The sequence below is a fragment of the Coregonus lavaretus genome (assembly GCF_964263955.1).
Source record: "Coregonus lavaretus genome assembly, chromosome: 33".
Lineage (NCBI taxonomy): Eukaryota > Metazoa > Chordata > Actinopteri > Salmoniformes > Salmonidae > Coregonus > Coregonus lavaretus.
In genome coordinates this window covers 28,823,888-28,895,976 of record NC_140020.1, presented here as the reverse complement: position 1 = coordinate 28,895,976, position 72,089 = coordinate 28,823,888, and the positions used below count along the sequence as shown (strand labels likewise).

At 42.4% G+C, this 72,089-nt stretch overlaps 3 protein-coding genes across 8 annotated transcripts in view; 1 reads left to right on the top strand and 2 right to left on the bottom strand.

Annotated features, from left to right (window-relative positions):
* Positions 1-2,570, bottom strand: part of fzd3a (frizzled class receptor 3a) — a gene marked incomplete at both ends in the record, with an annotated part of 22,706 nt that extends 20,136 nt beyond the window's left edge. For 2 of the 4 annotated variants that reach the window (XM_084150938.1, XM_084150939.1), the window contains one exon: positions 2,283-2,429. In XM_084150938.1, coding sequence (XP_084007064.1) covers positions 2,283-2,426 — 144 coding nt within the window. Of the gene's footprint in view, positions 1-2,282 lie in introns of all 4 variants that reach the window. The other 2 variants (XM_084150937.1, XM_084150940.1) reach the window with 2 other exon arrangements.
* Positions 2,571-4,831: 2,261 nt separating this feature from the next.
* On the top strand, positions 4,832-7,773 carry fbxo16 (F-box protein 16; the record flags this gene model as incomplete). The annotated part of the gene is made up of 8 exons (XM_084151031.1): positions 4,832-4,927; positions 5,006-5,041; positions 5,274-5,480; positions 5,759-5,923; positions 6,006-6,238; positions 6,589-6,682; positions 7,130-7,376; positions 7,709-7,773. 8 exons carry the CDS (start codon positions 4,832-4,834, stop codon positions 7,771-7,773), a joined length of 1,143 nt encoding a protein of 380 aa, XP_084007157.1.
* Positions 7,774-12,944: 5,171 nt separating this feature from the next.
* LOC311108358 (CYFIP-related Rac1 interactor A) lies at positions 12,945-38,679 on the bottom strand. Of its 3 annotated transcripts, none has more exons than XM_084150992.1 (12): positions 38,529-38,679; positions 25,629-25,683; positions 20,744-20,823; positions 18,883-19,004; positions 18,543-18,648; positions 17,818-17,954; positions 17,550-17,627; positions 17,175-17,291; positions 16,877-16,956; positions 16,599-16,725; positions 16,345-16,415; positions 12,945-16,020 (listed from the first exon to the last, which is right to left on the bottom strand). In XM_084150992.1, exons 3-12 carry the CDS (start codon positions 20,811-20,813, stop codon positions 15,957-15,959), a joined length of 972 nt encoding a protein of 323 aa, XP_084007118.1. In that variant the 5' UTR covers positions 20,814-20,823; positions 25,629-25,683; positions 38,529-38,679; the 3' UTR covers positions 12,945-15,956. The 3 variants fall into 3 exon arrangements, with proteins under 3 accessions (XP_084007118.1, XP_084007119.1, XP_084007120.1); XM_084150993.1 differs by lacking the exon at positions 38,529-38,679 and adding an exon at positions 30,426-30,495 and having other exon boundaries at positions 14,399-16,020; XM_084150994.1 differs by lacking the exons at positions 20,744-20,823; positions 25,629-25,683; positions 38,529-38,679 and adding an exon at positions 20,413-20,672 and having other exon boundaries at positions 14,399-16,020.
* Between the last annotated feature and the right edge of the window lie 33,410 nt (positions 38,680-72,089).

The following is a 72,089-nucleotide window of genomic DNA, read 5'->3' as shown; positions in this document are numbered from 1 at the left end:
TGGTCAGCTACCACAAAGCCAAAAAGCAGAAGCCAAACTGAAAAACACTATAATGTAGGATGATTAAATGAGGGTGGGGGTTTGGGGGGATGTAGATACTGAGTGTTTTTTTACCCTAGAGACAAGGGCTAGCCAGTTATGCTACATTTCCCAGCCCCAACCTCATTTAGAAGGAAAAGACATGAAGGTTTTTAAAGACACAGCACTTCTGAGGGTTTTCTCTCCAGACAGGGATGAAAGGAAGCCATTGGTTCTCGTCCAAGTCACAATTTATCCACGCTACAAGCCATTCATTATCATTATCATGGCTATTGGGTGGACCTAATTCCCTTTCAAATCAACTGTCAATCCTCATTTGGCTTTTTCTCTTCTTAAAGGCTCTGGTATTCTCCCGTGGACCGGTCGGCCATGCCAAGGCTAGTATAAGGAGACAACATGGACATAGAGATAGAGAGGCGTTTTGGAACCACAGTCTTCATTATCTATTGGGATTCATGTGTTTTCCAAACATCAAACTAGCTTTTGAATGGGCTAACAGAGACATGCTGGTGAAAGCATGTCTAATCAAACTGAACTGTTGTCTCTAACCAAAAGCCTCAGTCTAGTGCACATTCAAACTAAACAAGTGTAAAAAACCTGGGCAAAAAAATTACAGTGAAGATACATTCTCCTGGTTTATAATATAGTTGTAAGTCAAGCTAACTGCCTCACATCTAGAGCAGTTTTTGTACATTTTGTATATTTGTATATTTATGCTTTTGGGTTATGAATCGCAACTGACTAAACCCCTCCAACTGAGGTCGGGATCTCAGGAATATTTTGGGAATGCTACAGGGAATGGCATGGGATATTTAAAAGGGATAAGCTGGGTTCACTTAGTGCAGATGTGATGTAGTGCCTCTCTCTATCTCCCGAGGCCAGGGCACATTCAGAGCAGAGGTTGGTTACATAACCCCCACATATGCCTTGCACTCTCGCTCGCTCTCTCTCTCCCTCTCTCTCCCCCTCGTTCTCTTACTCTCCCTCTCTCTTTCTCCCTCTCTCTCTCTCCCCCGCTCTCTCTCCCTCTCTGCCTCCTCCATCTCAGTCCACTACTAGTAGAATAGGAACAGGTGGGTGGATAGGGCTCGGCATTCAGCATCATCCCCTCCATCGCCCCTCTGAGCTGGACAGGGCAGGGCAGAGTGAGGTGGGTAGTGGTGGGGTTGGGTGGCATGGATCAGATGGATGGATGGATGGGGGGATGGAAAGTCATCCACTAAGTACTGGATAGATTAATCTACATAGATAGATATACATACCACTAGATTAACCTAACGAGGCGATGTAGCTGCTCTCTGATTGAGTTCAAATGCCAACAATCAACCTTGTAAAGAGGATCACGCAAAGGCAAGGACACATCCATGCATCATAGCCGCCAGCTCTGTGTGTGTATGTGTGAGTGTGTGATTGTGTGCATGTATGCGTGTGTGTGTTACAGCTCCATAGATTACGGAAGTAGAACAGTAAACATTGGTAAATAATGCACTGTACAGGCAGCTTAATCCGGCGGCAGCTTGAATCAAACATTATATCATGACCAGGACTGTACATTCACTTCACTTCAGCAGAGTGGATCTAGATTCTAGCCAAACGTTAAGCCCACCAAGCAAAGCCTGTTATATAAAATGGGTTTTTATAGTCTTTAGAGCAGAAATGACTCGAACTCGACTCTAGTTGCTGTTGGCTTGTCTGTCACAACGGAAACAGCAGGTTGCTTCAGAAGACTAGACCACCACACAGTTCACTTCACAGAGTCATTTAATAATTGATGGTTTTAAAAATGGCCCCAAAAGAAATGTTAAAAGTTAATTTATCACATAATGTTTTTGTAATATATTCTCAGTCCCCTGGGCTAGAGGAGCCGACTAAAAGTAGGCTACCACTTTGATATTATCAACATTACCAGTTATCCATGGTAACACTGTCTGCTACTGCTATGATGTCCATGGGGCAGACAGACCATAGAATCTGGCACAGATAAGGACAGCGCGGTAAAACAGTACAGCTACAGTATGTGTCTCTTCATCCAGACACATGATACTACTCAAGCACTTGACTAAACCCTGCATCTTTCTATCCCAACTAATTGGCAATGGCTGAAATGAAATAGAGAGAGAGAGAGAGAGAGAGAGAGAGAGAGAGAGAGAGAGAGAGAGAGAGAGAGAGAGAGAGAGAGAGAGAGAGAGAGAGAGAGAGCGAGAGAGAGAGAGAGACATGAAACACAGTGAGTCAGTGTTTACCTCCATGGCGAGCGCGGCGGTCTGCTGATCGTAGTGGTTGAGGAGGTTGGGCATGAAGGTGGAGTTATAGAGCAGCCCCTGACACATGCGCAGGGTGATAGGTTCACAAGTGAACATGCTGTGGCTCCCAGCAGCAGACTCCATGGGGATGGCCTCTACCACCACCGCTGGAGCCATCAGCAGGGACATACACAGCACCCACAGCAGCCCCATGGTCCCCGCATGCAGGGGCAGGGGTGAAGAGGGACCCAGGCTGGGCACAGGGGCAGGCCGAATCATCTGCCTCATTCACAAAGGTCGGTGCAAGAGAGAGAGATCACGAGTGGTACAGGTAAGTGACAGTCAGGGGAGAGACTGGTCCTATTCCTGGTCTCAGAGAGTGACAGTCTGTGTGCGTGGGTATAATCCAAGATGGCCGCCATGGCTGAAGCTGGCTGTATCCATCACCCTCATAGGAGCTCCATCACCTGAGCATGAGGCCTGATGTTGGGTGTTGGACCACTTCTCACCACATTGCTGTGTTTATACACAGAATATAAACAATGATTTGGATCAGAGTGGATCCCTGCAGTAGGCGTAGATGTCAAGGGATCTGGGGGGAGAATAAAGAGGGGGGAAAGTAAGCACATTGTAGCCTGAATAACAAATGCTTACAAAATGTAAATAATTGTAAATCCGACTACACAATATGTTAAGAGGCACTTTATGAGAAATTATCCATTATAATCTTTTCATGGTGATTATAATCTGGTATGTGGGTGGATATGGAATAAGTGAATTTGGGTGGATATGGAATAAGTGAATTAGTGCACCAATTATATTTCTGTAGTAGCCTGACAGTACCATAATAGTACAGTTATTGCAATTTGCATTATATCTTGTTTCTATAAATATGTGCACACCCTGTTGGAAGACGATTATTCACTAGAACCTATTTTCCACAGCATCCTTTACCACTAACAGATCATGGACTTTCAAATATGACACGTAATACAACCGAAACATTTGACACAATATTTGATATTTCACAATTGAATATACTGGTAGTGGCTTGCACTGTAGGCAAATGACTGTGCGTAATAGCATTTACTGACGTCTTCGGCAGGCTTTTCGCGCATTACATGCTTAGAACCATCTTACAAAACTACTGGTAAATAGACACAACAGTGATGACATGAAACTATAGTAGTTTTTATCTGTCAAAGTCAGCTGGCCACTCCTCCGACAGCGCGTAATGGACAAACACATTTTATCCGATAAATAAAAATGTTATGAAGCAGAACAAAAGATGACGGTTGGGCTACTTCATCTCAACTGATAGTGACCGTATGTAGACTAGTCTACCTAAACTGAATCTATACAGGCGTATCCCGATGGTATAATGTTACTACGATCCCGCCAGCCGTTTTGGCAATACGTGTCCACAATTCTGTAACATAAAATATCTAGGGGAGTGCCAGAAAATATAACAAAATAAGAAGATTTTACCTTTCTGTCGGGAAGATAATTCACGTGTAGGGGTCTTCGCCGCTCCTCGAGGCCGTAACAATGAGTGAATAGCCCACTCCTCTCCTGCTCCCTCTCTCCCTCCTCCTTTCCCAGCAGGTTTACAAATGATGTCCTCGAAGAGCGAGAGCGCGCATTAAACACAGACGCGCAGCAAACTGAACTCAATAGCCTACCTTTTCAGTTTGAAATGACACAATTATTTGTTTGAATGATTCACGCATTTTGTGTGGGCTGAAGGCCTGTCTACAAAGAATAAAATAAAAATGGAAAGAAGTGAGAGAAATGTGGAGAATATAGGCTATGACTTCATTGCAAGAAGTCATCAAACTCCCTGAATGGCAACATTTGTTGCAAACTAGACAACATCCGTATCATTGGGTGCAACATGCTCTGCGTGATTTGCAACACTGTGAACAGTGACATTGTATCCATTGAAACCACATGCATGCCGCACCTTGTGTGTGTGGATTGTTTTTCGGTGGCAACAGCGCCACCCCTGTGTGTCAAGCGGTGTTTGCGTCGCTCATGTCGTTGCTCTTGACTACGCAAAGCGGCGAAGGTGACAGGGTTGGGTAGAGAAGGAGAGGGGGAGGTGCACCCCACGGTACACACATTACTATGGAAACTGGTAAACTGTACGAACGCTTCAAGAACACAGTGACATGTTCTGGTAATCCTATGGACAAGATATGAATACATAACACCGAGGATTCGTGATTGGGATAATAACTATGCTTGCCTCATGCATCGGCTGGAGGAAATTGATGGTAGGACTAGTCCACTAGTCTAGTGGACCATGCACATATATAATATAGAGATACCAGAGCTAGTAATAGTGAAAGTATCTTATGTAGGTTTTATGTGACTGTGCATTGACTGACTAGACCTACTCTGATTTAATGAGTGAATAATGCAAAAAAAAAAGACACATGCAATAGCCCTAACCTATGATGATTCACTTCAATGTCTCTACCAGGTGATACAGTCTTCTTCTGCCTCCACACATATCTGACTTGTTGCCGACTTGTAGCTGCTGAAAGATGTCCTTTGCACCGAGGACCTCACTAACCTCTGCCAAGATGCAGACCAAGATGAGTGCCTGGACACCTCTTAACCACCAGATGTCTAATAACAATGTAAAGGTCACTCTAATCTTTATAATAATCCAGTTTTAATGTAATCTTGAACTTAGATGAAATATCTCTCTTCTTTAGGTGTTTGAAGAGCGAAGAAACCTGCTGGGAAAATGGGTAGGCGAGCCTCTAAAAATGGAAGGTTATAAATGGATAAAATATTAACCTTGGAGAATAGGTTAGACATACAGCAATGCAACCAGAACCACATAGAAACAGTCATTTTACAGCTTTTAACGTCTACTTTATTTACCCACATCTGAAGAATGTGCTTGTACAGTATACATCAGTTAGGATTAACTGATGCCATCCCTGTGTATGTGTTTGTGTGTGTCTGTCTGTCTGTTAGTTTGACAAGTGGAGCGACGGCCAGAGGAAGGCGGTTCTACAGGACTTCTTCTTGCGGTGTTCAGTGGGCCAGCTGCGGTTCCTCCGTCAGAACCTGACCAAGAGGGTTCCGGAGGAGAACCTAGACTTCACTTCTGTCCTACCCAGAGTTCTCTCTCTCTATGTCTTCTCTTTCCTCGACCCTAGGAGCCTTTGCAGGTGTGCACAGGTAGGTAGGTAAGGGCTGCTGGAGTGTTTCTGGTCTTGTTCATATATGTAGCAGAAATTGAACAGTAAACAACTTATGTGACTGAAGATTTTGCAGCTATTTTATTTAAAATATGAGACACTACCTCTCTCTCTCTCATTCTATAATAATAGGTTCCTAGCTACATCCACCCAGTCATTTCAGCATCATACATGTGCTATTAGACACTGCATTACCACACTTAAATGTATGACATGTTCTGGCCCATCTTAGCGGTACCTGTGTACATGTGTTGGCAGGTGAGTTGGCACTGGAAGGGCATAGTTGAGTTGGACCAGCAATGGATGCCCAAGTGTCTTAGACTGGGCTGGTGCATCAACTTTGCCCCCACACCGTTTGAACAGGGGGTCTGGAAGAGACATTACATAGAGACAGTACTGGAGCTCCACATCGGCAAGCCTAAGGTGAGTGACTGGAGGCCTGGACAGTGTATAAAACTACCTGCATGGAACAGACACAGTTTTTTGTGTGTTTCTGTGTGTTCAGACTCCATCACAGCAGAATTTCATTGTCCCTGAGGTGATGTCCATAAACAGTGTGACGTTTGACCAATCAGCGAGCTTCCAGCGAGAGAGGAGCGTTGGCGGCACCACGAGGGGGTCAGGAGGGTCCCAGCTGAAGGGGCTACCCCCGTGGAGGGGTGCAGACAGACACCCCACTGACACTGTGCGTTTCAATTATCTGGAGAATCTGGACCCCATAGAGCACGCCCGCCAAGTGTAAGACCACTTCCTCTAGTATGTAGTTAGTTGTGTGTGTGTGTGTGTGTGTGTGTGTGTGTGTGTGTGTGTGTGTGTGTGTGTGTGTGTGTGTGTGTGTGTGTGTGTGTGTGTGTGTGTGTGTGTGTGTGTGTGTGTGTGTGTAGTGAAAAGTACATCAGTCTTGAAATACAAAGCATTTACCAAACCATTGCATTCATTCCCAAATGAAAGCACAATCAATTCTTAATTGCCCCTGAGGCTATAAATAAAGTATAACATTGAATTGAACAATCAGACATCGGTTAAATCAGGCTATGAATTCCATGTAACTTGACCTGGTGTTCCAGTGACAATGGTCTGTTTTCCAGAAAAGTGAAGAGTACAGGGGTTTTCAACACAGACAATGCAAAGAAGAAAGAGCTGTCTGCAGCCAATTATAAACTGCGAAAAGCAAAGTCATTGGTAAGTACCTCTCATCAGAATATGACCAGTCTGAATACCCTATCTTGGATAACAGCCAAGGGAATGCTTAGAATTCACACACACAAGCACACCAAGAGACATAATGCATATTGAACAGACTTTACAAGGAAATTCATGTTAATGCATTACCCTTGGGACTGTGTGTGTGTGTCAGTGAGGACAAAAATGCTGATGCTGCTACAGGGGAGGAGAGAGAACACTGTCATTGAACATTCTAAGTGTTTCCGTTTACAGAAATACCAGAAATACCACACATTTTATCAGTAGAAATACCAAACTAAAAGATAAAACACACCTAAATATATTGTTAACTTTACTTATCGTCTCATCTGGCAACTTAGACACAGATTGTGACAATACAGACAGTATAACATGTAGGCATGCATCAAAATATCCATTGTTTGCATCTGTTCTTCTCCTTCTTAGATGTTCCTGTCCTTGGACCTGACTCCAGGTTCGGGTTCTGGAGCAGGGCAGCAGAAGCAGAATCGGTTCCGCCCCCAGTGGGCCACACAGAGCCTGGAGTACCCTGTCACCAAGGCAACAGCCAAGAGCCTGTCGCGGTCGAGCCAATGGAACGCTGGGATACGACCTGGTCCGGTGAGGTCAGCGGTGCCTAGGCTCAGTCAGGAAGGACTGAGGGCATCAATGAGGACACACAGGAGTACACCTAGTAAGAAACACGACTAAAGACCTGCATGTTTAGAATGCATCTTTCCTTCCTTCCTCTCTCCCTTCCTTCCTCCTATCCATCACAGAGGACACACAGGACCACGCCTAGTAAGACAATAGATGACCAATCCTTTCAATGTACATTCTTGGTTGAACTATAACAGAATGAGCTCTCCATCAAAAAGGAATCATTTCTTTGTCTCTGTGCTGAAGTCTCTGTGTCCAAGGAAACACGTGACATTACATTCGTACTCAATTAATGCTTTCTTTCATAGCGTGAATGTTCTGTATCATGTATGATGTATAATTGACTTACATGTTTTGGGGTTTCAGCAACACCACTGTTTGAGGGACAGCCTTGGAGGATACAAGCTTCCAGTGGTGGATCAGACGAGTGAATCATATCGCCACCTTGTGGAGCACTTTAGTACTGCAGCACATCCAGGATACAGCAGCGATTCTCAACTGGGGTGTCGTGATCAACATTCCCTCAAATGTTTTGGGGCACTGAGCAATCTTGAACATTGTGGGAATTTTGTGCAACTTCTGGCGCGCGTTTATAGTGAACACTGTGGCTGTACCCTTACAGTTTTAGACAATAGGCTTTTGTGGCTATTTGAGCATAATGGAGCAAATCGGATAACATTTTCACATGGAAATAGCTTTTGATTTTTATGATATAGCCTACAGTAGCCTATATGTGGTGTTCAATGCAGGCTTACATTGCATAAGACTTTAAACAAAGTTTGTACATTATGAAGGGCTTGACATTAATTAATGATTTTGTACACCATGGGCCAATTAGGTGACTGTAAATGGCATTGTATTGTGTTGTATGATGCAAGAAACCACTTTACAAAATAAAATACATTATTATCACCATACAGAGAATTAGACAATGTAGGCTACCCTTCTGCCTATTGGCTTATGTGCATATTCAAGCCTGTCTCAAAATACAACACTGCCTCTTTAATTAAGACATAAGCTTTTTACCTGACTGGCTTTTCAAAGACAGGTTGAAATGTAGCCTACACGTTTTGTGCTCTTGTAGGAAGCAGTAACTCCCCATTGCTGACCTACACTTATCTATAACTGGGCTAATAACTTGCTAACCGCATGCACGTTGACACGGTCGCCAGGTGTACGGTGTTTCCTCCGACACATTGGTGCGGCTGGCTTCCGGGTTAAGCGTGCATTGTGTCAAGAAGCAGTGCGGGTTTGGTGGAGTTGTGTTTCGGAGGACGCACGGCTCTCGACCATCGGCTCTCCCGAGTCCGTACGGGAGTTGCAGGGATGGGACAAAACTGTAACTACCAATTGGATATGACGAAATTAGGGGAGAAAAATGGGTTAAAAAAAACAAACAACAAATGACTTGCTAACTAGCAAAGAAAATCAACAAATGTGCACATTCGCGGCTCTGATCTGAAAAGCGCATTTACTCTACGCCGTTGCGCTCTGGCTTTCCCTACAACAAAATCACAGACTCAGTCTTGTAAAGTTAGATTTGTTTTGGTTTGTTGCATTGAAAAGGGGCTGGTATAATGTTGATTCGATCACAGAAAAAACGTTGATCTATATAGTGCAAACAAATGGGGCGAACTCAGTGAAGTTCAATCTCTTGCATCTCTGCGCAGCATGGCATTTATTTTGCACGGCAGTCCTGGAGGAAGTACGCGTACAGTTTAGAGGGAACATTAGTCGTGACCCAAATTTGGATCACGAAATGTTTCAAATGGGTGTCTGATTAAAATACAATTGGAATTGTTTTGGGGGGATGAAAAATACTCCAGTCTGCACGTAAGCTACTAACGCCAGGTAAAGTGTGTAGAAATGATCAAGTGATCCTACATTTTTGAAAAATGTCTTCTCTGAAAACAATTTCTCTTCAATTAGTATTTTCAACATAGAGCTATTATCAGCGCTATTTAGCGGCTTTGGTTGATTTTGTGGTCTCAAACCAGTGAGCATACAAACATTCTTCATCAATAATATGGGTAAAATTGATTATTAACAATGGAAAAGTTGGGAACGTTGTTCCCTTGTCATATAAATTGCTACATTTACTATCAATCGTGGTCAGAAGTTTTGAGAATGACAGTGTTTTTAGATATTTTTGTCAGATGTTACTATGGTATACTGAAGTATAATTTCAAGCATTCCATAAGTGCCAAAGGCTTTTATTGACAATTACATTACGTTTATGCAAAGAGTCAATATTTGCAGTGTTGACCCTTCTTTTTCAAGACCTCTGCAATCCGCCCTGGCATTCTGTCAATTAACTTCTGGGCCACATCCTGACTGATGGCAGCCCATTTTTGCATAATCAATGCTTGGAGTTTGTCAGAATTTGTGGGTTTTTGTTTGTCCACCCGCCTCTTGAGGATTGACCTCAATGGGATTAAGGTCTGGGGAGTTTCCTGGCCATGGACCTAGAATTTCGATGTTTTGTTCGCAGAGCCACTTAGTTATCACTTTTGCCTTATGGTAAGGTGCTCCATCATGCTGGAAAAGGCATTGTTCATCACCAAACTGTTCTTGGATGGTTGGGAGAAGTTGCTCTCGGAGGATGTGTTGGTACCATTCTTTATTCATGGCTAAGTTCTTAGGCAAAATTGTGAGTGAACCCACTCCCTTGGCTGAGAAGCAACCCCAGGATGCTTTACTGTTGGCATGACACAGGACTGATGGTAGCGCTCACCTTGTCTTCTCTGGACAAGCTTTTTTCCGGAAGCCCCAAACAATCGGAAAGGGGATTCATCAGAGAAAATGACTTTACCCCAGTCCTCAGCAGTCCAATCCCTGTACCTTTTGCAGAATATCAGTCTGTCCCTGATGTTTTTCCTGGAGAGAAGGGGCTTCCTCGCTGCCCTTCTTGACACCAGGCCATCCTCCAAAAGTATTCACCTCACTGTGCGTGCAGATGCACTCACACCTGCCTGCTGCCATTCCTGAGCAAGCTCTGCACTGGTGGTGCCCCGATCCTGCAGCTGAATCAACTTTAGGAGACGGTCCTGGCGCTTCCTGGACTTTCTTGGGCGCCCTGAAGCCTTCTTCACAACAATTGAACCTCTCTCCTTGAAGTTCTTGATGATCCGATAAATGGTTGATTTAGGTGCAATCTTACTAGCAGCAATATCCTTGCCTGTGAAGCCATTTTTGTGCAAAGCAATGATGACGGCACGTGTTTCCTTGCAGGTAACCATGGTTAACAGAGGAAGAACAATGATTTCAAGCACCACCCTCCTTTTAAAGCTTCCAGTCTGTTATTCTAACTCAATCAACATGACAGAGTGATCTCCAGCCTTGTCCTCGTCAACACTCTCACCTGTGTTAACTAGAGAATCACTGACATGATGTCAGCTGGTCCTTTTGTGGCAGGGCTGAAATGCAGTGGAAATGTTTTTTGGGGATTAAGTTAATTTTCATGGCAAAGAGGGACTTTGCAATTAATTGCAATTCATCTGATCACTCTTCATAACATTCTGGAGTATATGCAAATTGCCATCATAAAAACTGAGGCAGCAGAGTTTGTGAAAATTAATATTTGTGTAATTCTCAAAACTTTTGACCACGACTGTAGTATTACAAATATTTTTCCAGATATATATATTTTTTGCACTGCTGATATTTTGTTGCGACCGAGACAACGTGTTCCAATTTGGGTCCGGAGGCAAAACCAGTTGAGAACCACTGGTATACAGTACAGAGGAAGAACAGCACTACATACAGTGCATTCGGAAAGTATTCAGACCCCTTGACTTTTTCCACATTTTGTTACGTTGCAGCCTTATTCTAAAATGGATTAAATTAATTAATTTTCTCATCAAATCTACACACAATACTTAATAACAAAGCGAAAACAGGTTTAGAAATGTTTGCAAAAGTATAAAAAATAAAATTCAGAAATACCTTATTTACATAAGTATTCAGACCCTTTGCTATGAGACTCGAAATTGAGCTCAGGTACATCCTGTTTCCTTTGATCATCCTTAAGATGTTTCTACAAGGTTCACCTTCCAATAGGACAACGACCCCAAGTCCACCTGCGGTAAATTCAATTGATTGGACATGATTTGGAAAGGCACACATCTGTCTATATAAGGTCCCACAGTTGACAGTGCATATCAGAGCAAAAACCAAGCCATGAGGTCAAAGGAATTGTCCGTAGAGCTCCAATATAGGATTGTGTCGAGGCACAGATCTGGGGAAGGTGACTACATTTTATTTGCAGTTTTGACAGTCCCCAAGAACACAGTGGCCTCCATCATTCTTAAATGGAAGAAGTTTGGAACCACCAATACTCTTCCTAGAGCTGGCCACCCGGCCAAACTGAGCAATCGGGGGAGAAGGGCCTTGGTCAGGGAGGTGACCAAGAACCCGATGGTCACTCTGACAGAGCTTCAGAGTTCCTCTGTGGAGATGGGAGAACCTACCAGAAGGACAATCATCTCTGCAGCACTCCACCAATCAGGCCTTTATGGTAGAGTGGCCAGACGGAAGCCACTCCCCAGTAAAAGGCAGATGACAGGCCGCTTGAAGTTTTCCAAAAGACACCTAAAGGACTCTCAGACCATGAGAAACAAGATTCTCTGGTCTGATGAACCCAAGATTGAACTCTTTGGCCTGAATGCCAAGCGTCACATATGGAGGAAACCTGGCACCATCCCTACGGTGAAGCATGGTGGTGGCAGCATCATGCTGTGGGGATGTTTTTCAGCGGCAGGGACTGGGAGACTAGTCAGGATAGAGGGAAAGATGAACAGAGAAAAGTAAAGAGATCCTTGATGAAAACCTGCTCCAGAGCGCTCAGGACCTCAGACTGGGGCAAAGGTTCACCTTCCAATAGGACAACGACCCTAAGCACACAGCCAAGACAAAGCAGGAGTGGCTTAGGGACACATCTCTGAATATCCTTGAGAGGCCCAGCCAGAGCCCGGACTTGAACCCGATTGAACGTCTCTGGAGAGACCTGAAAATAGCTGTGCTGTGACACTCCCCATCCAACCTGACAGAGCTTGAGAGGATCTGCAGAGAAGAATGGGAGAAACTCCCCAATTACAGGTGTGCCAAGCTTGTAGCATCATACCCAAGAAGACTCGAGGCTGTAATCGCTGCCAAAGGTGCTTCAACAAAGTACTGAGTAAAGGGTCTCAATACTTATGTAAATGTAATATTTCAATTTTTTAATAAATTTGCAAACATTTCTAAAAACCTGTTTTTGCTTTGTCATTATGGGGAATTGTGTGTAGATTGATGTAAGGTTTTATTTTTAAAATCCATTTTAAAGTAAGGCTGTAACGTAACAATGTGGAAAAAGTCAAGGTGTCTGAATACTTTCCGAATGCACTGTACTGGAGAATTGAGACTTAGAAGAGAAGCCGTTCAACCAAACACAGTACTGGGAGGATGGAACTGATAGTGTACTCGAGACGGGATTTACATCAAATCATGTTGACGTTAATTTCCACCAAGTTTAATTATGACAGGAATACACAATGTATGGACATATGACTATGATTTGATGTTTGGTCTGGAAAATGTCAATAAAATATTCATGACAACAAACCCAGGTGCAGAAATGTACCAGTTTAATTTTCAGTTCACACATCCATTCAATATGCAATATAAAGCAAAAGCCATTCATAAACATCGAACCAACGTTCCAAACCATTAAAAACTATTGTCAGTTAAAACAAATCAAATTTATATTCAAATATCTCAATAATATTCAACACAGCTTGCATACAACACAATAATAATAGCATACTGGGCTGAAGACATTGTGTAGTTCAATACTGAAAGAAGTTTGACAGAAATCTTTTTTGGAATTAAACCTTTGAAACATCCTCAGTGTATTGATGTATCAATATCATAAGGTGTACATTTAGCTTGACATTTCTGACAGTCCATGTACAGTATTCATTAATTGCATATATACATTGCATCCATCACACACAAAAAGTATGGCTCACACTTGTCACAGTGTATTATGGATCACCAGAAAATATAGAAAATAATAAACAATTAACATGAATGTTAAAATCCATGGTGGATATTTGACCTATTTTTTTCTAAAATGTTTGTTAGTAGTATTGTATTATCATGATGAGTAATGTTACTGAGATGCATTGAGTATGTAAGGATTTTATTGAAGCTTGGATGACATTCTAAATAGATATTCACTGTGTGTGGATTTGAAACTCTATAATAGCCCTTCGTCTCATTTCACAACACTGTAGAGCCTAATCATTTACTGTATAATTAAATACATTTAATTAATAATTCTCTGAGGTTGGTGACTATTGTTCACTTAGTGACAAGAAAAGGCACAAGACAAGCTACTTTAATCTAGCATAAAAGCCCATTAATGGTCATAGGGTTGTCGGTTTCTCTAATAAGGAAAAATGTGAACAGGATACATTTGTAAAGGCTTAGCTATTGTTTAGTAGCCTGAGTGCCAGTCTGTGCTATCATGCCAACTCCCTGTCACTCATTGTCAAGTGACAAATGTTTGGCTTGACAATGGCAGCATGTGAGTTAATTGGGCAAAATATCAGAATTGGGCAGCCTGTGTAAACACAGCCATAGTCTAAAATGGTTCATCCCTGCATTTCCCCATCATTAAATAAAAAAGCTTCAATTCCACATGCGTCTGGACAGACAGGATCGAGACAGCAGCACAAGAAGTTAATGCAGATTTTCTACAAGTCATTAATCAATAACAAGCGATTGTCTGACCTTTACCAAACAACGTTTTTTCTCCAATTCATAGAACACCACATATTTCCAGAACAGCAGCCACTCACAATCCTGACATTTTGTAGATAACTTTCCAATATTGTTTTCCTGTTAATAATTAGATGACTGTAATATACCACTGAACCAAGTGAAAGATCTATACACCAGTGTATACATGCTGAATGAGCTTAGAGAATCCTCCTATAATGCCCCTTTGGTCAATGTTCATTAGCATGAAACAATGGTGCACACACAAAAAAACTGTTCAAAAGGGCAACACAAGTTACACAGTCTGAAATTGACATATTTAATCAAATCATCAAACCAAGACAGCCCAGGTTATAATAATAATAATAATATGCCATTTAGCAGACGCTTTTATCCAAAGCGACTTGAGCTACAGGGAACTCGCTCAGGTTACTGCTTGGATATGGAGTCTAGATTTAATCTTTGAGTGCCTCCAAACAAAATCAGTGACACAAATATCTTTGTACATTTGGATGTAAGTAACGTATAGGAGTGAGCGACAAGGATAGGCTTTATTCTACAGAATGGCACTTTATGTGTACTGAAATGATAACTGGTATAAATGGGATTCATTAGAGTGTCATTTTTCACCCTACCAGAAGTGACTGTCTTGAAGTGTGACCGCAGTCCAATTCTCGACCCTTCTTCTCAAAGTGTGTACTCGTTCACACCCCTTCATAGAATGGACAGGTGTGGGAACTCACTCTAGTCAACACTTACACCAAACCAATGTTGAGGGTGAGGGAACGAGTGTACACTTCAGGTATAAGGATAGAGAATGGGACCACAGCAAGACTGAGGCTTCACTGGTCCATACAGGATAAAGGAGAACTACTAGGAGAGAAGTTAAGGCTCATCATCAGCACCACTATCCTACTACCCGAGTAGAGACCTCAAAATGGTGGAGGAAGGAATTGTTTTTGCCACTGCGTGTCACTTAAAAATAACCTGACATCATTTGTATTTACAGCTGCTTCTTTGAGCAATGGATTTGTGTTAGATACAAAGAGCCACACATACAAAAGGAACACACCTCATACATGAAAAATCAAGAAAACTAAATTACATACTGTATCCTCATCCTCCTGCCATAAAGGTTAAAACGTTTGGTTGATTTGTTTATTTCTTTTGGCGCCGTCACTTCCTTGCCAACAAAGCACAACAATGTCCACCAACTTACCAAGAACACTTTATATGAAAGCCATCATCACTATTCCCCTCAATGCTTCCCTTGCTAAATTCCAAACCAACCTCTAGTCCCTACCCTACTACAGGCACTTCTGTAGATCTGATAGGTTTGAACAATCAATCCACAGGAATTTTCGCCATATTGCTTACACCTATCCAATCATTCCATTCCACAGGGATTAGGTAGCCTGATCTCAGATCAGTTTGTGCTGTCTTGCCAACAATGAACAACCATAGGCGTTAGGAAGACAGCGCAAAATGATCTGGGACCAGGTTGGGGGTCAATTTGGAATTCAGCTTCTGTTGACACTGAACCACCAATGATGAAGCTCCTTTCATTCGCCTGCTCACTCACAGGAGCCAACCAGAGTGCTTGTTTCTCCAAGTGCTGCTTGCCAAGCTCAGTTTGTAAGGCTGAAAGGTATACCCACAATTTGTGCTTCAACAGAATTACAGTATAGCCAATTCATTTTTCTAAGTAAAAAGGTACAAGTTCTATATGTTTCAGTAACTTGGAGGGAATGACTATGTAAATACACAAGTATTAACATCCAGTCTTAAATTATGTAAACATATACATCTTTTTTTGAGGTCAGTACATTGATCCTCTTTATATCAAAAAATGTTACTGAAGCATCGTTCGGATGTTTTTTGGAGTGGACTCGTCATTCAGGTGTTTCGTGGTGAACCTGAAAGAGAGAGCAGACTAATTTGAAGCAGGCCATAGGACTGAAACACCTACATGACATGGCCTTTTCTATTAAAATATGCCATATTACTAAAGGCTTTTAAAAGATATACAAGAGGCACATGGATTATTTGCTGTATCGCCAAGAAACACGCTTTATACAAAAAGCACCCTGCCTACCATTCTCGAACATTGTAAATAGCACTCCTACCACGGCACCATTAAGAAATAATTTGGCATTTAAATTCAGAAACTTTAGTAAGATTTGACATTGCCTGTATCCTCCTCAGAGAAGTACTAAACCGAGGTGAGGCTAGAGACTTACTTGAGGGCGTTCAGGAGACCTTCAACGTTATCTGCTGGTTGTTCTTTCAGGACCTTTATGCATCCCTTCATCTGACGAAAAATAAAAAAAAGTATCTTGAAATACACATTTAAAGCATTCGAAATAGACACTCACCCACATTTTCCATTGACGTGATTTAGACGAAAGAGGGAATTACATTGCTAACATTAGGGTAAGATTGGGCCTTCAGGGTATTATGGTATCAGTATATATATTAGAGAGGAGGTTCTCACGTCAATCTTGGAGGACTTGTTGAAGGCGCCGTTGGGATGGACGTGGTCGTACAGGATGATGACTCCAACCATCACTCTCATACAGAACAGCAGCGTGTCCTCACTGTTGAACCTGCTCGTGTAGTCCCTGGAGAGAAAGACACCGAGACACACACACACACACACACGTGTCAATTCAAAGTACACGTTGAGTGGCATCAATAAACAGACGGTCGCTCTGGATATATTTTCCCTGGAATGTCGCTCTGCTAAAATGTCTACATGTCAAGTCAACTCACGGTGTCTCCAGCATGACTTTACAGACGCTGGCCATGGTGCTGAGAACGTCAGTGGTGTTCTCCAGGGGTAATGTCTTATTCTGGGGGGGGGGGGGGGGGGGGGGGGATAGAACATGGTGACTATTATCAACATAACACCAACTTGCCTTAAAATCAGACTGAACACGATGACTACACTTAACAGTGAACACCACTAAACGCTAACGGACGGTGCTGCTATCAACTTAAGTGAACACAAATCTTAACATCAAATCTTACCACAGAGCAGCTGACAACGAGGAGAGGAGCAGTTTCTTACCTCTGTTACGAAGCTTGTCGTAGCTGTGCTTAAGGTTTTCAGCATGGGTGTCGCCTCGGCGTAGAACAGTGACATTCTGTTGGCCATCTCATTGTTGACCTCGCTCTCTATATCCAACTAGAGACAAGACAGGACAAGAGTAAAGCAGACAGTCAGTGTCAATATCTGATCCATCTTTAGCTTCAAGGCAGACGAGACTGGATGGCAACGACAAAGGAGTTCAGACTGCGAACCAAAAACCGACAAGCTATTCAGTCACAAACATTCTGGTAACGTCCCCAAAATTGCCAAGTTTTTCAGAAATCCTGGTTGCAGGATTGGGAAAGTTACAGGATTTTTGAAACCCTAGATATGACAGCGCTTTCTCTGACTCACATTCATGTTGTTTATCCTGTTTCGACTGATTGTCCTTCTGTAATAACTGAAGTCATTCTGGATGGCAGGAATTCTCATCTGAAAGAGAGGACAATCATTTAGTCCCAACACAGACAATATGGGAACTCTTATTTACCGGAGGGAATAAAACAGGTGCAAACATTGCACTTCTACAGAAAAATGAACAGCTTGAAATGATGTGTGTGTGTGTAATGAAAGTGTTGTTTGACGATGTAGTGTTCCAATAGCAGTCATATGTCAGTCTGACCTTGAGTTCATCAAAGCGCAGGGTGAAGTGGAGGATCTCAGCAAACTGTTTGGCCAGAGCCTGCTCCTTCTCCAGGTGCTGGGTTGGGGTGTAGGGAGGACACGTCAGGGACTCCAGCAGGCTCTGAAGAGCCTTCTCTACAGGAGGAGAAACACACAGATATTACATTACAAACACGAGTAAGGTTTTAAACACGCCAGGCTCTCTAGCAGACTATGCATGGCCCTCTCTACACACACCAGGAGAAGGAATGAGGCTAGGTTGATTAAAACAGTTTTCAGGTCTCAAATGTGAAAAAGACTACACTTAAAAGACATGCTCCCGAACTTTGGCGAATACTAAGTATTTTTTCTACCTCCCGCTTTGGGCTGGATGTGTCAATATGTAGTTTATACATGCATAATTTTTTGGCAGAATTACTGTTTTACCTCAATTAGCCACATCTAGCAAGAGGCACATCTTGCACCCACAGCAAAGCGAGAGAGCAATGACGTGGTGCTCATATCTGCACTTGTGTGACGTAGTACGCAATTTTCGGGGACCACTTTTAGCTCGTAAGCGCTACTTTCAGAACAACTGCCTAAAAAAGTATACAAAAGTACCAAATAATCCCTTTACAATAATAGTATAGCACCATCACAAAATTTGATTTATTGGCTTTTGACAGTAATTCTAAATGTCATCCCCTCTGTGCTTCTTCGTGGAGGGATGAATGTTGGATTTACCTAATCTCAGCGAGAAGCCGTAGAACTTTTTGAGCCGTATGACTAAGGGGCAGACTGAGTTCCATGCTCTCTCCTGTAGGAGCATGTCATTGGGGTTCTGAATGGCCTGGGGACACACAGACACCATGGTTAAATATACATAATCTATATGGAATATTTTAAAAAACAGGTCAGAGAATTGGAAATCATTTTGAGATCATTAATTGAACGATAAATGTATAGGTTTGTTTCAGTTTGTGTGTGTGTGTGTGCGCACATTTGTGAGTGTACTGAATATGAATAGCTTATGTCTACGACTGTTTGTGAGTAAGTGTCAGCATTATCCAGTAGATATACATACATCTCGTATCTCCTGTCCTGCTCCCTTGTAGGCCTGTAGGCCAGAGAGAATGCTCTCAGAGTCCTGGAGCACCGTGTTCACCTGGTTCCATACCTCCCTCTCACAGTCTGTAGGCTGTGCATCTGACACACAACAACAACAGTTAGCCTGGCTAGCTAGCAGGCAGCACATAGACAACAAAACACTGTACATGAAACTCCTACACATTGACACTTTGGTTTTCAAAGATTAAATGTGATGAGGCAAACTGTACGTTTACAAGAATTGGGAAGTTTCAATGTGTATGCCTTTATCGGTTTGTCAAAAATAATCACGTACATATAGGCCATTTTCTCACACCGTAATACAACTTCTAAGCAATTAATAGAATGCTATCAATTTACTTTAGTGAGGGAATTATAAAACATTCAGCAAGCACGACAAACATGAATATCTCTGGAATCAAAGCTAGACTAAATCTAAACCATGACTAGACAAAGCAAGGCTACTCTGTGGTAAACAGGTCAGCAGCATGGTATCTTACGGTATTAAAGCAGCATGACCTGCTCCTCCCTATGAAGCTACAGCAGGCTGAGGCTTACAGCTCTGCCCTTTAGAAGGCTAGCTTTTCAAAAGCATACTCATGGCATTTTTCATATTATAAGCTGCAGCTAACACACAGTCAGTAGCCTACATTATCTTCAGACAAAGGCTAAATATAGAACATCAGCTAAAATACTATGACTGTGGAGAGTATTTGCATTGTAAGAAATTCCCCTCCATCAACTTCCTCTGTGGTAGATTTAAAAAAAGAGTGATGTTGACACTATGACAACAAGAGGGAATTAATAAGGTTATCACTAAGGAATCTGCTTGGTGTGAGTGCATCCCCCATTTCTGTGTGACTTTAAGCCAAAAACAGGATATTTTAATATGTTAACAGTTCAGCTGTTGTTTCTAACCTATATTATGTTTAGGAAGAGTGCAAGGCAATGAAGCAATGGAGATACATGAATGCATGCAACATGAGACACTCTGGTTTACAACCACTATGCTAGTTCGAACTACATCTGGGCCTAGTCTAAGATCTCTACTAGCAGGACAAGCAAAGAGCAATAGAAGGTCAGGATATCATCAGGACGTAAAATACGACAACATCTAAAAATAAATAAATATATATATATATATATATATATATATATATATATATATAATGCATAATTTGCTGGCATGAGACATTATGAGGAAGATGACAAATGGTGCGTGCAAAAAAGTAGGCTTTTAAACAGATATCACTTGGTTAGATGATATCGACAATAGGCAAGCAATGGGCTATTCTAGGAGCAGAGAGACTATGAAGCATGCAGGTAGGTTCGTAAAAAGGTCAGAGTCAATTCCAGTTCATTTCAGCCAATGAAAGAAAATATCCTTATTGGAAGCTAATTGTAATGGAATTGTCCCAAAACCCTGGTTAGTAAAGTACTGTAGCTCTACAGAGGTAAAGATCTACAGAAGGGAGAAGAACCCAGGCCAAGCAAAAGCTGTGCTCACTTTCAAAGTCAAGGAAAAAGTTTGGCCCCTGCTCAAGCTCAGTGCAAGTGAGCACTTTTAATAGATTCCCCATTTGGTTTCTGAAAGAGAGAAAAACGAGAAGAAAAGGAGAGAAAAAAAGAGGCGTGTGGTGTGTTAGAGAGATAGCCATGGAGAGAGATCGAGACAGGTACAGAGACAGCTCCATAGCTTTAGGTCCAGGAGTGACCCATAGATACAAGCCAACTGCTTACTGACTGACTATGGGAAGAGGTTTGTGATTACACTGACTGGGGCTGAAGGAGGGAAGAGTTTCATGGTTACACCTCCTGTCAAACTCCTTCAGACTTACTTTCAAAGTCCAGGAAAAAATGTGGATAGTTCTCTATTTCCCTTGTTAGGACTTTTAGAAGATTACCCATTCCAGCAAACCTGATCAAAAATGAAAGAATGATAGAAACAAAAAAAGGTAAAAGTAAATCCTTTTAGATGCATTTGAATATACGTACAATTCAATGTGTCAAATTATTCAAGAGAACATTCACTGTGGTAAAAACATTCAATGATTATAAAAAGACAATGCATTTATTTATAATCTCCTTTGAACACATTTCACACTAATATACAGCACATCAACAGAGGTTGTTTCAACTCGTTTCTGCCCTTTATAGACTTTGATAACCACAGCGACAATATTTGTGTAAAGCGAAAGTCACTCAATCTCATAGACCTGACTGGTAAGTGGTTCTCTTCCACAGACACTCAGAACAATGAAAACAATCTTCTAGAGGCCGCTGTCAAACATTCCAGTCCATTAGCATTCTCTCACCAGTGTGTATGGTACAGTTATAAGGTGAGGTGTCCTCTACTCCAGCGATTCAGAACTGGTGGGTCGCAACCCACATTTTTGAATAGGTCGCGGGTGTCTGAGCAACATTTTTTGAAATAAAGACAAACATACTCCAGTCTGAAGTTAAACCAGGTAGAAATTGTGTAGAAATGATATTGAACTTACATTGTTGAATAATTTAATCCATGGGCGCAACTTTCACTGGGGACAGGGAGGGACAATCTGAAATTGCATTTTTGTCCCCTCCCCCCAGTTTAATTATTGGAATGTCTGGGGCGGAAGGTAGTTTAGTGGTTAAGAGCGTTGTGCCAGTAACCGAAAGGTCGCTGGTTCTAATCCCCGAGCCGACTAGGTGAAAAATCTGCCGATGTGCCCTTGAGCAAAGTCACCCTAATTGCTCCTGTTAGTCGCTCTGGATAAGAGCGTCTGCTAAATAATGTAAATGTAAAACGAATGTGATACAAAACCGGGCAACAGTGTGCTTTAGGACCATGTGGACACCTCCGAGTGTCGGTTGGAGTGTTTATCAGACAGGATTCCATTTTTTTTACTTTAAATACAAGTTATGTCCCCCCCACTTCTAAAACCAAAGTTGCGCCCCTGATTTAATCTCTGAAATGTTTTTCTTCAATCACAGTATTTTCAATATAGAGCTATTAGCAGTGGTATTTTGGTTGATTTAGTGGTTTCAAACCAGAGTTAACTAACATTCTTCATCAAGAATATGGGCAAAAGGTTATTATTGACAAAGAAAGAGGTGGGAATGCTGTTCCCTTGTCATATAATTGCTACACTTACTATCAATATAGCATTAAAAATTGTTTTCCAGATTTTGGCAATTATTTTCCGCAATGCAAATATTGGGTCTCGACTGAGACAACCTGGTTCAACCAAGGCAAAACCAGTTGAAAACCACTAATCTACTCCACATCAAGATATAGTGATGTGATTTAGTTGTGGGTTAGGTGTTCATGGAATGCATGTACTAGGCCTGTGTAATGGAATAACACACTGGCTCCTCTATGTCTCACAGTGTGTGTGTGTGTTTGTGTGTGTGGTGTGAGTGCATGCGTATTTAGAGGCCTGAGGAAATTAAAACAGAGGTTCTTCATATCAAGTCTTTAGAAGATGAAGTTCTTTAAGAGCTCAGTCTTGTTAAATCAATAGAAAGGGGTATTTATGTCTTAAAAACACCAGTTGAGCCACTCTTTAAACCATTTCATTGGAGGCAACAACAGGCGGTAGTAATTTCCAGAGGATAGGCTACTTTAAGCACTGCTTTACGGGTGGTCCCTATAACACATAATTACACACCAGGCTAGCTACATCAGAGGCTAGTGAACATGATAACCATTAAGCAAGGGTGATCTATTGCAGTGGTTCCCAACCAGGGGTACTAGGACCCTTGGGGGTACTCATGACTAAGTCGCTTTGGATAAAAGCGTCTGCTAATTGGCATATTATATTATTATAACTTGGGCTATCCACGGGGTACTTGAGAAGACTCATGAGACCACAGGCCTACTGGTAAAATGCACATGAGGGGGTACTTCAGGGGTACTCCGGGCAGAGCAAAATTCTAATTGGTGGTACATTAACCAAAAAGGTTGGGAACCACTGATCTAACGCAGCCACTGCTGGACCCAACAGAACGGGTAGGGAGTGAATGAGTGCAAACTTTCAGGAGAAGACAGATTATCAGAATGATCAGGCCTATTGGCTGTTTGGGTCTACTTATGCATGTGTTTTGTGGTTTGATTGGTCCATAAGCTAAGTATGTTAGTAAAACTGATATGCATGTCTCTACTGTACTATTTAGTAGGCTATATCCAGGTGTTCAATTCTAGAGAATTCACACACAGTACAGTGATATATTAATGCTGCTTTTTCCAGATACCAGACAGTAACTATTAGATTGGTGACACAAAGTCCCACTGTTACAGTGTGCTCTGCACATGATCATCACACTGTACGTCTCCCTCTCCCACATTGCATCTCTCTTACTGGAAAGCTCTTCAAAGTGACAGGCTAACGCTTAACAACAATGCATACGTAAGTCAACCAGTCAATCAATCCCTTTTGGAATCTTCAGCCCCTCACATACTCCTGAGAATGTAATCCACTTCATTCCATTTCATTTGAGGGGTGCATCACTTTTGCCCACTAGGGGCTGCTGTTGGCTCATGTTGCTTATTCCCAGTACAGTGCAGTACTTCATTGAATGTCCTAGAGCAGTTGACTACTGGGTTTGCTTCTCTCCTTTCATAACTTCAGCATAGAGCAGTTTTAGATACGGTACACTGCCTTTGTTCCAGCGCAGCACTAACACCACTAATTCAGCTAACAGTGGTCTCGATTCTAGAGACCACTATTCAGTTGAATCAGGTGTTGGTACAAAAGCCTCGAGTGGGAGACCCACTGCAGTTGTCAAAGTTCCAGACTGTGTCCCAAATGGCACTATATTCCCTACATTGTGCAGCACTACTTTCGACCAGAGCCTCATGGGCCCTAGTCAAAAGTAGTGCCCTATATAGGGAATTGGGTGTCATTTGGGAAGAAGACCAGTGTAGCTGTGTGGAGTACAGAGGAGAATGTGGAACACAATGATGTATCTTTTTGTCTTGGGCGGGCTGGATGATTCTGTTTATCAGGTTCAAATGGACTCTGTGGATTCACTACTGTTACCTGTCTCAGTCTCATGTGTCACACAGAGAAATTGAAAAATCAACAAGTCCAGGGCCAGTCTAAACAAGCACAAGCTAATATTCAGAGAGGGAGATTGGGATAGTTAGGCTGGGTATTACCATAGTAACAACAATGTGCTGACTGGCTGTATTATTGGTGTACTATTAAATCACCTTACTGTCACCTGGAACCTACCATATAGAACAGGGTTCTTCAATTCCGGTCCTGGAGGGCCGAAACACTTCTGTTTTTTATTTCTACCTGGTAGTTAATTGCACTCACCTGGTGTCCCAGGTCTGAATTAGCCCCTGATTAGAAGGAGAGGATGAAAAACAGAGGTGTTTCGGCCCTCCAGGACCGGAATTGAAGAACCCTGATATAGAAGGTCTAAGGAACACTGACTACAAACAAACATGTTCCTATATAAAGAATTCCTAGGAATAACGAAGAGATCTTAGCGGTGTGTGTGTGAGACAATTACGTCTTCAGCAGGCCTCCTGCTATAAGACAAGGCCTTTCCAGTGGAACCATCAGATGCCTCTCACTGACAGAATGGTAAATATGGAGGGGAATTCAGACCTGCTCGGTTCCACTGTCAACTATTTATCTGCATGTTTGAACCTGAAAACCAATGATTGAGTGATTTAATGTGCCTCCCTTTCCTGTGTTGGATTGGCTAAACCTAGAAACATGATACCTCACAGCTTTAAAAAGGGGCAATCTGCAGTTGGCTGTAGCAACTGCTGATTGCCCCTTTAAAAAGGGCCTTGTGTATCATTTTAAAGGGAAGTCTTTTAGGAGGACAGAAAGCAATACTGCTTTAACGGGCTGTCTAAAAGTCAAGTCTAAATGGTTGTGTTTCTTATTTTCTCTGCTGTGTGAGTTGTTGTTCTCAGTAGGGTTGGTTTAATACGCTCCACAACACTGTCCTGACTTCACTTTCAGAAATAGAACATTGTGAATGTTATTGTCACTGGTTGTCACGCTTTGTGCTTCGTAATTAAAACTCACTCAGTACAATTAAAGTCGAAACGAGCGGAACGCTAAACGGCTTTCCTAGCTGCTTTTAAATTGAAACAACCTCTGTTGGGGAAAAGACAGTGTCTAGAGAAAAAAAACTTTTGGTTGAAACCAGGATATCATTTTGGTGCACATATTTCAGAACTGTAGTAAATTGATAACTAAACCCTCACGGGTGGTTGCCCAGACCAAGATTTAGTCCTACTCCTGGGTTGTGTTCGGTACGGAACGGTAGAAAAAACTTGATGAAACTGAGGATGTGCAACAGGAACTTGTCCAATAAGAAGATACATTTTAGTTTTCCTGTTGAAAGACTTTTGGCATTGGTGTGCTCTGCTGAATATGACCCAGCTCTTAAAACAAGAGAAAGTTGTGTATCTTCCATAACAAAGAGGCTAATTTTAGACTAAGTACCATGTAATCATGATAACCACAGTAACATTGTTACAGGGTTGTACTGAGTCACTGAATGAATCAAGTGTGGTGGCGAGGTCAGGGCCTGTATAATGCGTTTCAGAGTAGGAGTGCTGATCCAGGATCAGTTTTGCCTTTTAGATTATAATGAATAAGATAAGGAAAGGGGGGGACATGATCCTAGATCCTACTCTGACATTCCTTACGAATACAGGCCCAGGGGTCATGCGTATCAAAACAATGTGATATAGAGATCTGTTCCCTGTACCTTATCTGGCAGAGGACTTGGCTTCCCTTCTAGAGCATCCACTTCTTCTTGGTTTCTGAAAAACAAATCGAGACCGCTTCTGTCAATATCTCATTGTCTTGCATAATATAGTGCATTGAACATCTAAAAGCAAGCACTGTCAATGAGTGTCAGATCAACAGCAAAGTGTAGTCGTCTTGTTATGCATCTTTGACATGGTACGTGACTGCGCCCGAACAAACAAACAATATTAGGTTTCCGTTGATCAACTTCCTCTTTCTCCCGGGTTAAACATGATTAGATTATTCAGGAGTGAAAGCGCCGTTCTAAAACGACGACAGGCAGACGGGCGAAGGCACGATGATTCAAATGCATCTCTCAGCTGTCCCATGTTAACATCCTCCTAGTCCACTGAAGACCCAGACCTAGTCGGCAGGGAAGGAGCACACACACACACACACACACACACACACACACATCCCAAATACAGTGACTGCCACAGAGCACACGTCAGATGCCACAGCTTGGCTCCGTGTAACGAGTGAAGATATGTAGAGCAACAACATGTCACGTTCTGTTTTTGTCCCACACACTGTAAAGCTTACTATGCCGTCAGAATTCCATCACTGTCGGTTCACCATCAGATCTCCCACATCTAATATCGAGGAACTGGAATGGAAATGAGGCTGTAGGGCAGTGCAGATACAAAGTTTGTTAACAGAATGACAGCACAAACTGCCCTGTTCTTCAAGTAAATGTGGTTTAGTAAAATGTTCTGTAGAAATTGTTAAAAGTAGTCCTCGCAATCATTGCTTTTTGTTCTCAGCATCATTCTGTTACCGTGTAATGGCCCTATATTAAAAGACACGTGCAAGAGTAGCTAAATGTGGAAGTACAAAATGCCCATATAGGCCAAACTAAGTATTTGTCAACAATCCTGAAAAGAAGCAAAAACACAAGCAACCATTTTCTCCCACCACTGTGTGCCAACATGTAGGCAGGGAAATTAAATCAACAGGACAACCCTGAATACCTTACACAACCCAGCCAAGGAAAGAGGGAGAGAGAGAGAGCTAGGCAACACGTGCTGAGCTGGTTTCACTGACAAGAGAAAACACCAATCCCTGTTACTTGCTTTGTCAACACACAAACATAGATGGCAACATAACGTGTTAGCAGCAGTCGCACAAACAGGACTAAAGTACACTCACACAATCAGGGCTACGACGCAGACATGCAAGCGCACACACACAACTCACTCTACTGGGTTTCCCTTAGACTCAGGCTTCGGTTCTAGCGACAGCGCATGTCCTAAGAAGGCCCAAGCTTATAGCTCTGCTTCAGGGCCTCTTGTCCTAATGACAGCCCCTTAGCCTCCTGCTCTGATGGGTCACAGAATACACATTCTGGAGTGGATGGAGAGAGATGGAGAGAAAAACAGATCTGCTCCTTTTACCTCCCTTCTCATCGGTCACAGCAAATAGTCCTCACCCGCTTCCTCCTCCCCCACACCTCCATCCAACCTGCCTGGCTGTGGAGCGAGGGAAGAGAGGATGGATGGAGAGGGCTGGTCTGGTCCCATGGGGACTGTTGAAGTGGTGGCGCAGCAGTCCTTAAATGGTCATAGTGGAGAGCAGGAAGATCCCCATGGTTAAACACGAGTGGTCTTGTCCTCGCCATGCTAGACACTCCATTACTCCCCACACGCGACACACACCATGGGCGCCACACACACCATGGCAGCCAACACACCATGTGTAGAGCACAGACCACGCCATCCATCTCAACACACATTTCACCGACTAAACAGCCTCTCTTCCCCCCTCTCTTTTTCTCTCACTCTCCTTCTGGAATGATGGAGAGATTCAGTCTGCGTTTCCCCTGGAAGAGACACAGCAGGTACTGGAATCAGGACGAGAGGTTACCTGCGTCCCAAATGGCATCCTATTCACTATTTAGTGCACTCCTTTTGACAAGGTCCCATAGTGCTATGATCAAAAAGTATTAGTGCCATTTGGGATACAGCGAGAATACAAGAAAATAAACATGTTTTTCAGCAGAGAGGGATTTTCCAGCCCGGTTACCCTACTACGGTAATAACAAGCACCAGTGTCGTACCTAGGTCAGAAGAGATGAGATAGGATGGTGTGCATCTCTAGTAGAGGGTGTGAAAGGCTTTGGACATTCAATGTTGAGGCTGAATCATGGCCAGTCTCTTGAACAGTGACGCCGTGTTGCTCCTTAGCATGATGAAGTTAGCCTGGGTGACAGTCTGTTTCTGCTCTCTTGCCAACTCCTTATGGAATTGTCATGCTAATGACAATGGAGTAGACAAAAGCACAAACAGATCTGGGACCAGGCTATGATGAAGTCGTCGTCTACAGGAAAAGCCTGCTTACTGCTTAGACACACACGTGCTGCTAATGAGCTTACGATGTATGCTAAGGCTACGTCACAAGAAGGACTAACTGTATCTAGATTTTTTTTTTAACTGATGAAGCGTAACACGACGAAAGACTTCCAATGTGTGTGTGGTGATAATCTAACGCTGATTGATCTGTCAGACTGTAGTAGTGTCATGGATAATGGGTGTTCACCTCTGACCTCTCACCTCTAGGTCTCCTCTCGTCATGAATTCTGGACAACGTGATCCACCTAGCCTCTGCAGTCCTTCTGCACACACACACATCTTGCTAACAGCCTGCAGCCTCCCGTCTAGGTGCTAAACTGTTGCCATGGTTACTACGGGCCATTGGACAGCGGGAAGCACAGGCAGATGACATTTCTGTAGTGGAACCCCCACAGGGAGAACACACACATGCACACCTCAGACCAGCTCTTTGTTCCTCACTGACAGTGAACCGGAACACTCAGTCAGTCACACATTCTAGTTCATTCTGATTCAACTGAAGGTGTTCCAAGCCAACCAGAGAGAACCCCTCTTATCTTGCGTCTCATTCAGACCAGGGGGAACTTCCCTTCAGTCATCCCAGAAGCAGAGAGATTTGAGGAACATCTTTCGCAGACACTTTCAGTGAAGCTCGAGAGTGAATGAGTGAGACAAACACAATTCTCTTTGAGACAGAGAGAGACAGAGACGTCTAGGCCTAGTAAGTAGGCTACTTAATGACTCTGTCAGTCAAAATAACTCTTGATAATGGCATGAATTTATTATCATAGCTATAGGCAAATGTGAAAATACAAATGTTGGCCATAGTCATGGCCTGGATAGTGTCAGTCATACGGTCTGTTGTTGACGAGCTAACTGACAGATCCCAGATTTCACCTGGGAATCCATTATTGACCAGAATGTTCTCCATCTCCAGTAGGAGAGTGATAGACTATGCTCAGAGTGGAGGTCACCCAAGAGGAGCCAATGGGAGTCTAGCAAAACCCATGTGATGCTCTCTCCATGCTGCCTCAGGATTCCTAGACGTCTGTCTCTCTCAGTGTGTGCATGTGTGTAGGCTATAGCAACAGCACTCTTCGGCTCTTGGCAAAGTGTTTTTCCTGTGGTGAGACATCTGCCTTAGCTTAGTGTGAGCAGCTCTTAACCGACAGACACACTCTCTCCAGGGTCAACCCAGGGTTAGTGATGGAGGTTCAATGGACTGGAAGATCCACAACGTCCCATGAGTAAATGACTCAGTGTGTCAAAACACCAGGCCATCTAGCTATCTCAACTCTGCATGGCAACAGCATGGCAGTCTAGCCTGTCTCCTCCCCGTCCACTGAAGCAGTGGATATGATTTTGTTAACAGCACATCATTTTTCTTCAGGAATATGAGCCTTTCTAATTTTATTTAACCATTGTTTTTACCAGAAACGTTGACAGAGAACACATTCTGAGCCATTCGGAAGCTGGGGCTTGGTAGGTGTTAGGGTCAATTCCTGTTAGTTCCGGATAAGAAAGAGCACCTTTTTTATTCATTAATTTCAATTGAATGGCCAAAACAGAATTGACCCCAAACCAGTACTGAACTCAATGCCCCAACACTAATACGCTTATTTCCACCAATCCCTTGCTTGGACTAGGGCACCAAGATGTGTTGAGGGGCCAAAGGGAAAAAGTTCGTTATCGTCACAATCAGTCTCATTTGAGACTTAGACTCCAGGTCAAAGTCAGATTTCATATTAGCAATTCTGACCTTACCTGATAGTTGAAATACAAATGTCTTTCATCATCTCTATATATTCTTATATCAGTCAATAAATATTAGGAGCAATTGCTATTAATTAGTTACATAGGCCAGTGGGCCTATTATCTTAAGAGGTTTGTGTTAGCAAATTAGCCTAACTTAAGTAAAAAAAGGAAATCTAGCCTACACACCACATCATTTTGTCTATAACTATCAAGGTAAACTGATGTCACTGCTTGTCCTACATTTGACAAGGACAAATAAACCCTGCTATTGTGCTGTGCCTGAAGACAGAGTAGTCTAAACACAATCAATACCAAAGACAGCAGGGAATGCTGTTCTTGTTCTTCCTCTGCACAAACCCAGCCAACTAGCTGAACTCGACCTGAAATGCACGGGAGAAAGTTCTCTCTCTCACCCAGGTGACTATTTCAATCAGCGTGCTACTCTGACAGACTGCTGCTGAGCTGAACCAAAAAAATGGATAAACCAAAAGCTTGCCAAATGAAAAAACAGAGAGATAAGAGAAAGATTAACTTCCTTGTCTGTCTCCATTGTCTGTACACACCACAAAGCTCTGCATCTTAGAAAACCACAATTCAACCGTCAGTTTGAACCCCTGCTTTAACATCTAGCTTAGCTTAGTTATATAGCCTATCAAAATGTTAGTTACCATTACCAGTTGGAAGATGAAATCACTCCTGTTTTGTAATCCAACTCGTCAATTGTAGGTTCTAAACTTCAAACAAGCCATCAGAGTAATGATGAGCTTATGATAGCACGGCATGAATCGGCGAACAGATTGTTTAGATTGTGTTTCAGGACAGATGGAGTGCGACCACTGAAGGGATGAAAGAGGAAGAGGTCATCAGGGGAGAAGTACTCATACGACAGAACATGGTCAGTGTAATCTCCCCTGGCTGTATTCCACTGCTGTTATGAAACACTGTACATTCCCCAACTACTGAAGAAATGGAAGTCAAATCTAGCATGACACACACCAACAACACATTTCCAAGTATTATCTTCAGCTTTTCAAATCTGCTATAGGGCCAAGGCAGAGCACATAAAATCAACACTAAAGTTTGAAATTAACTTCTGTCCGGAGGAGGTTCGTAAAAGGCCTGGCAAGTACAACTATTACTATTCAGTAAAATAGCACCATATTTAAACATCTTGTCTTTTGACAACCACCACATACAGGTCTATGTTGGAGGGGAATTTATGTCCCAAAACCTCCCCAATTAGTCAAATTTCAAAAAGTAAACAACCCTCAAGCCAAATCCCTCAATTATAGTAATTGTTCTTTGTCATTTTAGCTTCATAATGACAAAAGAACCATAAAAGTCCTTCTGAATATGTATTTAGCGACTATGTAAGGCTAACATCTGGCCTTGGTTTACATGTCTGTAACCTCAGAGGTGAATGTTACGTGAGGAAAGCAACAAATACTCACTGTAGTACAGCACAGTAGTAGTAGTAGTAGTCGAGTTGGGCCGACTCTTTTCTCCGTGTATATCAATGATGTCGCCCTTGCTGCTGGTGACTCTCAGATCCACCTCTACGCAGACGACACCATTTTGTATACATCTGGCCCTTTATTGGACACTGTTAACAAACCTCCAAGAGCTTCAATGCCATACAACACTCCTTCAGTAGCCTCCAACTGCTCTTAAACACTAGTAAAACTAAATGCATGCTCTTCAATCGAACGCTGCTGGCACCCGCCCACCCGACTAGAATCACTACTCTCGACGGGTCTGACCTAGAGTATGTGGACAACTACAAATACCTAGGTGTCTGGTTAGACTGTAAACTCTCCTTCCAGACTCACATTAAGAATCTCCAATCCAAAGTTAAATCCAGAATCGGCTTCCTATTTCGCAACAAAGCCTCCTTCACTCATGCTGCCAAACATGCCCTCGTAAAACTGACTATCCTACCGATCCTTGACTTCGGCGATGTCATTTACAAAATAGCCTCCAACACTCTACTCAGCAAATTGGATGTAGTCTATCACAGTGCCATCCGTTTTGTCACCAAAGCCCCACATACTAACCACCACTGTGACCTGTACGCTCTTGTTGGCTGGTCCTCATTACATGTTCGTCATCAAACCCACTGGCTCCAGGTCATCTATAAATCACTGCTAGGCAAATCCCTGCCTTATCTTAGCTCATTGGTCACCATAGCAACACCCACCCATAGTATGTGCTCCAGCAGGTGTATCTCACTGGTCATCCCCAAAGCCAACACCACCTTTGGCCGCCATTCCTTCCAGTTCTCTGCTGCCAATGACTGGAATGAATTGCAAAAATCTCTGAAGCTGGAGACTTATCTCCCTCACTAACTTTAAGCATCAGTTGTCAGAGCACCTTACCGATCACTGCACCTGTACACAGCCCATCTGAAATTAGCCCACCCAACTACCTCATCCCTATATTGTTATTTATTTAGCTCATTTGCACCCCAGTATCTCTATTTGCACATTATCGCTTGCACATCTATCATTCCAGTGTTAATACTAATTGTAATTATTTTGCACTATAGCCTATTTATTGCCTTACCTCCATAACTTGCTACATTTGCACACACTGTATATATATTTTCTGTTGTATTTTTTGACTTTATGTTTTGTTTTACCCCATATGTAACTCTGTGTTGTTGTTTTTAATCGCACTGCTTTGCTTTATCTTGGCCAGGTCGCAGTTGTAAATGAGAACTTGTTCTCAACTGGCTTACCTGGTTAAATAAAGGGGAAATAAAAAAAAAACTAAAAATACAGTAACCTTAAAAAAAAAAACGGTCTCATCACTTGTTTTGGGATGAACGTCATAGGCCTTAGTAATTTAGGCTACCATATAAAATAATTTGTCACAGGCAAGCCACCAACCTAAAATGCATTTTAAGCTCAGGCTGAGGCATTTCAACTATAGCCTTAGCCCACATTAACTGCATGCTCCACTTTATCACAACACAAGGCCGAGGACCATGTGGCTGTGGCGCACTCATATCCATTTTTAAAAAGACCTTACTTGCTACACTGTTTTGACTGGCGAGAAAAACAGGCCTAAACTTTGGTTAGGAGAGCAGAGCTGTGCAATGCCTCCCTCAGGCTTGGAGCTCCAGTAATGTGTCAGGGAGCTGAGCTCAGCTTCAGGGAGGCTGGCTGAGTTTTGCCCTTATATGGGCAGAGGGCACGGGGTTGGGTGTGGAGGGGAACCTGCCTACCCACCCAACCAACACAATGGTTGCGTTGCTTTCTCTGACTGACTGACTGACTGCCACATAGCCTAGCCCTCCTCTGTAGGGCACTCAGCTGCTCACTCCCATTAGCACAGTTGGGCTAAAGGCTGGGGCTGAACTCATACAAATGCACTGCAGCCCCCACGTGTGGTTTTGTAGTAAGAGAGAGAGATTATGACGTCTGACGAACACTGTACAGAGGTTAAGGGTCATGGCATCAAAGGAACATTTTCAATTTTCGACGTCGCCTCGCTCGTCTAGCTTTTTGTTTACTAAGCAGTGTAGACCTTAAATTAAACGCAAACAGTGGCGAGAAAGAGAGAGCTAAAGTGGTATAGAGGGAACAGAGGTAAACAACAAGAGCTCTTTAGTCAGTCAGCCCAGCCAGTCAGCGGCACTGAGAGAGACTGAGGGTTGCTGTGGTATTCAGAGCCAGAGAGGAGGAGTGTCCTGCCCTGCCCTTACCACCAGTTTATTACCGCGTGGGACCCCAGGCGTAGAAATCCTCCTACGTCGACCTCGTGGGCCTGAATAGCACTTCTGTTCTGGTGGGTTCCGCATGTCAAAAGCACCAAGACACAAAGGAGCCATTTCTCAGTGTGTGAGAGAGAGGAGAAGAGATGAATTCACTACAGGCCTTTTTCCTGGGGTGGAGACTGCCAGGGCTATGCTAAGATAGCTAGGCCCAACATGTAAGCACAGAGATGTTAGGCCTATTTGTCGTAAGCGTTCAATGAGATGCTTTTATCCTAAGCAACTGCTATTCAGTAGATAATGTAAGAATCAAACCCACTCTGGTGTAACAACCACTGACTGAGCGATTACAACCACATTACACTGTATATTATTAGTACAGTGTGGTCTGAGGATAATAACCATTATAGGGTGTTGTCTGAATGAGATATAGCCTAGGCCTGAAGCCAGAGGTCATTACCCCTGCCTGTCCGCTTATGATTCAGTGACACCTCGTTACTTCCTCCTCAACATGGTCCAAATTCCTCACCTTTGCACTGCAGCTGCTGGCCAGCAGGTTGTCATCGGCAACACAGAGATATATAGCTTAGAAGTTACAGAAAAAAAGACAACCTATAAGGGAAGAGTGGTTTTTATATAAGCCCTTTTGGGCTTCCAACCTCACCTTCGCAACGTTTTTACCAGTTTTTTGTCTTTCACTTCTTTTCTTTGGTGCGAATAAATAGAACCTAAAATCAAAACATATCAGGAAATGTGCAAAAGAGGAAGACAGTTGAACAATAAAGCTAAATTATGATTTGTTATGATTTGTTCTTCTGTAGTTAGTTTCAGGACCTCTTTCACACTACTGTCGAAGCATGCTCGCTCACTTGATACATTACGGAATGCTGCACTTGACCCGTTGTCTTTTTTTGGCGCTTTCGGTTATTATATACTACCCAGAGATGTGTGACTGTGCTTCTTTTTTGCCTGAATAATATTCCCAGTACTTTCACAGACTTACCATTTACCAAAACAACATAAATCTCCCTTCTATTCCAGCAGCTGCTGAAATCAATGAGCACGCTGCGGAGCTGAGAACAGACAGGCAGGCAGCCTTGCAGGCAGCCAGGGGCCAAGGTTACAGTCAAGATCAGATGCCAGCTGGAGAACTTGAAAAACAGGCGGTAAAAGAGTGGTAAGAATGCGTGGCTAGCGAGCTAACTCTCCAGGATTAGGCCTATATCATTGACCAGTCTATTCAAATCATAAGGAGACCAACAACTGAACTGTATGGCATTATTTGTCCGAGTGCAAGGCTAACTGACACTCCTGAATAAACCAGGTTTTAGGGCTATCATTGACCTGTCGTCAACTAAACTATTAGAGACTAATGACTGAACAGTTACTATGAAGCTATGTCATTTTTTGGCAGGTAACATGCGATGAAAGTCAACCCTACATCTATGACTAGGATAAGGAAACTGGTGTTTCCAAAGCATTAGGTGGCTTACAAAGAACTGTACTTACAGCAAAAATAAGCTATATAAAATAGGCCTAAGACATAGACTTGTTTAGAGGCGTTTTCAACCACAGAGATGAACAAATCAATATGAGGGAGTTGAGTATAGGCCTATTTCTTCCTACATTATGATTCATTCCTCAGCTCTGGTTTCAACAACATTGCTTGTGTCCGTCTGATGGTCATTAGGCTATAGCCTACACAAGGCAGAATTGTCTAATGTGTCAATGTAGCTAACCAACAAATTAGGTTACAGTGTGTTTGACTTCATTGCCAAGTGTGACTTCATTTCAAATAGGCTACTAGTGTGAGTAGTAGGCTTAATTTTTGTCCATTTTTCAACATTTCTAGGCCCATTTCCTTCAACACGACACAAAGCGTTACAGTCTCATGCTCTCTGGATATGAATGAGAAAAGTGAAACGTGAGCAGGAAGTTTGTTTACTGATTGAGAGTGCAGCCATATAACCGGGGCAGTTCAGTTCAAATACTTATTACCCACAAAGAGACAGGTTGGGTGAATCAGGAACTCAGAAACTACCAGATGATGATTTGCAGAGCATTTCAGAGCAGCACAGGACAGGCACGGCCATATACAAATAACTCCTTTCCTGTCTGGGAAAAATAACTAAGTGGAAAAAAAATCCTGGAATGCCAATATTGAACAGAAACAAAACATCAGGGTTAAGTCAGTCAACCCATCTAGGCCTATCCAGAGGCAGCCCAATTTTATTATCATGGCTGAGTCTGAGCAATGAGGCTCAGGTCTGTGCTGCTTCTGTCTGAATCCAGTCCAGATGGCCCTTTAGCTGATTCAGCATGCTGATTCACCCTGATGGACCATGGTAAACTGCCTGATAATGTGTAGAGGGCATCTGAGAGGAGGAGATGGGGGGGGGGGGGGGGGGGGGGGTTCCAGCCTGTCTTTATGGAAGTCGAGCTGTAGGCAATAGCAGACAGCAGTCGCTAGACTATATTATAAGATTGCTATATAAAGGCTAGGCCTAATGGTGTATTATTGCGTCCCTGAGATGTTTACGTTAAACAATTATCTAGGCGTTGAAAGATCTGATCCTCTGACCCTTAGGCGTATGTCTTGAATACAAAATCAAATGTCTTGAATTACAAAATCAGATATTAGGCTATTGGAGGAAATCCGGTGGGATAATCAATTTTATGCACCAAATATCTCCCGAGTGGCGCAGTGGTCTAAGGCTGTGCCACTAGAGATCCTGGTTCGAATCCAGGCTCTGTCGTAGCTGGCCGTGACCGGGAGACCCATGGGGCGGCGCACAATTGGTCCAGCGTCGTCCAGGGTAGGGGAGGGAATGGCCGGCAGGGATGTAGCTCAGTTGGTAGAGCATGGCGTTTGCAACGCCAGGGTTGTGGGTTCGATTCCCACGGGGGGCCAGTATGAAAAAATAAAAAATAATAATGTATGCACTCACTAACTGTAAGTCGCTCTGGATAAGAGCGTCTGCTAAATGACTCAAATGTAAATGTAAGATTGATGCAAAGCTCGATTTAGACTTCAACGAATGACTACCAAAGTAAAATGTAGGCTAGTTCTCTATAAAAAGCCCTTTATAAAGAATTGGTTTTCAATAACGCAACATGATGATAAAGACTAAAACATCCAACAAATTTAACAATTCTGGCAATGTTTTTTAGGTTAAAATGCAAAAAGCACATTCGTGCAAAATATCAGACACTGTCTAAGGTATGTGTTTGCTACTGGTGATAGGACACCGCAGCAGCAGCTCAAAACCACAATAAACAGCAACCCTCTGACTGGTTGTGAAAGTGGCAAGCAAGCGCATCCTGTTTTTCAGTCACAGTCAGGTGCACAAAACTGAGCAGAGGACATTTGTGGATTAACTATGATTTTACACTCGCTTCTCTGCCAGCTGGAGGGCAAGTGGAGAATTTTGTGTGGGCAAACTACACAGATATCATGCTTTGCCAAGAGCTAATAGTTTACTTCAAGTTCTCTTTCGCACTCAGTCCCTATGACATGTTCATATGTTCCAACAAGTCACTCAGCATGATATCTGGTGTCTATAAATGTCTAACAAAGTCCTCACAAAAACTGTACAGTAATTGATTAGTCAAGGTTCAGAAACCCCTCAACAGCAAAATAATATCTTCCATTGCTTCAATTAGGTTACAGTAGGTAAAGTATTGGAGGTATGACACTGTGGCAAAAACAAGGGTCAATAGGAAGTTTAGCCTACTTACTCAGTTCAGTCATTTCCAGGTCAAATGATCCATATTCACAAAACCCATCTGCCATAACAGTGACAGCACTGACTGAAGAAATGCTGCAACAAGATACCTGGCGTTCCAACCAAAACGAAACACACCAAGAGGCCCCGCTCCCAGCTCAGCGTTGAGAAGTGCAGCTGTCGCTGTAAGTCCAACAACAGGCAGCTTTTCACAATGGATCAGGCACAATAATAAATCAGGGAATCCTCTGGCGGTGAAGGAATAGCTCAGGCTGGTTTAGGCACATAGACAGAAACACAAAAATGCCAAGTATTTGGGTGGTCCAGTCAGCTAGCTATGTTCCCATGTCTAACCAAATGAAGGTCCCTTTTCCTGCCTGCTGACTTGTTTGTGTGCCTCCATAGCGTGCCTCCATAGTGTGTCTATGATGAATCTGCTGAAGCTTATATCTCTAGTACTGCAATCAATTTCCCAGGAGCTAGCAGCAGTCATTCATTGGCAGTTAGTTGGTTGTCAAGTGAGAAACAGCTGTTGCGGTCTGATGCTGGCAGCAGCAACCTGAAGCCAAAAATCACTAGACTCCATTGCCGGTTTGGCAGGATGGAACATAGAGACCCTATTCCTAATTGTATGGGTTGGATGCCCTGAGCTAGGAAGTACTTTACAGTTTTGATTTTGCTTCTAGGCATTCACCTGAATGTCTGAGACACTGGCCTGAGGCTAGTGATGTTGTAGCTATCAGTAGCATAGCAAGCTAGCTAACGTTAAAGTGTGTGCAAAGATACTGTTCAATGCACCCATGCCATGGCCATGCTCAACTGGAGAGCTGTTGATATTCAACAAAAGTTAGTTTTACCATTTCAAAACTAGGATGTCGTTATTTTAAAGTATTGTAGCTGAATGAACATGCAAGGCAGCAGCAGTTAGCAGCACACTTTAGCACACACTAGCTAGTTGGCTCACTAGACTAGCAGCACTAGTACTGTCAAGCTCATGACCAGAAAACTATTTAATTGCAGATAATAACTCCGTATTTGGAAGTTTTACGAAGTTTTTAGAACTAATGATTTAGATACAAAATTGTAGGCAATAGTTAGCAAATTGATTTAGCTACCTACCTACCTAACTCAGCATGTATGCATTCGGATTTTGGCAAACACACGAGTAGGCTAGCTACGTTAGCAATCTCACTTCCTGCGGCTTCTTCTATCCATGTGAACTCGCTTGACACTAACTGATTCTGCGTCGCTAACGTTGGCTACATATTTCAGCGACTACCGTTTATCTTAATTAGCCACAAAACGGTTCTTAATGTTGACCGCTCAATTACACTTACCAGTGATTTCTTCAAATACTACTTTTGAATGGGAGATCCGATGTCTCTGCACCCCGATAGCCCACTTTCACCCCCTACTTTCAACCGTACAACAACAACGCTCTATTTTCAGTGTACCTCTCCCTCCAACACCGTAAAAAAGCGTGTATCTAAGCCCCGCCCATACCAACATTTCATTGGTTAGTATATAGGAGCCATACGATATAGACCAATAAAACGGAAATTAGCTTACCTCCTTGGCCAATAGTGACGTTGAAAACTTATAGTGGTCGTGTCTCGCTCTATGCCTGAAAAATAATGAATTAATACTGGGACGCAAGAGATATGAATGAATATTTTCTAATTTGTGTTGAAATCTACACTTTGAATGTATCCATATTGCCTTGCTGTCTATGTGATGAAGGTACTCCTCACAAAGCGGCAAGATGTTGACCTATGCGAAGTTGCGAACTATATTTTCAATATTAGCATCTGTTGTATCCCTACCCCAGTTTTAAAATACAGCAAATTGCCATCAATTGTCATAGAAGATTCAGATACCTCAGGGTAAATTGGAATCCACTGTGTAGAGTAGTACGTTTTCCTTTGTGCAATACCAGCTGTATCATCAAGGCTTTATAAAGATTGATTGATGTGCTCACAGCATACAGTGAGGGAAATAAGTATTTGATCCCCTGCTGATTTTGTACGTTTGCCCACTGACAAAGAAATGATCAGTCTATAATTTTAATGGTAGGTTAATTTGAACAGTGAAAGACAGAATAACAACAAAATAATCCAAAAAAACACATGTCAAAAATGTTATAAATTGATTTGCATTTTAATGAGGGAGATAAGTATTTGACCCCCTCTCAATCAGAAAGATTTCTGTCTCCCAGTTGTCTTTTATACAGGTAACGAGCTGAGATTAGGAGCACACTCTTAAAGGGAGTGCTCCTAATCTCAGTTTGTTACCTGTATAAAAGACACCTGTCCACAGAAGCAATCAATCAATCAGATTCCAAACTCTCCACCATGGCCAAGACCAAAGAGCTCTCCAAGGATGTCAGGGACAAGATTGTAGACCTACAGTGAGGGAAAAAAAGTATTTGATCCCCTGCTGATTTTGTACGTTTGCCCACTGACAAAGACATGATCAATCTATAATTTTAATGGTAGGTTTATTTGAACAGTGAGAGACAGAATAACAACAACAAAATCCAGAAAAACGCATGTCAAAAATGTTATGAATTGATTAGCATTTTAATGAGGAAAATAAGCATTTTACCCCTCTGCAAAACATGACTTAGTACTTGGTGGCAAAACCCTTGTTGGCAATCACAGTGGTCAGACGTTTCTTGTAGTTGGCCACCAGGTTTGCACACATCTCAGGAGGGGTTTTGTCCCACTCCTCTTTGCAGATCTTCTCCAAGTCATTAAGGTTTCGAGCATGACGTTTGGCAACTCGAACCTTCAGCTCCCTCCAAAGATTTTCTATGAGATTAAGGTCTGGAGACTGGCTAGGCCACTCCAGGACCTTAATGTGCTTCTTCTTGAGCCACACCTTTGTTGCCTTGGCCGTGTGTTTTGGGTCATTGTCATGCTGCAATACCCATCCACGACCCATTTTCAATGCCCTGGCTGAGGGAAGGAGGTTCTCACACAATATTTGACGGTACATGGCCCCATCCATCTTCTCTTTGATGCGGTGAAGTTGTCCTGTCCCCTTAGCAGAAAAACACCCCCAAAGCATAATGTTTCCACCTCCATGTTTGACGGTGGGGATGGTGTTCTTGGTGTCATAGGCAGCATTCCTCCTCCTCCAAACACAGCGAGTTGAGTTGATGCCAAAGAGCTCCATTTTGGTCTCATCTGACCACAACACTTTCACCCAGTTCTCCTCTGAATCATTCAGATGTTCATTGGCAAACTTCAGACAGCCCTGTATATGTGCTTTCTTGAGCAGGAGGACCTTGCGGGCGCTGCAGGATTTCATTCCTTCACGGCGTAGTGTGTTACCAATTGTTTTCTTGGTGACTATGGTCCCAGCTGCCTTGAGATCATTGACAAGATCCTCCCATGTAGTTCTGGGCTGATTCCTCACCGTTCTCATGATCATTGCAACTCCACAAGATGAGATCTTGCATGGAGCCCCAGGCCGAGGAAGATTGACAGTTATGTTGTGTTTCTTCCATTTGCGAATAATCGCACCAACTGTTGTGGGCAGTGGGCAAACGTACAAAATCAGCAGGGGATCAAATAATTTTTTCCCTCACTGTACACAAGGCTAGAATGGGCTACAAGACCATCGCCAAGCAGCTTGATGAGAAGGTGACAACAGTTGGTGCGATTATTCGCAAATGGAAGAAACACAAAATAACTGTCAATCTCCCTCGGCCTGGGGCTCCATGCAAGATCTCACCTCGTGGAGTTGCAATGATCATGAGAACGGTGAGGAATTAGCCCAGAACTACACGGGAGGATCTTGTCAATGATCTCAAGGCAGCTGGGACCATAGTCACCAAGAAAACAATTGGTAACACACTACACCGTGAAGGACTGAAATCCTACAGCGCTCGCAAGGTCCCCCTGCTCAAGAAAGCACATATACAGGCCCATCTGAAGTTTGCAAATGAACATCTGAATGATTCAGAGGAGAACTGGGTGAAATACCAAAATCGAGCTCTTTGGCATCAACTCAACTCGCCGTGTTTGGAGGAGGAGGAATGCTGCCTATGACCCCAAGAACACCATCCCCACCATCAAACATGGAGGTGGAAACATTATACTTTGGGGGTGTTTTTCTGCTAAGGGGACAGGACAACTTCACCGCATCAAAGGGACGATGGACGGGGCCATGTACCGTCAAATCTTGGGTGAGAACCTCCTTCCCTCAGCCAGGGCATTGAAAATGGGTCGTGGATGGGTATTCCAGCACGACAATGACCCAAAACACACGGCCAAGGCAACAAAGGAGTGGCTCAAGAAGGAGCACATTAAGGTCCTGGAGTGGCCTAGCCAGTCTCCAGACTTTAATCCCATAGAAAATCTGTGGAGGGAGCTGAAGGTTCGAGTTGCCAAACGTCAGGCTCGAAACCTTAATGACTTGGAGAAGATCTGCAAAGAGGAGTGGGACAAAATCCCTCCTGAGATGTGTGCAAACCTGGTGGCCAACTACAAGAAACGTCTGACCTCTGTGATTGCCAACAAGGTTTTTTGCCACCAAGTACTAAGTCATATTTTGCAGAGGGGTCAAATATTTTTTCCCTCATTAAAATGCAAATCAATTTATAACATTTTTGACATGCGTTTTTCTGGATTATTTTGTTGTTATTCTGTCTCTCACTGTTCAAATAAACCTACCATTAAAAGTATAGACTGATCATGTCTTTGTCAGTGGGCAAACGTACAAAATCAGCAGGGGATCAAATACTTTTTCCCCCTCACTGTAGGTGAAATTGCCATGGGGGGATATGATCCCCCAATATTCAGAACAGGTCAATTCATCCCCCCAAATAATTTATTTTAAATCAATACAAAAAAACAGGTCACAAGCAATGGCAACATGTGTAGAATAGTAGGAAATCTGCTTTAAAACTGTTTTTCCCCCCCTCTCATCCCCTTGGCAAAATGTGAAGAAAGGCATGAGATGAGCTATAAAACAGCACATTTTTCTCTCTGCTCCATGGCAAAATGTGTAGAATTGCAGGAAATTAGCTTTTTAAAGGTTCAATGCAGCCATTTTTATCTCAATATCAAATCATTTCTGGGTAAGAATTAAGTACATTCAAAATCAATTCAAATCAATTTTTATTCGTCACTTTCACATATTTAGGAGATGTTATTGCGGGTGTAGCGAAATGCTTGTGTTCCTAGCTCCAACAGTGCAGTAGTATCTAATAATTCACAACAATACACAAATCTAAAAGTAAAAGAATGGAATTAAGAAATATATAAATATTAGGACGAGCAATGTCGGAGTGGCATTGACTAAAATACAGTAGAATAGAATACAGTATATACATATTAGATAAGTAAAGCAGTGTGTAAACATTACTGTGATTGTTTTCAATTAAAATTGTAACAAATAAACAAAAGATAGCTTCTAGCCAAAGAGCAATTTCTCAAGCAAGAATTTTGCTAGGACTGTCTGGGAGTGGTCCAAGTGGGGAGTGGAAAAATTAAAATGAGCTGTTATTGGCAGAGAGGTTTGGAAAGCTCTTTCTTATTGGTCTATTAACTAATTTACCGCCTAGTGATGTCACCAGGCAGGCAAAAAACTCCATCCCACCAAAACAGTTTACACTAAAGGGGTATTATCATAATTTTCACAGTTTCACAGTATTATTCCAACCTCATAGTGTGGAAATACATATATAAAACACAGGAAGATCGTGTATTTAACTGCACTGGATCTTTAAAACGGCAACATTTTCTCTCAGCCTCATGACAGAATGTGAAGAATAGCATTATAAAACTGCACATTTTTCTCTCTGCCCCATGGCAAAATGTGTTGAAATGCAGGAAGTTAGCGGGTCTCCCCCCCAAATAAATAATCTGGGGTGGGTGGGTTGTGGGGCCCCCTGGAGGTAGGTGTTCCCCAGAACACAGCAAGGACAAGGTAACAGGAAGAGGGCTTTTAATGCCACATGGTACAAAGACTATTCATGGCTAGAATATTCACAAAGCCGGGACTTTTGTATGCAGACACTTTTCACTACCAAATGCCCCTCATTCTGCCTTCACTTCTCTCTCTGGTTTTGCGAACTATAATTTTTTTGATCCTAGAATCGCCCCTGATTTCAGTGTGGTGCTCAGCCTCAGCCAAGCCAGCACTTGCCTGGCAGTCAGGTGTGTATGTCTGCCACCTTTAAACCAGTTATATCAACCCTTAAGCTTCAGTACCAGTAAGCTAAATATTACTAATTTACAGTTTCAACAGAGTCTCCCCTGACTCTCTTTCTCTCTCTCCAACAGGCATTCAGCCAGTCCTTAGTTCAACTCAGACCACATTGAGCCCTAAAGAGATAGTTCACCCAAATTACAAAATGATACATTGGTTTCCTTACCCTGGAAGCAGTCTATGGACAAGGTATGACAGCAATCAAGGCTCCTTAACAACTTCTACCCCCAATCCATAAGACGGCTGAACAGTTCATCAAATAGTCCAGGTAGCATTGACCTCCTTATTTTATTCGGATTTATTCTTATTTTTTGCACTGACTCTCTTGCACAGGCTTAATGTACACTCACTAGACTCTAACCACATACTCACTCACACACTCACACACACGCACACACACACACACACATTCACATTCCTTCACACACGCTGCTGCTACTCTCTGTTTATTATCTATGCATAGTCACTTTACCCCTACCTACCTGTCCTGTACAATGTATCTTGTTATGTCAGTCAATGACAGTCACTCAATTAGCCATGTCAGCTAAACATTTTTAGATTGGTAAGTTAGTCTAGCCAGCTATCTAAACTAATCATGGCCGAATAGAGGACCGGGCAGTTGCTTTAAAACTGCAACATGTTCTCTCCGCCCCATGGCAAAATGTGTAGAATTGCATGAAATTTACTTGAAAACTAAATTGTCTCTCCGCCACTAAACTGTTTTGTCCGCAAGGTGGGGTTCGAGGGGGCAACCAAATCTCGCTTAGGGCCCCCAAAAGGGTAGATTTCCCGTCATACTCTGCTATTTGTCTTGCTGTCCCTGGCACATCTAGTGTCACATGTGCATAGCTGCATACTCACACCACAGATAGAACAATGAGACAGGTATTTCACCGGATGTATAAATGTGAAGAATCTTGGCGTTTCCACTCACTACCAAATATGGTAGTGAGAGGAAGCCCAGTTGGAGAAGATGGAACGAGATGGATTTTGGCCGACATTCTGCTAATTTTCTCATTGATTAAATCTTTGATCTCAATACAGTTTTCTGTTGCCAAAACTATAATATGCTACGAACAGACTGGTCTACGTTTTCTAGACTTTACCCTTTGCTAAAATTGAAAACAATGGCGTTGTTTCGGAGTGCCAAGGCGAATCGAGTTATTGCACACGCGCAATTCACAGAGTAGGTGTTCCCTAACATAAATATGCAAATATATGCTAGAAAGCGCAAATAGGATCTCGCTAGCTCGTGCTTGGCTCTGTCCACCTCCTTGCTTGTTCTGCCGACTATGACTCATTTGTTCCCATTTGAAACGACAGGCTCTGGTCTATCTTGGTTTAGTTATAAAAATCTTTGTTCACGCTGTGTATTTCTACAAGTGTATTACAAGTGACACCTTGTGGTGATTGTGGATATATATATATTTTTTTGACATTTTAGTCATTTAGCAGACGCTCTTATCCAGAGCGATTTACAATTAGTGAGTGCATACATTTTTCATACTGGCCCCCCGTGGGAATTGAAATGCACCTACAGTGGCTCAGAAGTTGGCCAGTTTGAGATAAATTCCACCAGAGGGCAGTCATTCACTACATATTGACCCCTGGGAGGTTACTATGAGGCACATTATACTCTGTCTATGCTCATGTTATCCCTAATCATCAGTATACTTACAGTATCGTTGTATACTTACGTCATCTACTTTGATTATGTCAATAATCATTTCGAATTTGTTGTCAACGTCTCATGATAATAGCAACACGTTAAGAGGAAGTTCAAATATACTTTTCCATTGCAAGTGGAATACACTTGGGGTGCTTCCTCTGGGGTGCTTAGCAGTTAGCACAATATCATAAAACATAATTGAGGGCTTCAACAATAGCGCATCAAGAAAGTCATAAAGAATTGACATTTAGATGTTTTGGACCCTTAGGAGGAAGTGGAGCAAGTGGTGTCCTGGAAAACCTTGCAGAACAGAACAGTCATTCAAATGGTTCAATGTTTTTCACTATGAATATGGGAGCGTATTATTCCTATCCCTTACATCATATTGTCTTGCTGTACTGAAGAAATGTTAAATGATGTTGACATGACCCTTTCGTGGGTCAGAATATACATTCCTGGATCGAACTGAGTAATATAAATGTATGCAATGATCTAAATGTCAACTGCGGCATTAGATGAAAAAACTTGTGTTGAAAGCTGTATTCACAACCCAGGTGTCTCGCCTCTCAGCAGCTAGGCAAACCACGGCACCACCAGAGAGAGGATACATGACACATTGAGAAATTAGAGAAAGAGTCCCAAAAGAAAGCCTATTCAATGGGCCCAGATGGATCTACAGGATCATCCGTTTGGGTAAGTTGCTGCTGTAATTCAACCAAAGTGACAAGCAAGCAGACATTGTGGGAAGATGTAACACTAACACAGTATAGGCTTACTGTAGGTTCGCTGCTCTTTGAAAATTGCATTTCCTGAAATATTGTGTGAATTTATCCACTCAGAAACACCAGGCTTTACCCATTGGGCACAGATGTCATTTCAATGTCTAGTTTTGATTTACATTTGATCGAGTTGTCAACTAACGTGAATTCAATGTGAAATCAACAAAACAATTCACCATGTAATTGGATTTAGGTTCAAAGTACAAAAAAAAGACGAAATTCCCTTATGTTGATTACTTTTTGCAAATCCAATCAGTTTTCCACGTTGATTCAACATCATCACATTGCCATTTTTTGTTGAAATGACATGGAAATGACACTGATTCAACCAGTTTTTGCCCAGTGGGTAGCTTGTCTTTTACACATGCACACACACACGCACACACACACACACACACCCTACCTACCCCCCACACCACACACACACACACACACACTGTTGTCAAACTAATTGGCTTCTGTTTCTGCATCGTGGACACTCCCCTAAAAGCAGCAGTGCTCTGCTCTCCTTGACAGAAGACAGGCGTGCTCAGATCTGCCAAGCATTTGAGACTCCAAAGAACGTTAGGTCTTCCTGGGCATCTGATCTCATTAACATTGTCATAGCCTCTGCTACTTCATTACCCAGACTCTCTTGGTAAAGAACAACACTCCGATTGGCTGCAGTGCTGCTGGATTCTGCTTGTTGTTTGTTTCCTTAATGCTTCTTCTCTCTCACCTCACACATAGAAATGGGAAGCCAGAGGTGTGTGTGTATGCATGTGTGTGTGTGTGGCTGTAAAGGATTCCTGGGTTATTGATGGCAACACAATCTCCTTTTGTGTTCCGATCAATGGCTGGGCCACAGCGGAATTATTGGCATGGTGCTCTGTCAGAGACTGGCATGGTGCTCTGTCAGAGACTGGCATGGTGCTCTGTTAGAGACTGGCATGGTGCTCTGTTAGAGATGATAATAGTTGTAGCCATGGGACTGTCTCACATGTCTGTGGTGAAGGAAAAGTGTAAGGAGAGAGAGGGAGAGGGAGAGAGAGAGAGAGAGAAAGAGAGAGAAAGAGGGGGAGAGAGAAAGAGAGGGGGAGAGAGAAAGAGAGGAGAGAAATAGTGTAGGGACAGAGGTTGAAATGGCTGTGCAATTTCACCGCCCTGAATATAATCTGACTGCACCCTTAATCCTCTGGTAATCTCTAATCAGATTAGTGTCAAACATTACAGAAAACATTATTGACTTTAACAAGATAGGCTAGCTATATTTGTTTAATATGGTGAAGCTTTTTAATCTTATGTTGGAAATGAATCCCTATTTCACATCACTAAATACATCCCTGATGGATATACACTGAATGTACAAAACATTAAGAACACCTGCTCTTTCCATGACATAGACTGACCAGGTGTAACTCAATATTAGCAAGGTGTTCTTAATTTTTTGTACACTCAGTGTATATTAGCATATTATCCGTTGTGGGACTTGGATATAATTTGCATATCAAAATGATTGTAATATCAGAGTAAGACAATGATGACATGATATTTATCAGGAGTATCATGTTGAATCATAGTCATTTACTAGCAAGCTGTCTACACAGTCATAACTGAACCACATCATTAAGCAGGGATCTGTGACGTGGAAGGAAAATAGAGAGAGTGGCAGATCAATCCATTGTAAAAAATTACTTTTCTTATTAAAATTGGATTGATGTGATTGAAACCAAGCTTTTCATAAGTGTGCAGAGGAGACACTCGTCCAATGCTGTCTTGTAGCCTTGTTGTTGTTGTTGTCGTGGTGCTTCCCACCGGTGGTGACGGTGACGGAGTGGCCGCTAACGCCATGTTCTTATGCAATCAGGCGAGGCATTTGAGCGTGGAGGGAAAAATTGAGTGTCAAGTGCCAGCCCATACCGCTAGCATCTCCCTTCAGTGTCTCTTAGTAACCTCAGCACTCACAGAGAGAAGGGCTGCATCCCAAATGGCACCCTGATATTCCCTGTGTAGCACACTACTTTTGCCAAGGCCTCTGGTCAAAAGTAGTGCACTACATAGGGAATAGAGTGTCATTTGGGACACCGACAAGGAGCCCTGCTGCCTAGGTATAAAAACCTGGTAGGGTCCTGCTCCGAGCCCATGCGTCCAGCCCAGCCGGCCCAGTATGACACAGCTACACTGCGGCACTGCTCCAGCCAGTGTGATCCGTCCTGCTTTATTCAGCAGCACACAGTAGTCAGCTAGTAGGCTACAATGGTTTGATAAGGTTATCGTGATCAAACATGGCCTCTTGCTACTGTAACTATCACTGATGTGTTTCTCACACACGCTAAATGGCTATTGTGGAATTCTATTCAAGGATAAAAGATAGAATAAAAGAAAAAGGCATAGATAAACTGAAGTTGTTGATCCAATACTAAATTAGTGCTGTTCCACCCTGTACTGATTACTGTACTGTAGATTTACTGTGTCTATTTATAGTTGTATCTCTTGTTGGAAACTACAGAAAGAGGTAGAGATAGCAGAGACAGACTGGAGGTAGAGGGATGTGTGAAACATACACCTACCGTTACCATAGGCGATGAAACACATTGAGATGTGTTTCATCGCCTATGGTTACGGTAGGTGTATGTTTCTTGGTGTGTCTAAAACTGGAACATGTCCAGTAAATCCCTATTGTCGAGTTTCCATCTGAGATTTACCCCAGTGTTTTACCCAGAAGGCTCAGGCTTTTCTGTTTCCATCTACGTGGACCGGTACCCATGTCTCAGCCATGGCTCTGGCGGACCTACTCTGACTTGGGGCCAATGCCAGGCCACTGCTACTTTTCAGCCGACATTTACATAACAATGGCTAATTGTGAACTTCAAAACCTTACAAATCAACTGTCTTGAATGATGCAGAGGTTGTTGATTCTGTTCGCTTTTAGTGTCACACTCCTGATGGAAACACAATTACATTAGAGCCTACACTAACATGAAACACTGGTGACACACTGTGTAGGCTAAATCTTAAGTGGAAGTGCAGCATACAGTGCCTTTGGAAAGTTATTCAGACCGTTGACTTTTTCCACATTTTCTTACGTTACATCCATATTCTAAAAAGGATTACATAAATAAAAATCCTCAGCAATCTACACACAATACCCCATAATGACAAAGCAAAAACAGGTTTTTAGAAATTTTTGCAAATGTATTAAAAATAAAAACAGTAATACCTTATTCACATACAGTGAGGGAAAAAATTATTTGATCCCCTGCTGATTTTGTACGTTTGCCCACTGACAAAGAAATGATCAGTCTATAATTTTAATGGTAGGTTTATTTGAACAGTGAGAGACAGAATAACAACAAAAAAATCCAGAAAAATTTTGTTATAAAAAAATGTTATAAATTGATTTGCATTTTAATGAGGGAAAAAGTATTTGACCCCCTCTCAATCAGAAAGATTTCTGGCTCCCAGGTGTCTTTTATACAGGTAACGAGCTGAGATTAGGAGCACACTTTTAAAGGGAGTGCTCCTAATCTCAGCTTGTTACCTGTATAAAAGACACCTGTCCACAGAAGCAATCAATCAATCAGATTCCAAACTCTCCACCATGGCCAAGACCAAAGAGCTCTCCAAGGATGTCAGGGACAATATTGTAGACCTACACAAGGCTGGAATGGGCTACAAGACCATCGCCAAGCAGCTTGGTGAGAAGGTGACAACAGCTGGTGCGATTATTCGCAAATGGAAGAAACACAAAAGAACTGTCAATCTACCTCGGCCTAGGGCTCCATGCAAGATCTCACCTCGTGGAGTTGCAATGATCATGAGAACGGTGAGGAATCAGCCCAGAACTACACGGGAGGATCTTGTCAATGATCTCAAGGCAGCTGGGACCATAGTCACCAAGAAAACAATTGGTAACACACTACGCCGTGAAGGACTGAAATCCTGCAGCGCCCGCAAGGTCCCCCTGCTCAAGAAAGCACATATACAGGCCCATCTGAAGTTTGCCAATGAACATCTGAATAATTCAGAGGAGAACTGGGTGAAAGTGTTGTGGTCAGATGAGACCAAAATCGAGCTCTTTGGCATCAACTCAACTCGCCGTGTTTGGAGGAGGAGGAATGCTGCCTATGACCCCAAGAACACCATCCCCACCGTCAAACATGGAGGTGGAAACATTATGCTTTGGGGGTGTTTTTCTGCTAAGGGGACAGGACAACTTCACCGCATCAAAGGGACGATGGACGGGGCCATGTACCGTCAAATCTTGGGTGAGAACCTCCTTCCCTCAGCCAGGGCATTGAAAATGGGTTGTGGATGGGTATTCCAGCATGACAATGACCCAAAACACACGGCCAAGGCAACAAAGGAGTGGCTCAAGAAGAAGCACATTAAGGTCCTGGTGTGGCCTAGCCAGTCTCCAGACCTTAATCCCATAGAAAATCTGTGGAGGGAGCTGAAGGTTCGAGTTGCCAAACGTCAGCCTTGAAACCTTAATGACTTGGAGAAGATCTGCAAAGAGGAGAGGGACAGAATCCCTCCTGAGATGTGTGCAAACCTGGTGGCCAACTACAAGAAACGTCTGACCTCTGTGATTGCCAACAAGGGTTTTGCCACCAAGTACTAAGTCATGTTTTGCAGAGGGGTCAAATACTTATTTCCCTCATTAAAATGCAAATCAATTTATAACATTTTTGACATGCGTTTTTCCCTATGGTGAAGCAGGGTGGTGGCAGCATCATGCTGTGGGGATGTTTTTCAGCGGCAGGGACTGGGAGACTAGTCAGGATCAAGGGAAAGATGAACAGATCAAAGTACAGAGAGATCCTTGATGAAAACCTGGGGTGAAGGTTCACCTTCCAACAGGACAACGACCCTAAGCACACAGCCAAGACAACGCAGGAGTGGCTTCGAGACAAGTCTCTGAAGGTCCTGGAGTGGCCCAGCCAAAGCCCGGACTTGAACCCGATCGAACAACTCTGGAGAGACCTGAAAATAGCTGTGCAGCAACGCTCCCCATCCAACCTGACAGAATTTGAAAGGATCTGCAGAGAAGAATGGGAGAAACTCCCCAAATACAGGTGTGCCAAGCTTGTAGCGTCATACCCAAGAAGACTCGATGCTGTAATCACTGCCAAAGGTGCTTCAACAAAGTACTGAGTAAAGGGTCTGAATACTTATGTAAATGTTATATTTCCGTTTTTATTTTATTTTATTTTATATAAATTAGCAGAAATGTCTAAAAACCTGTTTTTTCTTTGACATTATGGGGTATTGTGTGTAGATTAATGAGGGAAAAAAACTATTTAGTCAATTTTGGAATAAGGCTGTAAAGTAACAAAATGTGGAAAAAGTCAAGGTGTTTGAATACTTTCCGAAGGCGCTGTATTTGTGAAATGAGTCGGAAATTACCGAAAGGGTGCTATTGCATCATCTATTGCCCTCGCTTGGATATACCGTGTCATTTAAGCCTGAAAGGTAGAACAAGAGGTAGAGCGAGAGAGAGGTGGAGAGAGAAGGAGATAAAGAGAGAGGGAGAGAGAGTATTGACTTTTCTGTGTTATCTTTGGTTCCAGCCTATTAAGAGTTAAGGTATATGCTTCCTCTTCTCCCAGGCTCTTCGCAGCACCTGTCCCTTTCAGTTTTCAGGGCTAAATCACATCTAGTGGTTTCTTCCCCTCAGGGAGTTCACAATCTTTGTGTGAAACTGCAGAAATGAATCGAAAATAGAATTTCTGTAGTGTGTAAAAGATGGAAAATGTAGAAGACGATGTCGGCTTACAAAAATATTTAATTATTACTTGCCAGGGGTTACATCAGTATTCTGTAGAGTGGAGAGAGACATGTTTGTATTGATGATTAGGTGTTTGTTTGAGTAGGAAACATGAACTACTGACATTGTTGAATATCAGTTTGACAAAAACAACTATTTCTGTTTTGAAACACAGTCATCTTGACATTCAGAACAGATAATATATTATATTATTTCTTAGCTTGCGAGATCATAATACTTCTGCTCATCTGTTCGATACTATGAAACGCAAAACTATCTCCATAACAGCTTGAAACATAGCGTGGCAGATGACACCGGAAAACACATGCATATTCTCCTTTTGACTGAATATTACATGGATCTTTTCACTGAAATATACATAAACGTTTTAAGTCATCTTTCCAGATGACTACTGTGCATTATTACGTAACCTTTGGATCCGTTGATGAATGAAACATATCCAATTCCACCCTGTGTTTTGTGTTGCGTAATCATTAAGACGAAGAAGGAGCAAGGAGACCTTCAGGGCCCCTATCTTTGTTTTGATGAAAACAAACAGCTTTTTCCTCATGGAGATCCACCGTATTGTTAGGCATTGTTAGGCTGTTTACATCACGATACACAGATATTAACTGTTACATAAAGCCCCATAATTGCCATGTGAATTTTCTCTTTCGCTCACTGTTCGGCAAGACAGAGCCAGTCCGTCCGTGATTGTCTTTGTTAGGTTGGATTGGTGTGTGTGTGTGACTCTGGGGGAAGATGTGGGGTCCTAAGGTGCTTCTCTCAATTATGCCGGAGAGTGAATATTTGTTTATGCCTATTTGTCATTGTCTGACTGGCTCAGACAGTAATGCATAATTTAGAAAACAAATAGGAATGCAAATGGACACTAAATGGTGAAGAGTAGAAACCGTTGGGGAAGATACCTACTGGGCACACCACATAATTTCAAATCAAAATCAAATTGTATTTGTCACATGCGCCCAATAGGTGTAGACCTTACCGCGAAATGCTTACTTACAAGCCCTTAACCAACAATGCAGTTTTAAGGAAATAGAGTTAAGAAAACATTTACTAAATACACTAAAGGAAAGAAAAAGGAGAAAAAAAAGGAACACAATAAAATAGCAATAATGAGGATATAGAGGGGGTACTGGTACCGAGTCAATGTGCTGGGGTATAGGTTAGTCAAGGTAATTTGTACATGTAGGTAGGGGTAAAGTGACTATGCATAGATAACAAAAAGCTGGGTGGCCATTTGATTAATTGTTCAGCAGTCTTATGGCTTGGGGGTAGAAGCTGTTAAGGAGCCTTTTGGACCTAGACTTGGCGCTCCGGTACCGCTTGCCGTGCGGTAGCAGAGAGAACAGTCTATGACTTTGTGTCTGGAGTCTTTGACAATTTGTTGGCCCTTCCTCTGACGCCGCCTGGTATGTAGAGTTGAAGTCGGAAGTTTACATACACCTTAGTCAAATACATTTAAACACAGTTTTCACAATTCCTGACATTTAATCCTAGTAAAAATTCCCTGTCTTAGGTCAGTTAGGATAACCACTTTATTTTAAAAATGTGAAATGTCAGAATAATAGTAGAGAGAATGATTTATTTCAGCTTTTATTTCTTTCATCACATTCCCAGTGGGTCAGAAGTTTACATACACTCAATTAGTATTTGGTAGCATTGCCTTTAAATTGTTTAACTTGGGTCAAACGTTTCGGGTAGCCTTCCACAAGCTTCCCACAATAATTTGGGTGAATTTTGGCCCATTCCTCCTGACAGAGTTGGTGTAACTGAGTCAGGTTTGTGGGCCTCCTTGCTCGCACACGCTTTTTCAGTTCTGCCCACACATTTTCTATGGGATTGAGGTCAGGGCTTTGTGATGGCCACTCCAATACCTTGACTTTGTTGTCCTTAAGCCATTTTGCCACAACTTTGGAAGTATGCTTGGGGTCATTGTCCATTTGGAAGACCCATTTGCGACCAAGCTTTAACTTCCTGACTGATGTCTTGAGATGTTGCTTCAATATATCCACATAATTTTCCTTCCTCATGATGCCATCTATTTTGTGAAGTGCACCAGTCCCTCCTGCAGCAAAGCACCCCCACAACATGATGTGCCAACCCTGTGCTTCACGGTTGGGATGGTGTTCTTCGGCTTGCAAGCCACCAACCTTTTCCTCCAAACATAACGATGGTCAATATGGCCAAACAATTCTAATTTTGTTTCATCAGACCAGAGGACATTTCTCCAAAAAGTTTGATCTTTGTCCCCATGTGCAGTTGCAAACCGTAGTCTGGCTTTTTTATGGCGGTTTTGGAGCAGTTTCTTCTTCCTTGCTGAGTGGCCTTTCAGGTTATGTTGATATAGGACTCATTTTACTGTGGACATAGATACTTTTGTACCTGTTTTCTCCAGCATCTTCACAAGGTCCTTTGCTGTTGTTCTGGGATTGATTTGCACTTCGCACCAAAGTACGTTCATCTCTAGGAGACAGAACGCGTCTCCTTCCTGAGCAGTATGACGGCTGCATGGTCCCATGGTGTTTATACATGCGTACTATTGTTTGTACAGATGAACGTGGTACCTTCAGGTGTTTTGATATTGCTCCCAAGGATGAACCAGACTTGTGGAGGTCTACAATTATTTTTCTGAGGTCTTGGCTGATTTATTTTGATTTTCCCATGATGTCAAGCAAAGAGTCACTGAGTTTGAAGGTAGGCCTTGAAATACATCCACAGGTACACCTCCAATTGACTCAAATTATGTCAATTAGCCTATCAGAAGCTTCTAAAGCCATGACATCATTTTCTGGAATTTTCCAAGCTGTTTAAAGGCACGGTGAACTTAGTGTATGTAAACTTCTGACCCACTGGAATTGTGATACAGTGAATTATAAGTGCCCTCTTCATGATGTGTTTGGACCATGATAGTTTGTTGGTGATGTGGACACCAAAGAACTTGAAACTCTCAACCCACTCCACTACAGCCCCGTCGATGTGAATGGGGGCTTGTTCTGCCCTCCTTTTCCTGTAGTCCACAATCATCTCCTTTGCCTTGCAACATGGATAATTGGGTAATATTTGGTTGAGTCGTTTATCAATGAGATTCCAACCTATATTCACCCACTCAAAAAGACAGCCAAAAGTTTGTTGAATTTCCAATGTGTTGTCACTATGCTTTCAACCATCTAAAAGCACAACCAAATTCCAATGGAAAAACAATGTCAGATATTTGGTTGAGTTGTTACCTAAATGTATATAACTGCGCTTTCAACCATTTAAAAGGCACAGCAAAGTTCAAATGGTAATACAATGTCAGATATTTTGTTTATTTATACAGCAGATGAATGTGTTATCACTGTGCTTCATCTAATAGCAGAACCAAATGACCTGGATTGCAGTTGAGATGACATTAAAAGTGCATGGTGCAAGTGCTAAATGCCGTTTGAGATTCTGCACAGATTATTACAGCAATTGTGAATATCTCCACAGACCTGCGATGACCTATGCATGCTATCATCAACATACATGCTTTATATGATTACATAAGAAGACATTTATAGTTACAGTAACCTCAACATGTGGCCATGGATGTGTAACACATTTTAAGGTTGAACATTACATTAGTTTGTAAGATTGCCTTAACTTTAGGCTATTTAGTGTATTACAAAAGTTCATGACAACACAACCAAATATCAACATTCAAAGGAGATGCGGCACAGGTCCTAATCCAGGCACTTGTGGGAGCTGTGAGGGGAACGGCACCTCCTTACCTTCAGGCTCTGATCAGACCCTACACCCAAACGAGGGCACTACGTTCATCCACCTCTGGCCTGCTAGCCCCCCTACCTTTACGGAAGCACAGTTCCCGCTCAGCCCAGTCAAAGCTGTTCGCTGCTCTGGCACCCCAATGGTGGAACAAGCTCCCCCACGACAGCGGAGTCACTGACCACCTTCCGGAGACACTTGAAACCCTACCTTTTTAAGGAATACCTGGAATAGTATAATAGTAATCCTTCTACCCCCCCTTTACTACCACTGTCTTTTGTCTAAACTAACACCTGCTAGCACTGACTTGTTTAAAGAAATGTACTTATTGTGATCGAGATGTAGTTGTCCCTGATTGCACTGACTTTGCTCACAGCTGCTTGTTTGAAGAAGTGTACTTACTGTGAAGGTATATCTCCCGAGTGGCGCAGTGGTCTAAGGCACTGCATCGCAGTGCTAGCTGTGCCACTAGAGATCCTGGTTCAAATCCAGGCTCTGTCGTAGCTGGCCGTGACTGGGAGACCCATGGGACCCATGGCGACCGGGAGACCCAGGGTTGTGGGTTCTATTCCCACGGGGGGCCAGTATAAAATAATAATAATAATGTGTGCACTCACTAACTGTAAGTCGCTCTGGAAAAGAGCGTCTGCTAAATGACAAAAATGTAAAATGTTATCAAGATGTGGTTGTCTCACTGGCTATCCTAAGTTGAATGCACCAATTTGTAAGTTGCTCTGGATGAGAGCATCTGCTAAATAGCTTAAATATGTATCTACTGCTTGCATAGTTCCATCTGAGCAACTAGCTTAATCCCATTCTTTAACTTTTATTTTTTGGTTGAGTTGGAGAGGTGAATCCAACATATAATTTTTTAACTTGTCGACAAGTTAATAGGCTATTTATTGTATTTCAAAAGTTATATTGAAGGAGATACAGTATATCTTCTGCTTGTATAGTTCCACCTGTGCCACTGATTTAGCCTGGATTTAATTCCAGTTTGTTTATAAATTAGTATATTGGATTCACGTCTCCATCTCAGCCCAAAATCAAAGAATAGGACTAAATCAAATCAGTTTGATTGAAGCCAGACTAAGGCAGTGGCATCATTGATAATATATGAGTGATAAGGTATGGTCACATTTAATTTTCTCTGTTAAACCTACACTTTGGAATGACCTCGATAGCAACAGTGAATCTATTTCGTTTTTAAGTGGAGATCTCTCAACTATTATTCTCATGATAGCACATTGGTAATAGTCAGTGACAAATATCATAGCTCAGTTGGGCTGGGTTAAAACCCTGTATGGGAGACCAAAGGGTAGCTGTAGATAGATAAATAAATTCTCCAGTAGGAGGGGCAACCCAGCCTATTGTTTTTTCTGACAGTGGATATAACGTTGAAGATCTGACGTTGTTGTAAATGTACAAATGCACAAAAAAAACCCCACAAGGTTTGTCTTTGTCCATGTTTAAATTTGGTCACCATGATGACATAATCATGTGGTTGAAATTTCAACCTCAAAACAACAGTTTACGTTGATGACGTTCTTCAAATCCAATGTATTTTCCATGTAGATTCCATGTCACAATACGTTGACAAATTACGTAGAAACAATGTTGATTCAACCAGTTTGTGCCCAGTGGGTAGCCCCTTTGTCAGGTGGGTGATTGGTGGTTTTATTGTATGATTGAGCATTAAGACTGAACATTGTATTAAGAGAAGATTGCATTATCATCAAGCATTAGAGATGGGTGTGGTTTTGGCCAGTAAATTGATATAGATACAAAGAATCACCTATCCCATAACGCTTGGTTGGCTCCAAAAATGTGCGCATTTCTTAAACATACTGTGGACTGTGGATGCATTATTTATATGTTTTCCCCAAGCCCCCCTCATCCTAGCCTGGGTTCCAGTCTGTTTAGCTAACATTCCACTCCTTCCCACTGGGCACAGACGTCAATTCAACGTCTATTGCGCGTTGGTTCAATGTAATTACTTGGAAACAACATTGACTCAACCAGGGTGTGCCTAGTGGGTTGTACTCCGTAACATATGCCAAAGACTGGCCAGTCTGTTTAGCACAACAACGAGTGCCAAGGAGTGGAATGATAGCTAAACTGGTACCTAGAATTCCCTCCTCAATCTCTAATAAAAATGCTATTATACCAGCCTGCATACAGTGTCTCCACTGTAACAGTGATTCACCCACGCTAAAATATGACGACCACCCTTATTTCCAAAATTGAGCATGATTTGAGCATGTGAAGGTATTTTAACCCTCCCGTTCTTTAAAGTATCACTGCCTCCTTCTCACAAATGATCCAAAAAATATAAAAATTAAATAAAGTTGGTTCAACACAGTGGCGGGTCATTTTGACCCTAGGACAACGGGAGGGTTAAATCAAATACTGCCATTTCAACACAATCGAGCTTCATCAAATATTTACTGTGGCAGCAGGGTAAATGGACTGAAAACGAAGCACTTTTATTTCATCGAATTTCCACCCCCACCTAACGGCGCAATATATTAGAGAGAGGATATCCCCAGATGTATCCTGGATCATCTCAAGGACAGCCGTGCTCCGTGCGATTGGCCCAGGACGGCAAACAAGGCTCGTCTGTGATGACGTGTCCACACCCACCTATCTTTATGGAAATAGAGCGGAACAGAAGATCGTGCCGATTTCCCCATCCCATATATGGAAGCAGTCAATAACCTTATCAAGACACGCAGAAAGATCTGCATGGGTCACTTGACTAGAGTGGGTGTGGCAGGCAGTCCCATGCAGCCCCAGCTCCACGCTTTGAACAGACAGCATTGTGTCTATAGCACCCCGCCTCCCCTTTATCCATACCTCCCTCCATCCTGCCATCTCTACCTCCATCCTTTTATCAAAGGGAGAGAAGGAGAATCCCAATTTCTGAACTGCGGTGGGTTTTTTCTGTAATAGGTTTCCCGCTCTGCTGGGCCTGACTGACTGGCTGGCTGGCTGACTGGCTGATTGGCTGACTGGCTGACTGGCTCACTGTCTGCAGTGGTGGGGAGAGGGATGGACCCTTACAACCTCTCTCTACCTCTTCCTCTCTCTTCCCCTCTCTCTTCCTTTCTCACTCCCTCTCTCGCGCTCTCGCTCTCTCGCTCTCTCTCTCTCTCTCTCTCTCTCTCTCTCTCTCTCTCTCTCTCTCTCTCTCTCTCTCTCTCTCTCTCTCTCTCTCTCTCTCTCTCTCTCTCTCTCTCTCTCTCTCTCTCTCTCTCTCTCTCTCTCTCTCTCTCTCTCTCTCTCTGATTGGTATTCTGGAACAGTGGGCCTGTTCTGCAGTGTGGGTTTGTGAATGCTCGTGCATGTCGGGAGAGGAGAGGGGAATCACACTTCAGTGGCGGGCGGGGTGAGGACTGGGGGAGGGAGGGGGAGCGTGAGGAGGTGGGAAACTGGGAGTGCACACACACACACACACATGCACACGGTGCTGCGCCAGGAAACCCTCTCTTGAATGACTATATCATGGTTCAATTTTAGAGGCGGAGCATGTGCGTAGATCTATGATTCATATAGAAATAGAATATCGTATTATTGATTATTTTCATAAAACACAAGCTGATATGCTATATGTTTTCCAATACAATGAGATAGAATGTCAAAAAAAATTATTGTTTGAGAAGGCTTGTCTCAGTGTTGTGAAATGACTGATAGAATAGTACGGTATGTGAGTAGTAACCTTGAGACATGACTTTGAGAGGTGAGAAAAATAGCTGATAAACAGCATACCATTCAGAAGTTTTTGATGTATTGAAAAACTTTAAATGGCAAATCACTGATATATAAGTTTGTATACAGTAGTTACACCTGCTAAATATTGGCGCTGATACACTGTACAGTACATTACTGTAGCCTAATTCTGAAGAGTCTGTAGGTTTTTAATGAGTACACATTTCCCATGGTGGTTGCAGCAGTACTGTAAGGATGTCCCCATTATTACCTTGGCTTGTTCATTCTTGTGATTTAACCAGAATGCAGCAGCCACTGCTCTTAACCTTTGGATGTCGTCTACCATAGCGCCCTTCGCTTTATCACAGGCAACAGCTTTAATACTCACCACTGCATCCTGTATCAAAAGGTTGGCTGGTCCTCATTAAAGTCCCGTTGATCACTTCACTATTCCCTTTTTGTTTACAAACTCTACTACACAAGCTTTCGATTTACCTAACTTCGTTGTTAAAGTATAAAAACATGAGTTACCAAAGCCGTTCACAGGGTTGATTAACTCTTGAGGTTCCACGGGTCTCCACCGAATTAGGTAAATCCGCTTTTAGTTTTAATGCGCCTCACTGCTGGAACAATTTGCAGAACACATTACAATTAATCAAATCAAATCAAATCAGATTATATTGGTCACATACACGTGTTTAGGAGATGTTATTGTGGGTGAGGGAAATGCTTGTGTTTCTAGGTCCGACAGTGCAGTATATCTAACAAGTAATATCTAACAATTTCACAACATATACCCAATACACACAAATGTAAGTAAAGCACTGGAATTAAGAATATATAAATAAATATATGGACGAGCAATGTCAGACCGGCATAGACTAAGATACAGTAGAATAGTATAGAATACAGTATATACATATACTCAGCAAAAAAAGAAATGTCCTCTCACTGTCAACTGCATTTATTTTCAGCAAACTTAACATGTGTAAATATTTGTATGAACATAACGAGATTTAACAACTAAGATATAAACTGAACAAGTTCCACAGACATGTGACTAACAGAAATTGAATAATGTGTCCCTGAACAAAGGGGGGGTCAAAATCTAAAGTAACAGTCAGTATCTGGTGTGGCCACCAGCTGCATTAAGTACTGCAGTGCATCTCCTCCTCATGGACTGCACCAGATTTGCCAGTTCTTGCTGTGAGATGTTACCCCACTCTTCTACCAAGGCACCTGCAAGTTTTCAGACATTTCTGGGGGGAATGGCCCAAGCCCTCACCCTCCGATCCAACAGGTCCCAGACGTGCTCAATGGGATTGAGATCTGGCCTCTTCGCTGGCCATGGCAGAACACTGACATTCCTGTCTTGCAGGAAATCATGCACAGAACGAGCAGTATGGCTGGTGGCATTGTCATGCTGGAGGGTCATGTCAGGATGAGCCTGCAGGAAGGGTACCACATGAGGGAGGAGGATGTCTTCCCTGTAACGCACAGCGTTGAGATTGCCTGCAATGACAACAAGCTCAGTCCGAGGATGCTGTGACACACCTCCACCTCCAAATCGATCCCGCTCCAGAGTACAGGCCTCGGTGTAACGCTCATTCCTTCGACGATAAACGCGAATCCGACCATCACTCTCTCTCAGCCTATTGCGGACAGTCTGAGCACTGATGGAGTGATTGTGCGTTCCTGGTGTAACTCGGACAGCTGTTGTTGCCATCCTGTACCTGTCCCGCAGGTGTGATGTTCAGATGTACCGATCCTGTGCAGGTGTTGTTACACATGGTCTGCCACTGCGAGGACAATCAGCTGTCCGTCCTGTTTCCCTGTAGCGCTGTTTTAGGCGTCTCACAGTACGGACATTGCAATTTATTGCCCTGGCCACATCTGCAGTCCTCATGCCTAAGGCACGTTCACGCAGCTGAGCAGGGACCCTGGGCATCTTTCTTTTGGTGTTTTTCAGAGTCAGTAGAAAGGCCTCTTTAGTGTCCTACGTTTTCATAACTGTGACCTTAATTACCTACCGTCTGTAAGCTGTTAGTGTCTTAACGACCGTTCCACAGGTGCATGTTCATTAATTGTGTATGGTTCATTGAACAAGCATGGAAAACAGTGTTTAAACCCTTTACAATGAAGATCTGTGAAGTTATTTGGATTTTTACGAATTATCTTTGAAAGACAGGGTCCTGAAAAAGGGACGTTTCTTTTTTTGCTGAGTTTTATGAGTATGAGTAATGCAAGATATGTAAACATTATTAAAGTGATTAGTGTTCCATTTATTAAAGTGGCTACTGATTTCTAATCTATGTATATAGGCAGCAGTCTCTAATGTGCTAGTGAAAGCTATTTAACAGTCTGATGGCCTTGAGATAGAAGCTGTTTTTCAGTCTCTCGGTCCCAGCTTTGATGCACCTGTACTGACCTTGCCTTCTGGATGATAGTGGGGTGAACAGGCAGTGGTTCGGGTGGTTGTTGTTCTTTTTGGCCTTCCTGTGACATCGGGTGCTGTAGGTGTCCTGGAGGGCTGTTAGGTTGCCCCTGGTGATGCGTTGGGCAGACCGCACCACCCTCTGGAGAGCCCTGCGGTTACGTGCGGTGCAGTTGCTGTACAAGGCGGTGATACAGCCCGACAGGATGCTCTCAATTGTGCATCTGTAAAAGTTTGTGAGGGTTTTAGGTGCCAAGCCAAATTACTTAAGCCTCCTGAGGTTGAAGAGGCACTGTTGCTTCCTTCGTCACCACACTGTCTGTGTGGGTGGACCATTTCAGTTTGTCAGTGATGTGTACGCAGAGGAACTTGAAGCTTTCCACCTTCTCCACTGTGGTCCCGTCGATGTGGATGGAGGGTGCTCCCTCTGCTGTTTCCAGAAGTCCACGATCATCTCCTTTGTTTTGTTGACATTGAGTGAGAGGTTATTTTCCTGGCACCACACTCCCAGAGCCCTCACCTCCTCCCTGTAGGCTGTCTCGTCATTGTTGGTAATCAAGCCTACTACTGTTGAGTCGTCTGCAAACTTGATGATTGAGTTGGAGGTGTGCTTGGCCACGCAGTCATGGGTGAACACGGAGTACAGGAGGGGGCTAAGCACGCACCCTTGTGGGGCCCCAGTGTTGAGGATCAGCGAAGTGTAGGTGTTGTTTCCTACTTTCACCACCTGGGGGCGGCCCATCAGGAAGTCCAGGACCCCGTTGCACAGGGTGGGGTTCAGACCCAGGGCCTCAAGCTTAATGATGAGCTTGGAGGGTACTATGGTGTTGAATGCTGAGCTATAGTCAATGAACAGCATTCTTACATAGGTATTCCTCTTGTCCAGATGGGATAGGGCAGTGTGCAGTGTGATGGCGATTTGCATCGTCTGTGGATCTATTGGCGCGGTAAGCAAATTGAAGTGGGTCTAGGGTGACAGGTAAGGTAGAGGTGATATGATCCTTGACTAGCCTCTCAAAGCACTTCATGATGACAGAAGTGAGTGCTACGGGGCGATAGTCATTTAGTTCAGTTACCAATGCTTTCTTGGGTACAGGGACAATGGTGGCAATCTTGTAGCATGTGGGGACAGCAGACTGGGATAGGAAGAGATTTAATATGTCCGTAAACACTCCAGCCAGCTGGTCTGCGCATGCTCTGAGGACGTGGCTCGGGATGTTATCTGGGCCGGCAGCCTTGCGAGGGTTAACACGCTTAAACGTCTTACTCACATCAGCCACAGAGAAGGAGATCCCACAGTCCTTGGTAGCAGGCCGCGTCGGTGGCACTGTGTTATCCTCAAAGCGGGCGAAGAAGGTGTTTAGTTAGTCAGGAAGCAAGACGTCAGTGTCCGCGACGTGGCTGGTTTTCCTTTTTAGTGATTGTCTGTAGACCCTGACACATACGTCTCGTGTCTGAGCCGTTGAATTTCGACTCCACTTTGCCTCTATACTGATGTTTTGCCAGTTTAATTGCCTTGCGGAGGGAACAACTACACTGTTTGTATTCTGCCATATTCCCAGTCACCTTGCCATGGTTAAATGCGGTGGTTTGCGCTTTCAATTTTGCGTGAATGCTGCCATCTATCCACAGTTTCTGGTTAGGGTAAGTTTTAATAGTCACAGTGAATACAACATCTCCTATACACTTCCTGATAAACTCAGTCACCGTATCAGTATATACGTCAATATTATTCTCTGGTGCCGCTCGGGCAGTTTAGGGTGTTAATTGAGGATCAAGTAGCTGAGGACTAACTGTTTTTCATACATTTTGTGTTTTATTATTTGCTGTTTTGTTTTACATTGTATTGGTTGTTTTATGGTTGTGATCAGGGCACCCTTGGGAATGAGACCATGGTCTCAATGGGTTTTCCCTGAATAAATACAGAATAATAATAATGAGAATAGGACTATTTCCATTGTGTTTCCCCATCACCGTATCACTAGACAATGCACCAGGCAGGCACCCGCAAGCCACAGAATGAACAGTCTGCTCTCAAGAATACGTTACAGGGGGACTGGGGAAGACTTCAATGGATTTTCTCTGAGCGCTGGTTGAACCCAATTGCACTTGAAGCAATAAATCCTTACCAATGCAATCACCTCTCTGTCATTCAGTTCATAGCATTACTGCCTCTTGTTTGAAATTAATTCAGAATTACGTGGAAACACTAGCTGAAGATAAGACCATGCTCATAACATCATTTTTGTCATGTGTGTGTGTGCGCGTGCATGCCGGTCACAGGTCCTTCTGTGACATTTCAAAGTAGAAAAAAAGCCTATTGATTTAATTGATCTGACATATCATCATATTAGTCATTTGTGTGCATTTTAATTAAAACGGTTTAAAAGAGGGTGGCCCAGTTTCAGCTCAGTCAAATATTTTATTGATATACATGTCATTCTATCTCTTTCTGATTTATATAAAGAGTTCTTATGATAGTTTAATGAATGACTAAGCAAGCCCATACAATTGTGCCATAATAGAGAATCGTGAGCGATTTGAGAAGTCATCAATCACACATCACCGGGAGAGAGATGGGTAGCTACATCATAAAAGTATTTTAGATCAACCTCCCTTGTCATGAGACACTGATAAATTACTACAGTAAGGATTTAGTATCTCTGTTACTGAGGCACACACACACACACACACACACACACACACACACACACACACACACACACACACACACACACACACACACACACACACACACACACACACACACACACACACACACACACACACACACACACACACACACACACACACACACACACACACACACACACACACACACACACACACACACACACACAGGGTGGCTGTTAGCCTAGCAGTTAGAGCAATGGGTCAGTAACCAAAAGGTTGCTGGTTCGAATACCCCGAGCCGACAAAGTGAAAAATCTGTCGATGGGCCTTTAAGCAAGGCACTTAAACCTAATTTGCTCAAGGGGTGCCATACTACTATGGCTGACCCTATGAAACAACACATTTCACTGCACCCATCTGGTGTATCTGACAAAGGCACCTAGCTAACCCTGCAGTAGTGGGACTATCTCGGCTAACACAGATGAGGGCAACAAAATCGTTACTATACAGAGTAAGCTGCATACAGACGTGTATTTCTTTTCTTTCTAAAATGCTATACAATATCAAGACGTCTCACTCATATCAATGTCAAACGATATCAATATTGTATTGAATTATAAAACCCTTCAGTTTGACACTTCCTAGCTAGCACATTTGGTTCCTTGGAAATTGTGGGAACATACGTTTTTGGTTTCCCATTGGTTCTGGGAACGAAGCCATACTTGCTCTGGGAATGTTAATTTTTAGGTTGCAGGGAGGTTCTGAGAACGTTTTACCAATGTTCTCTGAATGATTTCCTGGGAGGTTTTATTAACATTCTAAGAATGAGATTATAGGTTATTTGAAGGTAATTAAATAACTTAACTGTTTTGAACTCCAAGCACAGATAGGACACATGGAAATTAATTTGCTTAGGCATTAATCATTCAAAAATGTATGTTTTATTGTGGCATGGTGTCAGGGCGATTCAAACCTATGATCTTCTGTTCTCTATCCATGGAATTAGTCCACTGTGCCACCAGGATGGAGCCACCATGTTGTTTTGAACCCATACAAAGCTGTTCATTTTGGTCGATTCAAATAGACCCCATTTCAAAGGAAACAAGCACTCATTAAGATCAGGTGTGACCAATTAGTGGGCGCGGCCAACACACCTGAACACACTTAACAAGATAAAGTTTTGTTGATACTGAGAATGAAATGTATATGTTTTTAAATAACATTCTTAGTTTTTGTGGTTTTTATGGAACGTTTTGTTAAAGTTCATAGAACGGAATGTACGTTTTTAAATGACATTCTTAGTTCTTGTGGTTTTTATGGAAAGTTTTGTTAAAGTTCTGAGAACCAAAATGTATATATTTAAATAACATTCTTAGAATGTTCTTTGAACATTACTAAAGTTTTCTTGTGTTTTTATGTAAAGTGTTCTTAACGTTCTTAACGTTAAGCAGAAGTACTGAAATTCCCACAAAAGAACCTTGTTTCTTAACATTCTCGGAACAATTTGAGAACATAACTTGAAATAGAACCATGAGGAAACCTGTAGGAAAAGTTATGCTGAAGTACTGAAATTCCCACAGAAGAATGTTGTTTCTTAACGTTCTCAGAACTATTTTCCCAATGTCAAACCAGCTGGAGAACATTACAAAAATTGTATTAAATGTAACCTTTGTTTGAACTTTTAGGAAACATTCTGTTAAAGTAATTACCAATGTTTTTTTGTTTTTGTTTTGTTAAGTTCCTTAATTGTGCTGAGAATGCTCCAAAGCCAAGCAACTATCCTGCACAATTCCCAGAAAGTTGTGGGAAGGTTGTATGCAAAATAATCATAGGACAACCACGCTCTCACCAAGCTCTAAGAAACATTTGCTTCTCAGAATATTATGTGCTAGTTGGGTTAATATAACAGCTCACCAACATGTAAAATAACCAACAGTAATGATACCAACAGTATCACTATGAGACATTATTTATGATGTAAATTGTATTTGTCATAGAGATGTCTCATCAGAGGCACAGCCTTAGAGCCTAATGTCAGAGATTACTAGTTGTTATGAGCTGCAGCACCACCACCCCTTTCTTCTTGTCCTTCTCCTTCTCCTCAACATGGAATAATTAAGAGACTCACTAACCCAGGTTTTCCCAAACTCGGTCCTCTGGACTTCAAGGGGTGCACATTTAGGTTTTTGCCCTAGCACTACACAGATGATTCAAATAATCAACTAATCATCAAGATTTGATCATTTGAATTAGCTGTGTAGTGTTAGGGCAAAAACCAAAATGTGAACCCCTTGGGGTCCCGTGGACCGAGTTTGGGAAACGCTGCACTAACCCCTGCATATTTAATAGGGACTCTTTTGAACACCTATTTTTATCAGCTGGGTTGAATAATTCAGTGCATACTTCTCCTGTTCAGTTCGGTCTGCAGCTCTTTGTGTGTATGTGTGTGTAGGTGTGTGTGCGTGCGTGTGTGTTTATGTGTGTGTGTGTGCAGCCCTCCACTAAACAGAGAGTTAGGAACGGAACCCTTTGTTTTCATCTGTCAGTCATGTACTTCAGTTTAGCACTTTGTTGTATTATCAAAAGCCCTCCTACAAGTGCATGGAAGAAATATATGTATTTTATTTTATTTTTATTTTTAGGGGGTAGATCAGCTTTAATATTGCAGATAGAATGTAACTTCCATCAATGTAATTGTCCGGATCACTTCCAATCCCCCATATGTTTTTTTCTCTCCAAAAAAATAAAATAATAATAATATATATATATATATATATACAGTGCGGAAAAAAAGTATTTAGTCAGCCACCAATTGTGCAAGTTCTCCCACTTAAAAAGATGAGAGAGGCCTGTAATTTTCATCATAGGTACACGTCAACTATGACAGACAAATTGAGAAAAAGAAATCCAGAAAATCACATTGTAGGATTTTTTATGAATTTATTTGCAAATTATGGTGGAAAATAAGTATTTGGTCACCTACAAACAAGCAAGATTTCTGGCTCTCACAGACCTGTAACTTCTTCTTTAAGAGGCTCCTCTGTCCTCCACTCGTTACCTGTATTAATGGCACCTGTTTGAACTTGTTATCAGTATAAAAGACACCTGTCCACAACCTCAAACAGTCACACTCCAAACTCCACTATGGCCAAGACCAAAGAGCTGTCAAAGGACACCAGAAACAAAATTGTAGACCTGCACCAGGCTGGGAAGACTGAATCTGCAATAGGTAAGCACTTTGGTTTGAGGAAATCAACTGTGGGAGCAATTATTAGGAAATGGAAGACATACAAGACCACTGATAATCTCCCTCGATCTGGGGCTCCACGCAAGATCTCACCCCGTGGGGTCAAAATGATCACAAGAACGGTGAGCAAAAATCCCAGAACCACACGGGGGGACCTAGTGAATGACCTGCAGAGAGCTGGGACCAAAGTAACAAAGCCTACCATCAGTAACACACTACGCCGCCAGGGACTCAAATCCTGCAGTGCCAGACGTGTCCCCCTGCTTAAGCCAGTACATGTCCAGGCCCGTCTGAAGTTTGCTAGAGTGCATTTGGATGATCCAGAAGAGGATTGGGAGAATGTCATATGGTCAGATGAAACCAAAATAGATCTTTTTGGTAAAAACTCAACTCGTCGTGTTTGGAGGACAAAGAATGCTGAGTTGCATCCAAAGAACACCATACCTACTGTGAAGCATGGGGGTGGAAACATCATGCTTTGGGGCTGTTTTTCTGCAAAGGGACCAGGACGACTGATCCGTGTAAAGGAAAGAATGAATGGGGCCATGTATCGTGAGATTTTGAGTGAAAACCTCCTTCCATCAGCAAGGGCATTGAAGATGAAACGTGGCTGGGTCTTTCAGCATGACAATGATCCCAAACACACCGCCCGGGCAACGAAGGAGTGGCTTCGGAAGAAGCATTTCAAAGTCCTGGAGTGGCCTAGCCAGTCTCCAGATCTCAACCCCATAGAAAATCTTTGGAGGGAGTTGAAAGTCCGTGTTGCCCAGCGACAGCCCCAAAACATCACTGCTCTAGAGGAGATCTGCATGGAGGAATGGGCCAAAATACCAGCAACAGTGTGTGAAAACCTTGTGAAGACTTACAGAAAACGTTTGACCTGTGTCATTGCCAACAAAGGGTATATAACAAAGTATTGAGAAACTTTTGTTATTGACCAAATACTTATTTTCCACCATAATTTGCTAATAAATTCATAAAAAATCCTACAATGTTATTTTTTTTCTCATTTTGTCTGTCATAGTTGACGTGTACCTATGATGAAAATTACAGGCCTCTCTCATCTTTTTAAGTGGGAGAACTTGCACAATTGGTGGCTGACTAAATACTTTTTTCCCCCATACACATATACATATCCTTTTAAAAAATATATTTCCCTTTATTACTTTCCAACCCCACCACCCCTTCCCTAATTGGAGTAAACTAGTGAATAACAATGCTTAGGCCTGTACTTCCAGCTTATACATACTATATAATTTTTTTGGACACAGTACATTTTACAATAATTATATTTTGTTTGTTTTTACTCCTGAACTTCCTCTACCCTCAACCTCTCCGGTCATTTTCATGATGTCCATCCGGTTTGCTTCTATATGCCATATCTTTCTAACTGTGCTCTTTCACAAAAGCTCTCAACCAAAACCTATATACTTATTATTGACACAGTATGCTTTACATTAGTTATCTTGTTGTTATTAGTTGTTGTTAGTTGTTATTAGTCCCATCTTTCAACTCCATTCAACACCACCCATCTATCTCTTAACACCATCCATATTGGATTTCTATTTGTCATATATTTTTAAACTGTGATGTTTTACAAAAGTTCTGAACATTTCTATTCTCATTGTTTCTACAGATTGTAAATTGAAAATAAACATTTTTGCTAAAAGTATTATTATATTATTGATCTATTGACTATGACTTTTCAGATCACCCAGTAATGCTATCTGCAGGGTTAGCTCCAGGTAAATATTGCAATCCTTTAGCCATTCCTGGACCTGTGTCCAAAAACAAGCTACAAATGGACAGTACCAAAACAAATGATCTAATGATTCTGTCTCTTCACAGCAAAATCTGCAGAGCTGGGAAGATTGTATCCCCCATATAAATAACATTCTATTGGTAGCAAGAATTTTATATAATCATTTAAATTGAACAATTCTAAGTTTTTTATCTTTAATTTCAGAGCCTTCATCATCACCCCACAGTCTTACGATGAATATGAGTGGGTGTAAAATATGGCTGGACAGCACATAATCGACTGGAGTTTAGGCTGGTGTGCGTGTGTGTGTGTATGCTTGTGTGGCCCCTGAAGTTGGTTAATTCAAAATGTATTCAACATTGTATATGGCCTGTTCTAACAATGACGCCTCGCCTCAAACCATTCTCCAAAAGGTCAGTGGTTGAATAACATCCCACAATCACTCACAGAGAGCAACAACCAAGACTAAACTTTGATTTGTAATCAAACAGCACAATCAAGGAAGTTGTCCCTCTTCATCGGCCTATGTCCTTTCACGGCATGACAACAGCTAGCTACCGTTGCCAGGAAGTAAGTCTCTAGTTGCCACCACCGCACTTCAAAGTGTTGTCTCACAAAATATTGAATTAAACACCAGTTATGACAGCAGCAGCCCTGAGCTCTGAGCTCCTGAAAGAGGCAATAAACAGTCACTGCTCCACATATGACTGGGCAGAAGGGTTATGCCAAATATCCAGGAAAAGCTTCAGATCTAAGTCAACCTGTTGCTGCCTCAGCTGTGTGACACTGTATGACTTTGAAGAAAGCAACACACCATGAGTATGTTAAAGAGCTCTGAAATACATTTACTGTATTAGCTTGCTGTTGCTGACCGGGATGACAGGATAGGCTGTGAGTTGTGATTATGAACTTGGTAGTGTATGTGTGTGTGTATGTGTGTGAGAGAGAGAGAGAGAAAGAGAGAGAGAGAGAGAGAGAGAGAGAGAGAGAGAGAGAGAAGAGAAGAGAGAGAGAGAGAGAGAGAGAGAGAGAGAGAGAGAGAGAGAGAGAGAGAGAGAGAGAGAGAGAGAGAGAGAGAGAGAGAGAGAGAGAGAGAGAGAGAGAGAGAGACAGATGGTCCAGGCACAATCCTGTCCTGTGTTTTAGCCGCATGCGTGTGTGTGTGTGAAGTCTTGTTCACTGCGTGTGTCCCGTAGTGTTGTGTTGTTCTCTGCATTGCTCCAGGCATGGCGCTGTGGCACCTGATGGTATACAGAGTGAAATGCCAAGACAACAGACCATCCATTCACTAAGGAATGCTATGGAGAGACAGCACAGGGCAACCTGTGGCACTGCAGTATCTCCGAAATGCACACACACACACACACACACACACACACACACACACACACACACACACACACACTCATTAATTCTAATTAGACTGGTTTGGATTCTTCCTTTACCAAAATGGTTGCCATTATCAGCCCATTCTGGAACTTTGAGGGTTGATGACATGACACCTCTAGTAATTTAATAGGATCTCTATGGTCATGACTAACAGAACAATAGTGTCCACTGCCCACCCAAATACACCACCCAGCTAGCACATAACATTCTGAGAAACTGTATGTTTCTTAGAGTTTGATGAGAGTGTGGTTGTCCTACGGTTATTTTACATACAACCTTCCCACAACTTTCTGGGAATGGTGCAGGATAGTTGCTTGGCTTTGGAACATTCTCAGCACATTAAAGGAACTTGACAAAAAAACATATATGTTTTGCTATTTCATTACTTTAACAGAATGTTTCCTAAAAGTTCAAACATTGTTACATTTAATTTCAATTTTGGTTGTGTAATGTTCTAGGAACGTTCTCCAACTGGTTTGACATTGGGAATGTTCTCAAATAGTTCAGAGAACATTAAGAAACAACGTTCTTCTGTGGGAATTTCAGTACTTCAGCATAACGTTTCCTACAGGTTTCCTCGTGGTTCTATTTAAAGTCACGTTCTCAAATTGTTCCAAGAACGTTAAGAAAACGTTGCATAAAACCAAAACAAAACTTTTGTAATGTTCAGAGAACATTCTAAGAATGTTATTTAAAAACATGCATTCCGTTGTTCTCAGAACGTGAAGAAAACCTTCCATGCAAAACACAAGAAAACTCTAGTAACGTTCAGAGAACGTTCTAAGAATGTTATTAAAAAACATACATTCCGTTCTCAGAATGTGAAGAAAACTTTCCATAAAAACCACAAGAAAACTTTAGTTACGTCCAGAGAACGTTCCAATAATGTTATTTTAAAACATTCCGTTCTCAGCATCAACAAAACGCACTCTATCCTCTATCTTGTTAAGTGTGTTCTAATTGGCCACACCTGATCTTAATGAGTGCTTTTTTCCTTTGAAATAGGAGCTGTTTGAATTGACTAAAATAAACAGCGTTGAATGCGTAAAAACACATGGCATGCTAGCTCCATCCTGGTGGCGCAGTAGACTAATCCCATACATACAGAATAGAAGATTATAGGTTCAAATCTCACTGATGCAGCATCACAATAAAAAATAAATGTGTTTGCATGATTAATGTCTAAGGAAATTAATTTCCATGTGTCCCATCTGTGCTTGTAGTTAAAACAAGTTAACCTAAAATAAGCTAGCAGTGTTGTTAAAAGTCTTACTGAAACATTCAGTGAACTTTTTAAGGTAGTTATTCAAAAACCTCCAAATAACCTATAAAACTTCCTGGAATATTTTTAAGGAACCAGAGTAAACTCAGAACCTCCCTGCAACCTAAAAATAAACGTTCCCATAACAGGCAAAATGTCAACATTTCAACATTTAACATTTACATTTTTTTATGTTTTGCCAGTCAGGAAATGTATGGCTTCATTCCTATAACCAATGTGAAACCAACAACATACGTTCCCACAACTTCCAAGGAA

Excerpts from the sequence above, each read along its gene's own strand:
- LOC311108358 (XM_084150994.1), bottom strand. The coding sequence starts at position 20,599 with ATGGAGCTGTCTCTGTACCTGTCTCGATCTCTCTCCATGGCTATCTCT. Across the intron at positions 17,955-18,542 it reads CGGCTTCTCGCTGAGATTAG|AGAAGGCTCTTCAGAGCCTG; the intron begins GTAAATCCAACA and ends CTCCTCCTGTAG. Across the intron at positions 16,957-17,174 it reads CGACAAGCTTCGTAACAGAG|AATAAGACATTACCCCTGGA; the intron begins GTAAGAAACTGC and ends CCCCCCCCCCAG.